This window comes from Ursus arctos, chromosome X (genome assembly GCF_023065955.2).
Source record: "Ursus arctos isolate Adak ecotype North America chromosome X, UrsArc2.0, whole genome shotgun sequence".
Classification (NCBI taxonomy): Eukaryota; Metazoa; Chordata; class Mammalia; order Carnivora; family Ursidae; genus Ursus; species Ursus arctos.
In genome coordinates, this window is record NC_079873.1 from 114,013,350 (window position 1) to 114,085,438 (window position 72,089).

Consider the following 72,089-nt stretch of genomic DNA (forward strand, 5'->3'; position numbering starts at 1 on the left):
AAGACTACATTACATTTCCTGGATTGTGTTGATGGAGGGGAAAGGTCAATAAGAGAAGGGCCTTTCAGGGTTGTCAGTTCTGGATAGAAAGCATAATAAAAGGAGGCTCAGAGAGGAGAGATGTATTTACATCAGAATATGGTCATGGCTAAAACTTCAGAATTCCAAACACAGGTATTAAAATGAAGGCAAATAAGATCTCAATTATACAGTTATTTGAAAATATTCAGGTGATTTCTTAAAGTCAGTACTCATATTTGCTGTATTAAGTACAAAGGCTCCTGAACCAGAAGTCAGAAGAGCGGGAGAGCAGTACTGGGCATATTTCCCTTACTGGCTCACAGTGGGACAGTGGGCAAGCCAATGGCCTTTCTAATTGTGCATCTGTAAAATGGGTTTTAATCCCAATGGTGTTGCTGTTTGACTAGGTGCCCAGCCTTAAACCTTCAGAGACATCCTCAATGCCTGTCATGCATACCTTATCTCATTGGCCACCAAGTCCTGTAAACACTGGTTCCTAAATAACTTGAATTAATCTGTTTCTCTCTATCCCTTCTGCCAGCATCTTAGTTGAGGCCACCACCATCTCTCATCTGGACCACTGTGATAGCCTTCTAACTGGTCTCATTTACATTCATGCTATTTTCAAATCCATTTTCCTGATGGCATCTAGACTGATCACTTTTTAAATTTATTTAAAATTTGCATAACATAAAATTAAACATTTTCAGCATGCAATTCAAAGGCATTTAGTATATTCCCAGTGTTATGCAACCATCACTTCTTTTTATTCCAAAACATTTCATCACTCCAAAAGGTAATCCCATACCCACTAAGCAGTCACTACCCATTCTCCCTTCTCCCAGCCCCTGGAAACCACTAATTTGCTTTCTGTCTCTATAAATGTACCAATTCTAGATTATTTCATATAAATGGAATCATATAATATGTGACCTTTTCTGTTTGGTTTCTTTTGATTAGCATGTTTTTGAGGTTCATCCATGCTGTAACATGTATCAGTACATAATTTGTTTTCATGGCCAAATAATATTCCATTGTATGGATAGACCACATTTGTTTATCCACTCATCAGTTGATAGACATTTGTTATTTTTTTCCACCTTGAGGTTAAAGTGAATAGTGCTGATATGGACATTTGTATGCATGCATTTGTTTATATATGTTTTCAATTCTTTTGTAGGAATGGAGTTGCTGGTTCATATGGTGATTCTATGTTTAACATTTTGGACCCAGTGTTTTCCAAAACAACTGCACCATTTCACATTCCCACTACCAGCATATTGGCCATTTATTTATATTCATTGGAGAAATATCTATTTAAGTCCTCTGACTATTCCTTAATCAGGTTGTTTGTTGTTGAGTTATAAGAGTTCTTTATTATGGATACTAAACCCTTAATAGATATATGATTTGCAAATATTTTCTCCTATTCTTTAGGTTGTCTTTTTACTATCTTGATAGTGGCCTCTGAAGCATAAAAATTTTGAATTTTGACAAATTCCATTTTATCCATTTTTCCTTTTATTGCCTGTGTTTTGATGTCATATCTAAGAATCCATTGCCAAATCCAATGACATGAAGATATATTCCTATGTTTTCTTCTAAGAGTTTTATACTATTAGTTCTTACATTCAAGGCTTTGATCCACTTTTAGTTAATTTTTGTATATGGTCTGAACTAGGGGCCCAACTTCAAACTTTTGCACGTGGCTATTCAGTTTTGCAAGAACTATTTGCTGAAAAGACTATTACTTCCTAACTGAATGGTCTGAGCACCCTTGTCAAAAATCAATTGACAATAGGTACATGAATCTATTTCTGGACCCTCGATTCTATCCCACTGATCTATATGTCCATCCATTTGTCAGTATCACACTGCTTTGATTACTGTAAGTTTGTAGTAAGTTTGTGTCATCCAATGTAATTTTTGCTTTTCAAAACTGTTTTGATTTTTGGGGTCCCTTGCAATTCCACATGACTTGTAGGATCTGTTTTTCCATTTCTGCAAAAAAAAAAAAAAAGACCATTGAAGTTTTGATAGGGATTACATTGAATCTGTAGATTGCCTTAGATAGTATCACCATTATAACAATATTAAGTCTCCCAATCCATGTACATGAGGCATCTCCATTTATTTAGGTCTTTATAATTTCTTTCAAATATGTTTGGTAGTTTTCAGAGTATAAGTTTTACACTTTTTAAATTAAATTCTTTCCTAAACATGTTATTCTTTTTCATGCTATTGTAAATGAAATTGTCTTCATACTTTCATTTTAAGATGACTAACCACTAGGGTACGAAAATTCAACATATTTTCAGGTGTTGATTTTGTATACTACAACTTTGTTGAATTAATGTATTAGCACTAATTTTTTGTAGATTCTTTAGGATTTTTTTATATATAATTTCATATCACCTGAAAATTGAGTTTCCTTTCTTCCTTTCCAATATAGATACTTTTTTTTCCTTGCCTAACTGCCCTAGCTAAAACTTCCAGTACAATGTTAAAACAGAAGTGGTGATAGTGGGCATCCTTCTCTTGTTCCTGACCTTAGGGGAAAAGCTTTTAGTCTTTCATCATTGAATATTATATTAGCTATGCATTTTTCATATAGGGTTTTTATATTGAGGAACTTCCCTCTATTTCTAGTTTGTGAGTGTTTTTATCATGAAAGGATATTGGGTTTTGTCAAATGTCTTTTCTGTGTTAATTGAGGTGTGCTTTTTTCCCTTTGTCTATTAATGTGGTATATTACGCCAAATGATTTTCATATGTTGAACCATCCTTGCGGTCCTAGGATCAACCCCACTTGGCTATAGTGTATAAAACTTTAAGATGCTGCTGGATTCAGTTTGCTGGTATTTTGTTGAGTGAATTTTGTTGAGGATTTTTATATCTATATTCATAAGGGATATTGGTATATAGCTTTATTTTCTTGTGATGTCTTTTTTTTTAAGTTTTTATTTGAACTCCAGTTAGTTAACATACAGTGTAATATTAGTTTCAGGTGTACAGTTATGATTCAACACTACCATACAACACCCAGTGCTCTTGACAACAAGTGCACTCCTTAACCCCCATCCCCTACTTAACCCATCTCCTCACCCGCTTCCCTTTCTGGTAACCATCAATTTGCTCTCTATAATTAAGAGTCTGTTTCTTGGTTTGCCTCTCTCTCTTTTTTTTAATCCCTTGCTCATTTGTTTTGTTTCTTAAATTCCACATAGGAGTGAAATCATATGGTACTCATCTTTGTCTAACTACTTATTTCATTTAGCGTAATACTCTCTAGCTCTATCCATTTTGTTGCAAATGGTAAGATTTTATTCTTTTTTATGGCTGAGTAATATTCCACTATATATATATATACATGTATATGTATATGTATATGTACATATACATGTATATATATATATATATACACACCACATCTTCTTTATCCACTCATCGGTCAGTGGACACTTGGGTTATGCCCATGATTTGACTATTGTAGATAATGTTGCTATAAACATCACGGTGCATGTATCCTTTTGAATTAGTATTTTGTATTCTTTGGGGAAATACCTAGTAGTGCAATTGCTGGAATGTACAGTGGTTCTATTTTTAAAGATTTTATTTATTTATTTATTTATTTATTGATTTATTTATTTAAGAGAAAGAGAGAATGTCTATTTTGTCTGATATCAGTATAGCCATACCGGCTCTTTTGGTTTTACTATTTGCATGGAATGTCTTTTCCCTTCCTTTTATTTTCAACCTATTTGTGTCTTTGGATCTAAAGTTTCTCTTCTGTGGATGGATAGTTGGACTATGTTTGTTTATCCATTCTGCCAATGTCTGCCTTCTAATTGGAGAGTTTAAACTATTTTATCTGAAGTGATTAGTGGGGCACCTGGCTGGCTCAGTTGGTGGAGCATGTGACTCTTGATCATGGGGTTGTGAGTTTGAGCCCCATGATGATCACAGAGATTACTTTAAAAAAAAGTTTAAAAAATGAATATAGTAATTATTGATAAGAAAGGACTTAACTTTTGCCATTTTGTTAATTGTTTTCTATAAGTCTTATACTTTTTTTTTCACTCCTTAGTTTCTCCATTACTGCCTTCTGTTGTGACCAATTTTTTTTCTAGTGTACCACTTTGATTCTGTTATTTTCTGCACATTTTTTTGTTTTTTTTTCTTAGTACCTACCCTGAGGATTACTATTAATATCTTAACTTCACAACAATTGATTTTAAATTAGGACCAACCTCCTTTCAACAGTATGCAAAATTTTGCTCCCTTTACGGGAACTCATTCCACCCTTTATGTTATTGCCACAAACTTCATCTACAGACATTGTGTGTCCATTAACAAAGATTTATAATTATCATTTTAAACATTTGCTTTTTAAATAATATAGAAAATAGAGAGAATTTAAAACTAAAAATGCAATACTACTCTCTTCCATTTATCTTCGTGGCTATCTTTACTGCTCTTCCTTATTTCTTTGTTTGGCTTCTCGTTATTGTTCATTTCAGACTAGAGGACACCCTTTAGCATTTCTTATAAGGTAGGTCTACCAGTGACAAACTCAGCTTTTGTTTATCTTGTGATATCTTAATTTTTTTTTTCATTTGTGAAGGATACTTTTGTGGGATATAGAATTTTTGGTTTATAATTCTTTCTTTTAGCACTTTACATATGTCATACCAGTGCCTTCTGCCCATCATGGTTTCTGAAGATAAATTGGCTGTTGATCCAATTGAGTATCCTTTATATATGATGAGTTAGTTTCTCTCTCGCTGACTTTAACACTTACTCTTTTGCTTTTATTTTGACAATCTGACTATAATGTGTCTTGGTGTGGATCTCCTTGAGTTTATACCAGCAATTCTTCCTCTTTTCTTTTTCTCTTCCTCTGAGACTCTCATTAACAATATATTCGTTTGTTTGAAGGTCTCCATCAGGTTTCTCAGCCTCTGTACATTTTCCATTATTTTTTCTTTATGTGTCTCAGATTTGATAATATCAATTGACCTATCTTCACGTTGATAATTATTTTTTTATGCCTGATTAAATCTGCTGTGGAACTCCTCTACTGAGTTTTTCATTTTAGTTTTATACTTTTCAGTTCCAGAATTTCTATTTCCTTTATTTTTATAATTTCTATCTCTTTATTGATATTATCTATTTGGTGAGACATTGTTCTTCTGGTTTCCTTTAGTTCTTTTCCCATGGCTTCCTTTAGATCTTTGAGCATATTTAAGACAGTTGATTTAAAGTCTTCATATAGGAAGTCCAATATCGAACTTCCTCAGGGGCAGTTTCTGATAATTTTTTTTTCCTGTACATGCAACCACTAATCTGTTCATTTTTAAAAATTAGTATTTCAAGATTATATAAATGAAATCACTCAGCACATTTTTCTCTAAAAAGAAAGTGGATCTTAGTTGAAAAAAATAAAAATATACCATTGAGAGAATGATGGCCAAAGTAAATGGCTGTAAAGATCACCTGGAGTACAGAAGTTGGGGAGTCCCTCAGATGCCTAAATAGATGATATATGTACCATGGATGATGGCAAGGGAGAGGGGAAAATCATGGGGGATGGGCAGTGGTCTTTGAGGTGGGTGGGGAAATAACATCGATAGCAGTCACCATGTGTTGAACAATATTTTGTGCCAGGCATTGGTCCAAGGGTTTTATGTATACTATTTCTTTCCTTCCTCCTAACAACCCTGTCTGGTACATTCTATTATTGTCCTTCTTTTAAAAAGGAAGAAACTGAATTTCAGAAAGATTAAGTAACCTGCCCAGTTTTATACAACTAGTAAGGTTCAGAGCCAGAAATCAAACCCATTTTGTGTGACTATAGTGTAGGTTGTCCACATGAAGCAATTGTTTCACTGTAGAGGCTTGGATCAAGAAGGGGGAAGGGTTTCTGTAAGGGTTGTGGACTTCTAGAAGTAGTGCTAGGAGATAGAGGGACAATAACCTAGAAAAAGCAAAGAGGAGTACCTGGCTGGCTCAGTCAGTAGAGCATGCCATTCTTGATCTGAGGGTTGTAAGTTTGAGCCCCACATTGGATGTAGAGATTACTTAGAAATAAAATCTTGAAAAAAAAAGAAGAAAAAAAGAAAAAGCAAAGGAAGACAAGAAGGGGTCTCAACCCTTTAGGAGTGAAGTCTCTGTTACTTAGAATCTCTGAGACAACTACCGCAGCAGAGCAACCAACCACTCTGCTGTTCTGATGATCAGAACACTAGCTCTGGTTCAGATCAAACTGAATACAGATCTGCACTCTGCTACTTTCTCTCGCTGTATGACCTTGGGAAGGTTAATTAAACTGCTCTGGGCCTCAGTTTCTCATCTGTAAAATGGAAGTGATGGAGATGATGATGATAAAATAATAACAATGATAATAATAATGTAATACATGCCTTATCAAAGTACCTGTGGGAACTAAATGAACTAATGGATGTAAAACCCCACCAGAGGGCTCGGCAATATTAAGTGCTTGATATTTGTGTGTGTGTTTGTGTGTTTGTATACACATGTGTACATGTGGAGAAAGAGAGAGCATGAATGTACATGTGCCCCCTTGTGTTTCTTTACTGCAGTATGGGGCTCTCCAGAAGCATGGATTCATGTACAGAACATATTGTGATACTAGACTCACCTTTGTATACCTCTTCAGGGCTGAGAAGCATAAGTCAATCAAAGCAGGAGATAGAAGAAAGAACATCTGAGAAGGTGAACAGGGTTGAATCCTAGGGAAGAAATGAGTAGAACAAATACCCCATGGTGGGGCCTGGGAAATCTGAGTTACAGGCCAAGGGAAATGTCAGGAGATAAATTTCAACTGGATCGCAAGAGTCAGGCTTGAAGAACGAGTCAGAAAGGACATTATCTCCATAAAGAGCAAGAGCAACAGATAATATATAGCAAACCATGAATCAAAACTTTAAAAGCCAAGATCAGAAATAGATGATGTTATGGAAGAATATGAAAACCAGGGGAAGAAAGCTAGGTGAATAAGTTCAGGCCCGAAGATCTTACATAATGCTCAAGTTCAGCTGTAAATTAGGAACTGTGCTTCCTAAGCAGGGAGAGGGCGAGTAATTAAGCCAAAGGAACCTCTTTATAAGTGTAGCTTGATAATGCTTCATGACCATGCCTTGCTGACCTGTCCTTCATTTGTGTTTATTTTCCTGAAACCACAGAAATTTCTTATGCTGTAAAACCAGGGTTGGCAAACTATGGACTATGGGCCAATTCAGGTCTACTTCCTATTTATTGCAGCATTATTTAAAATAGCCAAGACATGGAAGCAACCTAAGTGTCTATCAATAGATGAATGGATAAGGAACGTGTGGTATATATGCACAGTGGAATATTACACAGCCATAAAATGGATATAAATATAGTTTTATTGAAACACAGCCATACTCATTGATTTATGTATTGTCTATGGCTGTTCCTGTGCAATGACAGTGGAGTTGAGTCAGACACTGTATGGCCAACAAAGCTAAAAATACTATTTGGTCCTTTTTTACAGAAAAAGTATCCTAGCCCCTGGTCTAAAAGCACTGGCAGAATGTGATACTTTCCATGGCTTATGACTAAGAAAAGGTACTTAAAGAATTAGTTACATCTCTAAGGCCATCACCTAAAGAAGAGACCCTTCCTCTTACTTAGATGAGGATAGTCAATAAAATCAGGAGATATATGTGTGTGTGTGTGTGTGTGTGTGTGTGTGTGTGTATATATAAAATCTCGAACAATGGTTAACTTAAAATCAAAGCAAAAAGATAGATACTACCTTTCTTATTCTATTACAGAACTTTTGATAGCAAATTTCACTAATTTTGATTTGTCTAATGTTAAGATTACTGGGCTTGTGAACTACTGACCTCATTCAACACAAGCAAATAGTTGTGATGTTTACCAGGGAGCAAAATTTCATTGAAGTCTATTTCCCAACTGCTGCAGAGCTGATTCTTTGAAAATACCAGGCTTTATTGGATTGCAGGGCACAGACCTGAAAAATCAATATTAAGTTGTACTTTGATACCATTCAATAGTATCCGAAATTTGGTAAAAACCAGTATGCACCTGGTTTTCAGAAATTACCAAGACCTAAACAGACATGGTCATTGACTATGATCAACAAATTCATATTCCTTGCATACACCCTGGTCTTGAGTAATAAGGGATAATAGAAACCAATGTGGAATTACAACCAACCTCAGGAGCCCCATAAACCTTGCTTGGAATTACTTGTTCAGTGATCGTTTTCTCCACTAGAAGGCTCATTTGCCATTGGATCCTAAGCACCTAGCCTGGTCCCTGGCATATAGCACATGCCCAATAAATATTTGTTAATGGAACGAATTATTAAATAAATATAGAATTCAGTATTTCCCATAAAGATCTTATATATTCTCATTAAGTTAGACTGGTAGATTGATAGTGAAGCCAGTATGAAGAAGGGAATGCATTTTATTTTTTTAAGATTTAGTTTTATTTTATTTTAGAGAGAGAGGGTGAACATGTACAAGTGGAGAGAGGAGCAGAGGGAGAGAATCTTCAAGCAGACTCCCCGCTGAGGGCAGTGCCCCAGGTGGGGCTCCATCTCATGACCCATGAGATCATGACCTAAGCCTAAACCAAGAGGCCATCGCTCAACCAAATGGGCCACCCAGGTGCCCTAGGGAATGCATTTTCAGTATTGTTTAATTACTGTTGCGTAGAATTCACAGCACAGAAGTATACTCAGAGCGACCACACCATTCCATGGACAAGAATGACTTCCAATTTTTATACAGATTGTTTATGTCTAAATGTCACTTTTGATAATAAAAAAATATTATTAAAAAAAAGAAGAGAAGACTGGGGATCAGCAGGGAAAAGCTAGAGAAGACAAATTCTGGTGATGATGGAGCCTCTGTGAGAATTTTAGGGGCCACTGATGGAGATTTGGGTCACTAAATGTGTCCACTATGTCACAGCATGGCCCACTAGAATGGTGTTACTGCTTCACAGCTACGATCAATGCAGACTGACTACTTTTGCTACAGCTGGAGATGTGCAATATGCTCCAGCGACCTCTAGAATATAGGATGTTGAGCTGAGCAAGTCCCGAGACCTGGAGTGGAAGAGAGAGTCACTTGCTACAAGACACTTATCACAATGGCCATGGAGGGCTCAAAAACAAGGTAGTATCTGGACTGCGGAGGAACTTGGCTTCATGAGGGAGCAAGCAGTTCTAGTTAAAGGGACATTTCAGTGCGTAGTGAGATGACTGTAGAGGTGTGACTGAGTTGTAATTGTTGGTAAAGTGCTGCTTTGAGTGTATTACTCCCTTTGATCGTGCTCCCCAAACTCTCAGTATTTGAAAGTGTGAAAAAACAAGCATTTAAAATCGATAGAAGGGGCGCCTGGGTGGCTCAGTCAGTTAAGCATCTGCCTTCGGCTCAGGTCATGATCCCAGGGTTCTGGGATCGAGTCCTGCGTGGTGGTGGGGGGTCCTTACTCAGAAGGGAGCCTGCTTCTCCCTCTGCCTGCCTCTCCCCCTGCTAGTGTGCTCTCTCTCTGGCAAACAAATAAATAAAATCTTAAAATAAATAAATAAATAAATACATAAATAAATAAATGTCACTTTTGAAATACATGAGCAATTTATTCTCTTAAGGTTAAACTCATCCTACACCCATCCTTCCATACCGTCTCTCCAAAAGAAACTAACTAGTAAACTGTTTGCTTAGTCAAACTGTTGTTCACAGCAGGGACAAAGGGAACCATCCACCCAATCCCACCCAAATGATCACATGCCCATATTTACGAGGTCAGATGCCTGAGGTTTGCCTAACTTGAAAGGGGGCAACTGGGTTCCAGCAAGCGACCTAGGTGGCAAATGGTGAAAAGAAGAGATGCCAGTGGGTAGTACTCTCCAAGGAGGCTCTGGCAGGATGGATTTGACAGGGCAAGACTGCAGGGCACAAAACCAGGATGACAGTTCCTACAATGAGATAAATGAAGACACCCACGCAGGAGGGAACCACAATGGCTCCTGCCCAGGGTGGCTGCGGCCTGCCCACCGGACAGGGGGAGTGCCTGACTAATTGTATTGCTGCCTGTCTCTATATAGCACCGTTTGTTTATTGAAAGTCCCCTTCTTTGTCCTGAACAAATTGACCCATTTGCTTCACTTTGTGCATTTAATTTTCATCTGTACGTTTGCAAAATACCCCATCGGTGTTCATTATGGTAAATTAATATTAGTGTTTCTGTAAGACAACCATCAGCCCTCATTTTCACTAACTCTTACCCACCTCTCCCCCCATCCTTGACTAATAGATATCATTTCAACAGTTTGACTAACTGCCGTGTTATAAAAAAAAAAAGGCAGTAATTTATACTGATGTAATGGCCGTGATAAAAATCATTTGTGTGCTGATTTTATAAATTAGGGTGGAAATGTGAGTGCCTCTGAAAAATGAAGTGCTACCACATGGATTCCACTGTTGCTAATGCTTCATACCTTTCTGCTTCATTACACCAATTTCACGGGGAGATGAGTTAGAGGAAGAAGCTGTGCTGCTTATGAGACGCAACAATGGTTTATTGAAAGAAATGGGGCTAAGATTAAATTAAGTGCTACTCGAGAAATATGGAAATACAAAAATACTCGGGCTTCTAGACAAGTAATTCAAAAATACGATAAGTTAGCTCTTTCATACTCCCAAAACTGGCTCATCATAATTGCACAGAACTGAATTCCCAGCTTACTAATTAATATTGAAGAGCTTCTTGAAACTACCCTTATATGAGTGGGAGGACCCAAGAATGAATTTATCCCATTTCCATTTTGAAATCATGTGAACTCAGAGTTTTCTTTCGGATCTATTCTGAGAGAGTTGGATCTGCAAAATACTTCCTCAGTGGTTTGCTCCTTCTGGAGAAGTAAACACCAATCTCAGATACAAGAGAAGGAAGCAAGATGAAGGCACGTGGCAGAAAGTAGTCAGTCCATTCACTGGCGATTGCCAATTACCAAACTTCACTGCTTGATCTGTTCCCTTGTCTCCTGATTTCAGGTGAGCACATCACCAACTCAATACAGATTTATGCTGGTCAACATCCTGCTGCCCCTTTTTGGAGAATGCTCTACAGTGGAGGTGGAGACACTGAAAAAGATAGCATTGGTTGACATGCCCTTAGAAACAGGTACCAAGAAATTGGGATGGAGCCATTTCCACTGTTCATGTAAACTGCCTACTATTTCCCCCATTCTGGTGAGCTTGAAGTTTTCACTTTCTAGCAACTAAACCCTATTTGTTCCCTGAGTTGTGAAGGATATAAACACAAAGGGATTCATTCATTAAATAAGAGGCTTATGAATACTTAGTGGGTTTTTTTTAATGCAGAATTTCAAAGTGCAGCTGAGGAACTGCCATTTTCCTCCCCCCTCACAATGAGATCTCTGTGTGTAAGTGACCCAAGTCCTGGGGTTGAGTCCAGCTCTCAGATTAGCACAGAAAACACGTACAGATACAACTTTCAACCCACCCCCTCCTACCGATGATAAAAGAAGCTCCAAAAAGTGTGCCTCCAGGATGGGAGGAAAAGATTTCAAGATTATAATCCTGAAGACCATGTACCAAGAGTCAGAGCCATATCCGCACTCAAATGGGGAAGTCATTGATGTGGGGACTGCTGCTATCATCCTAAACTTTGGTTCAACAGACTTGGTTCAAACAGTTAACACAGCATGTCTACAGTTATAGTAGACACTGTTCATCACACTTTGGCAGGAGGACTTACAGAAAATTCCTAAGGCTCATCCTTGCTACTAGCTGATAAGCATGTTCATAATCATCAGGAAGGGAGGGCTTACAGCCCAAATGCCCCTCAGCCTGATTGTAGTTTGCAAAGCCAGTGTCATGGTTTTGAGCATTACAAAAGGCATGTGTTGAACTCATGATTAAAAAATGAACTTGAGGAAAATTAAGCTTTAGAGAAGTGTCCGTTATTTGGGTTAGATACTTCCGGAACAGGGCACGGTTAAGAACTTGGTCTTCAAATAACTGATGATTTTAAATCTCACCTTCCCGGTCAATAAAGTGAAATCTCTGAAGTTCATACTAGCCAGAAATTTCTATTGTCTATATTGTCTTTTTCATAGAAACTGTCTAGAGGAGGCCCCCAACAAGCCTGATGTTAATAGTTACAAAGGAGTTATTCCCTGTCTATGGCTCATAAAAATTACATCAAAGTCTAATGTGTTTTATGTAAATGGCACAAAACAGGTTTGAATGCTCAGAATCACAAAGTTTTAAGGACCAAAAGCATGCATGTGTCTTTGGCTGGGGGAAAAAGGAGAGTTCTAGAACATAAAGATGGCTGCATTCATGTTCTTCCCTTGTCTGCTTCCCCCACACCCAACAATCTAAGATTCTCCTGTCCAGCAACCCTGGGAGCTAAAGTACCCTGTTGGCTTGCACAGCAGCAGTCTGTCTCGTCTGCACTGTGGCTAGAGCTCCGGAGAGGATGAGCAGTGCTGGGAAGACTCAGGAGAGCTACTCCCCTGGGCAGACTATAGGAATAGAATAGGCTCATATCTTTCACATACTGAAATTGGGGGAAACTGCAAGCCCCTTAAGAGATTTGTCTAAAAGTCATACTGAGCCCTGGACAGCAGATGACTGGGAAACAGGTCCCACCATTCCTAGACTTCATCCAGGCTAGGGCGTGGCCCAAAAGGTGGCAGGATGAAATGGGTAAGAACCACTGATTGGTAGAAACTGAACCGGCTTGGAGATCCACCCATATCATGTAAACATTATGGTTGTTACCAGCTCTTTCTGTCAATCTTCTAAGCATTACTCTTTCAAGTCAATTTTAATTTATCTCTGAGCTTATACTTCAAACTAAACTTTCTGCTTAGTGTTTACCTCTTCTGCTCCTTTCTTCCCTTTCAGTGCTATTCTCTTTGTCATTGCAGGGGACTTGGGTGTGTGTGTGAGAGAGAGAGAGAACAAGAGAGTGAGAGAGAGAGAGAAAGTGAAAGCATGGTAGCAAAAAAGTAGTTAAAGCATTTTATAAGCTTGCTATACCTTATATATTACTTCATTTGGTATGGCACATATATCTGTGTTTCCTCTTATTTCTACCGAGGATATTAAATCAATAATCAGCACCATGTACACTCATATGATTATCATCTTGAAAAAATGGAAATTGCCAAGAAGTTAAGAAGCCTGCTTTCAGATGCACATTTAGCATCTCAGTCCTAATGACTGGTTCTCAAACTTGAGCAAGCATTAGGATCACCTAGATGGCTTGTTAAAAAGCAGATTCCTGGGCCCCACCCCCAGAGACTCTGGACGCCTAGGCCTGGGATGAGTTCTCAGATTTTGCATTTCTGACAAGTTCCCAAGTTATGTTGATACTGCTTGTCTGGGAACACAAAATCAATAAGCCCCAGTGCTTTGCCCAGTTGTATTCAAATGCTTTGAACATTAGAATCACCTGGGGCTCTTTTGAAATACCCAAAGTGCATCCTGCACCTTACATCAATTAAGTAAAAATATCTGGGGGTAGGACCATGCATCAGTATTTTTCCAGCTTCCCAGCTGATTCAAATGTGTAGCCAAGTTTGAGAACCAGTGGTTTTTTACATTTTTGTTTTTGTTTTGTTTTAGCAAGAGGAGAGAATATAATTACCTGGCAGAGTGTTGATTTTTTCACGTGCTTTCACATCCAAGTGATATCAGTGGATGACTTGCCACAGTTCTAAATATTTGTGCTCAATGTTGGGTAGAAGGTGTGGATGACAAGGAAAATTTAAAGTATAGTAAATCCAAGAGGGACCAGAAATTTTACACTTCAAAGTCAGGCCTTGGAGCTTCCAGAAATCTCCAATCAGAACATCCAAGAGTGGGCCTGGAAGTAGCTATTCTGATAACTGCTTAAGAGTTTATGCTTTCTTTTAAGCCAACAAAGGCTCGTAGGCCCATCCGCTTGACTCTACCTCCCCAGCTGATTTTTTGGAACTATAAAAACGTTTTTTGGTCTTGCCTAGGTGCTCTCATTGCCAGTACTGGCACTAGAACAGTGGTTCCCCAAATCATCTGCACATAAGTATCACCTGAGGAGCTTTAACAATACCAATGCCCATTTCCGACCCACCCACCCTGCAAAGATTGTGATTTAGTTAGTCTTGGAGGTCATAGGCTCTGGAATTTTTAAAAAGATCTCCTGGTGATGATAATGTGCAGACAATTTGGGAACGACTGGGTTAGAGCAATGAATCCTGTTACTGCTCCATTCTTGCAGGGTTTCTGCTTACCTCGTCCACCCAATTTGGACTCCAAATTCTTCACCTGCTCTAGGCACCTCTAAACACTATCTGCAATACCATTGAAGACATCCTATCACTTGGGGGTTGAGGTAATGACAGAAGAGTTAGGTGATAATGATGGAACTTTTACTGTGGAATGAGAAAGGCGCCTCAATCAGTACCGGATACAACAATCTAGCCCCTTGCTATTTAATGTATGGTCCGTGACCAACATAATTACCATCACCCGGGAACATTTTAGAATTCCAAGTGCTTGAGGCCCATCCCATACCCGCTGACTTCTCAGGTGATTTGTGTGCATATTAAAGTTTGAGAATTACTTAAAAAAATGTTTTTAAAAGGGGTGCGTGGGTGGCTCAGTCAGTTAAGTGTCCAACTCAGGTCCTGATCTTAGCTCAGGTCTTGATCTCACGGTTGTGAGTCCAAGCCCCATGTTGGGGCCTACTTAAAAGGAAAAGAAAAGTTTGAGAATTACTAGTCTTCTTACCTCAGATCCTGTCTCTGGACCTATTCAGCAAATAAAAATAAACGGTGCTCATTTAATGTGTACTATATGTATGTCCCATGAACTATTGTCATCCTGTGTTTTATCTGGCAAACTTCTAGCCCCTCACACTCAATGATTGATACTACAAAGATACCTATCTTGGTTTTCCTCTGGGACCATGACAGTGTTCTCTTGCACTTCATGTGCTTCAAGTCATTCCAAATAGACACCTGACAGACTGGGTTCTGAGACCCAACCCCAACACAGGCCCTTGAGGTCTAGCTGTCCTGCCAGGCTAACTCAAGCCTCATAAATGCCAACTGGTCAGCCCTTACATCATCTCTAATACCTCCTATCTTTGGAGCTATGCAATTCCTTATTCAAATGTGGTTTAAAAAGTTGCATCTCTCCCAGTTTTGCCTGAATCTTCTTTCATTACCTGGATTCTGAGTCATTCATTGAGCTTCTTCTGTGCTCCTTACAATGTGTTGCTTGGTCCAGACCAATTTTGCAGTGTAAAGGTCACTTTATTGGAGGGGGGTGGCTTTTACACCAATGGCAGAGACTTCACAGCCCCTATGTCTTCAGTTGTTCCATGATAAAATTCCAAGCACAGAATCCTCTTAGTTCTACAAAGCCTGCTATCCCAGTTCCTAACTGGCTAATGTACAGACCTGTTCAAAATGGAAACTTAAAGAGGATTGTTTCATCTGTAAAATGCCTGAAGCTTCCTATCCACGTACACACACTGTCTTGTGTGCATGCTTCTTGCTAAGCTCAGTACAGGTGGGAAGTAGCATATAGGCCGTTCAAGTCTGGGGATAAGAAAATAAATCGTCTTCAAGTTGGCTACATCCGACAAAGCCACTTCAGTACGCAGAAGTCAGTGACTGTGTGCTATTTCCTATATCACATGGTCAGACATTCCTGTTTTATTTATTCATTCACTCAGCTAGTCAGTTCCAAATACTCTTTGGGAGGAGATGATAAGTCTCTCTCCCCCAAATGCACCTTCCCATATTGTTTACACATAGTCTCAGAAAAGCCTACCCATGAGGCCTGTGGCCTCAAGGCTAAAAACATTTGTTCTACATGATGGACAAGGGCCTTGGCTCCTAGAGAAACATTAGTATCATCTCCATTATCATAATAATAATCCCATATATTTATATAGTGCTTGATGGAAAAAACACTTTCAGATCCCTTATCTCAGTGCTACAACTCTTTGGGGTAGGTATTTTGCTCCCTGTTGTACAGATACAACAATCCATCTTAAGACACTTAGCCATTAAACTCTATATTATTATAATCAAACTAATTATTTGACATTCTGTGGCCCCCAAAAATCCATATAATCTGAAGTAAGATTTTAAAAATTAAATATCAAATTGATGTAGGTATCTAAACATCATTGAAAAGCAGCAACAAGAGGGGCACTGGATAACTGGTTGCCTGCTTCCTCTTCTAGGACATAGTCCCATTCTACCTTTTATTCCTCATGTCCTTACCAGTTTTTTCATCTATAACTCTCTAGTGGAAAGAGCTTTCAAGATGGAAGGACCAAAATTCAAATCCCATCTTTGCCAAGTGAAATCAGTCAAGTCACTTAAACTCTCTGGTCTCAGGTTTCCCATATTTAAAATGGGGGTAATAATAGTAGCAACCTCAAAGGGTTATTGAGAGGATTAGACAAAATTGCGTATGTAAAGCACTCAGTGAGGGAGTGAGCAATAGGTGCTCAAGAAGTAATAACCTCCCATCCCCCAACAAAAAGAACTGTGCATCCCTTCATGCAGCACTGTGTTCCCCAAATGCCTCAAATATGGGAAAATACTATTTCTCACAGTGTTCAAACACTAAGAGCAACTTAAAAGAACTGAAATCAGGGGCACCTGGGTGGCTCAGTTGGTTAAGCATCTGACTCTTGATTTCAACTCAGGTCATGATCTCAGGGTTGTGAGATTGGCCCCACATCAGGCTCCATGCTGGGCATGGAGCCTACTTGGGATTCTCTCTCTTCTTCTCCTTCTACCCCTACCCTGCACCATTTGCGTGCTTTCATTCTCTCTCTCTCTCAAAAAAAAAAAAAAAAAGCACTGAAATCGTTCACAGTACGTACTCTGACCACAGTGGGATCAAACTAGAAATCAATAACAGAAAGATAACAGATTTTCCAAGCATTTAGAAATTAAGCAACATACTTCTAATTCATGGATCATAAAGGAAGTTTCAAATAAAAACTTTAAGACATAGAGAACTGAATGAAAATGAAAATACCAAAAAAAGAAAGAAAGAAAACGAAAACAATCTATTAAAATACAAGGGACTCAGCTATACCAGTGTGGAAAGGCAAATGTATAGCACTAAATGCTAATATGAGAAAGGAAGATACATCTCAGATCAATCATCTAAATTCCTGTCTCCTAAAAAAAGAAGAGCAAAATAAACCCAAAGCAAGTAGAAGGAAGGAAGAAAATGATAAAGATATAAACAAACCAATAAAACTGAAAATAGAAAAACAGGAGAGAAAAAATCAATGAAACAGAGCACTGGTTCTTTGAAAAAAAATAAACTGAGAAAGATGAAAAGAGAGAAGACAACATCAGGCACAAAGGAGAGATATCACTACAGAGCATATATCCATTAAAGGAAAAATAAGGGAACACTATAAACAACTGTAGGCTCATTAATTTGACAACTTAGATGAAATAGAAATAAATCCTTGAAAACCACAAATTACCAAACCTCAACAGAGTTGAAATAGGCATCCTGAATGGTTGTATGACCATTAAAGAAATTGTATTTGTAATTAAAAACTCCCCCCAACAGATAATATCCAAGCTCAGATGGTTTCACTGGAGAATTCTACCAAACATTTAAAGAATTAATTCCAATCTTCAAAAATTCTTTCAGAAAATAAAATAGGAAGCACTCCAACTCATTTTCTGTGGCAAGCATTACCTTGATTCCAGAACCAGACACAGTACAAAAAAAGAAAGAAAAAAGAAAACTGAAGACCAATACCTATTAAGAACTTTGATTCAAAAATCCTCAGAAAGTATTAGCAACACAAATATAGCAATGTATAAAAATATTAGCAACTCAAATACAGCAATGTATGAAAAGAATTATAAACAAAGACCAAACAGGATTTATTAACCAAGACTGGTTCACTATCCAAAAATCAAATATGAAAAAAATAAAATGATGTAATCTCCATATCAACAGTCTAAAGAAGAAAAATCAAATGATCATATTAATAGATTCAGAAACAAGCAGTTGACAAAGTCCAACAACCATTCATAATTTAAAAAACAAAACAAATCGTCTTAGCAAATTAAGAATTAAGAAGAACCACCTCAACTTGACGAAGAGCCTCTACAAACCTACAGCTCACATCATTCGTAATGGTGAAAGGCTGAAGGCTTTTCCCCTAAAATCCAAAACAAAGCAATGATGTCAGCTTTCATACTCTTACTCAACATCGTGCTAGAAGTTCTAGCCCTGCAACAGGCAAGAAGAAACAAAAGGCATATAGACTGAAAAGGAAGAAAAGGAAGAAATAAAACTCTATTTGCAGATGACATGACTGTATAAATATAAAATCCCAAGAAATTCACATGAAAACTCTTGCAACTTATAAATTAATTCATTAAGGTTGCAAGATACGAGATAGATACATAAATATCAGTTGCATTCCTTATGCTAACAATGAACATCTGAAAACCAAAATGGAAAAACACTATAATTTACAATCACTTTAAGAAAAATGAACTAGGTACATGTCTAACAAAACATATACAGACTTGTATGCTTGAATTATAAAACATTGATGAAAGAAATCAAAGAACACCTAAATAAATGGAGGAATATATTGTGTTCATGGATTGGAAGACTCACCAGAGTAAAGATGTCAATTCTTCCCTAACCGATCTACAGATTTCACGTAATTCCTATCAAAATGTCAGCAAGGATTTTGGTAGATATAGACAAGCTTATTCTAAAATTTATATGGAAAGTCATAGGCCCTAGAGTAGCTAAAACAATCCTAAATAAAGAGAAGAAGAAAGAGGGAGGAATCACTCCACCTGATAATAAGGGTTACTCTATACCTATAGTTATCAAGACAGTGTAGTACTGGCCAAAGAATAGACACATAGATCAATGGAACAGAATAGAGAACTCAGTAATAGATTCATACCAATGTGTCCAACTGATGTTTCACAAAGATGCAAAGCAATTCAATGGAGGTAATATAGTGTTTTCAACAAGTGATGCTGGAGCACATGGACATCCATAGGCAAAAGTATGAACTTCAGTCTAGGTCTCACATCTTATACAAAAATGGGTCATAGACTTAAATGTCAAATATGTGACTTTCAGGAAAAAGAACACATAGGGGAAAATCTCTGGGACGAGGGGTCTTTATACTTGACACCAAAAGCACAAACCATAAAGGAAACAAGTTGAAAAATTAGACCTTATCAAAATTAAAATATTTTGCTCTGAAAATGCGATGAACTAGTTTAAAACATCATTCTTGTATAATAAATAAACAAAATGTTAACATAATCAGATGTTCCCAGACATAGGAAATAGAGCCTGGTTTAGTTTACGTGGAGTGGTGAGTCCACTGGTCAACTTTCCTTGGAGGTTAAGTGTGCAGGATATGTACTATTGTAGTGCCCGAGTCACTTCCAGGGCATGCATTTCCTGTGGCCCTGACTTTTCTAAAGGGTAAGTCAGCTGGAAACAACATATAATGAACATGCACATAGAATGCTGGGCTTTGGAAAAGAAACACATTTGGGTAAAAGCAAGTAAAGAACTTTATAGTGGCCTCACTTTTTTGCAATTCAGACCTTAGAGTTGGTTGCAATTCCAAAAGCATGAATAAAAATGTCCCCGAGTTTTTAAAAACCCACTGATAGAAAGAAATGGCTTTGATTTCAACTGCACTTAAACCTCCCGCTGCAGTCAAGGAGAAGACCAACACTCAGTGGCAAAATTTGAAACCCAAGGGTGGCCTCTTTATGATAGACAAAGTTGACTGCAGTGAACATTCTTGGCACCAGCTCAAAAAGTTTTGAGTTTCTAGATCCTGAAAGGGAAATTCTCTTAGGAGCCTTTCAGATCACTGATGGGGTGGTATTGAGGGGGTATGGTGTAGAAGGGGACAGTAAGGGGAGAAGAGCTGCTGCCTGGCCTCTGGAGTTGGTCTTAACTAACATTTATTAAACCTACTATAGCAGGTGGGTTCACTAGTTTTGTTTGTTTGTTTGTTTGTTTGATGTAATCCTCACCACAGTCTTGGAAAGAGTAAATGCAGGAGGATAATTCAAAACTCAGGGAAGGGAACTCACATCTATTGAGTGCCTGTTTTATATACAGGGCACTCTGCTATGCACTTTATACAGTGGAACAATGCTATAAAGTAGATACTATTATCATTTCCATTTTACAGATGAGGTAACAGAGGCTTGAGAGGAACTTGTCAGCTCGCTCTCAGGCCCTCCCTCTCTCTCCCTCTCCTCTCTCTCCGTGTGTGTGTGTGTGTGTGTGTGTGTGTGTGTGTGTGTGTGTGTGTGTGTTTGCATCCTGCAACAAAATATTCCCAATACAAATACTCCCCAAGATTCATCATATAGCAGTTAAAAGGATAGATGAGCTGCTAGCCATCAAGCATCCACCAAGGGCAGACAGCTGGAACTGGTGGTGGTCCCAGGAAGCCCAGTGACAGGGCTTGCTGTAGCTCTGAAGCAGGGAAAGCAGCATGAGATTGGCACGGTGTCAAGGGGTGAGGGAAGGGAGGACAGAACCAGAGCCCTAACTAGCATTTTTGGCGCCCGGGGCAAGCAGCGTGAAACTTGCCTTCTCTTCAATGGAAGCTGCTCTTGGAAGGGGGAGGGGGAGCCCTGTGCACAAAAGGTCCCCTGGCTGGTGCGCTCCCAGCCCTTGACCTCGGGCCTCTCACTCCATCCATCTCTGCGACTGCCAAGGGGGCTGGCCTGGGGCCAGGGTGAGGCTTCCAACAGAGACCAGAGAGGTGGTGGGAGAAAAATGCGGTGCCCTCTATATTTCTGTGCCCCAGTGACCCCACCCTAGCCAGAGCTCTGGAAAGAACAGAACAGAATGTTGAGCTGAGAAGGGAGGTGAGGGAAGTCAGAGAGGGACTGACTGGAAGAATAGGGAGAGGTCAGGGGGCCATCAGTCACAGCAATGTGGTTGAACAAGTCCACCAAAAGATGGAAAGTTTTGGTAACTGGAAGGCATTTCAGAGTTCAAGATCTGAGAGGTGAAGCAGGCAATTCCAAGTGATAGCAGTAGTTGATAAAGTAGACAGGAGGCCCAAATCACAGTGTCAAGAGATCAATGAAGAGAGAGGGTTATTATTTGATTCTGCAAGCTTTTATTGAGCACCTACTATGTGTGAGGCTCTGCATCAGGCACTTGGGGTACAGTGGTGAACAAGACACAGTTCTTACCCTTCTTCAAATGTGGGGAGCTAGTGGGGAGATGGGTGAAAGACAAGCAGACAAATACAATATAATGTAGAGATCCTCTAGGACCTCTCCAGATGCCCCAGAAGACATGGCTCTTATGCTTGAGCAACTTTCAGTTTATGGAGATCTACTCTACTTCTAAGAAGAACAATGAACTTAATTTCAGGAAACAAGCACAAGCAAGAACGTTTGTAACACGGAAGAAGAAATGATTTGTCTGATTTCTGAGGGAGAGGGTAGGAAAAGAAAAATCAAGAAGGGTTTCATAAAGGCATGGCATATGACAATGAGCAGGGTTTTAAAAAATGGAGGCAGGATGAGGCAAGAATTTTAGGCTGGAGGAACAATGTGAGTACACATGGAAGCAGAAAAGCACATATCTATTTGAAGAATGGGGAGTAACTGGGCATGTTCAGAGGTGAAGCTACTAATGGTGTTAGCAATGGTGAGAAGGTGAGTTGGGGAAGTGGTTTAGAAGGAATTTCCTGATGCAGGGTCTGGGTAATGGCAGTGAGAGAAGAGAGGCAGAAAGATCTATTTAGAAGCTATTACAGAGGGGCTTTTGGGTGGCTCAGTTGGTTAAGCGACTGACTCTTGATTTTGGCTCAGGTCACAATTTCACGGTCCAGGGATTGAGCCCCGCATAGGGGTCCATACAACTCAGCACAGAGTCTCCTTGAGGTTCTATCCCTCTCCCTCCTCCCCCCTCCCTGCTCACACTATTTCTCTCTCTAAATAAGTAAAATCTTAAAAAAAAAAAGAAGGTATTACAGAGGTTCAAGTGCAAGCCGAGGTTCAAATGTAAGACAAGGGGAATGGAAAGGGATGGGGAATGGTGGATACAAGAGGCACTGGAGATGGGGCTCACAGGACTTATCAACCAAATAAATGTGGGAGGAATGAAAGAAGACATATCTATGCCAGACCCTTCTTTCCAACTCAGAATTTCTTCTTATTGACTTCTGAGTTAAAATGGAAGCTACCTTCCTCATTTAAATACATAAGAAACCACAGTGATAAAGAGATGCAATGACATTGAAAACCATGAACATACCCCAACTATCTGCCACAGTCCTGGCAGAAATGTCCTTAAATAAAGCATGGGTAGGTTCTGAAACATCTCAGCTGTAAGTAATAATAATTTTTAAAATAATAAAATATAAAGAAAATGTGGTATACACACACACAATGGAATATTACTTAGCCATAAAAAATAAGGAAACCTTGCCATTTGTGACAACATGGATGGACCTGGAGGGCATTATGCTAAGTGAAACAAATCAGACAGAGAAGACAAATACTATATGATTTCACATATACCCCACTAAACTCAGATACAGAGAACAGACTGGTGGTGTGAATGGGTGAAGGGGATTCAAAAATACAAACTTCCAGTTATAAAAGAAACAAGTCAGAGGGAGCCTGAGGTGGCTCAGTCAGTTAAGTGTCCAACTCTTGATTTTGGCTCAGGTTATGATGTCAACGTAGTGAGATGGAGCCCTGCACTAGGCTTCACGCGAGGCATGAGCCTGCTTAAGATTCTCTCTCTCCTTCTCTCTCTATCTTTCCTCCCCCTCTCCCCAGCCCCCCACAAAGAAACTGGGGCACAGAAAGATTAAGTAACTTTCTAAAAGTCACAGAGCTGGAGAACAGTGATGCCAGAATTCGAACCCAAGTAGTCTGACTCCCAAGGCTGAACACTTTACCAGTACCCTGTGCTGGCCCATGTACTAGAGTGCCAAGATGTTGATTTTTCCCATAGTAAGTTAAAAGTTTAATGCTATTCCCATAACCATTCCAGCAGGATTTTTATAAGGAAAACTTGAGAGATTCTAAGTTCATTTAGAAAGCAATAGGCTAGAGAAACTAGTAATTATCTTCTAATATTACAACACAATTTAAAGCTACAGTAACGAAAACAATGCAGTACCAGAGCTAGAGTTGAAAGACAGATCAAAGGAATGCATTATGGCCCAGAAAAAGACTATCACATCTTTAAATGTTTTTTAGTCTAAGAGTAAGTTGTATCCCAAATCAGAAAGAAAATGAAATATAATGTACTAATGGTGTTCGGTGAATTGGTTAATTATGTTAAAATAAAATTGGGTCACTTCTTCATATTTCACATAAAAATAAATTTCAGGTGGTTTAGAGAGTTAGTGGAGAAAATGAAACCATAAATGCATAGATAAAAATAAAAGTGAATATTTTAAATATCTTGGGGCTAGAGAGTACTTTCTTTTTTAAAAAAAGATTTTATTTATTTATTTATTTTTGACAGAGAGAGAGTGCACGAGCAAGAGAGAGGGAGAAGCAGACTCCCTGCTGAGCAAGGAGCCCCGACACGGGGCTGGATCCCAGGACACCCGGATCATGACCGGAGCCGAAGGCAGACGCCCAACCAACTGAGCCACCCAGGCACCCCAAGAGGACCTTCTTAATATAAAAGAAATAGGAAAAAGAAAAAGAAAAACATAATATAGTTACCCATATTCAAATTGAAAACTTCTGTAGCTCAAACATGCAATGAGCAAAATTAAAAGACCAACCAAAACCTGAGATTTTTGCTATGAAATAACATAACAAAGTGTTGGTAGGTACTCTGATTATGTAAAGAGATTGTAGAAGGAAGTAGGGAAAACCTAAGCCCAATAGAAAAAAAATACAAAAGACCAAAAGCAGATGGTATGCAAATGAAATATAAAAATCTAATCAAGATATTTAAAGTGTTAAACTATGTAATAGTGGAAGTACAGATTAAAATAACATATGTTTTTGGCCTAGTAATCAGAAAGACATTTTTGTTTGTGTGTACTTTCTCATAACATCCACATTTGGTGAGGGTGGGATGAAACAGTGACCCTTAATACTCCTGCTGGGAGTATACATTGATACACCTTTTCTGGAAACCAATTTATTGAATTTCTTTTTAATTCACAATTTTACTTGGTCATCTATCTTCTGGGAATCCTTCCTAAGAATACTGTTGTTATTTATAATATTGACAAACCAGACACAACAGGACTGCTCACTAAGACAAAAATAGTTAAACAAAATGTACCACAGTCTTTCAATTTGCAGCCATTATAGTGCTGTTTTCAAAGAATATATATGGGAATGAGGAATGCTCAAATACATTCAGCAAGAATTAAGGCAAGGGCATTCAAAATCATACACTATGATCCCAAATTTGTAAGATAAAAGTAAACCTTTGTATAGAAAAAAATATATGGAAATATAACCAAATGTCATCCCTGGGTGATGATGGGACTACAGGCTATTTCCATCTTCTTTTCAACTTTCTGCATTTTCCAATTTCTCTAAAACAGACATGTATTGTGTTTATAATTAAAAGAATCATCAACATTGTTAAACGTTTTTCTCTGCATCCACCCAGCCATCCTCCCACTCACTCATCCTTTTCCTCTTCTTCAAGTCTTAAAGAAACCTGTATTCCTTCCCCTGTCCTAGGCTTGCTTCCCTTGTTGCCAAGGGACATCGTTCTATCAGTTAATTATATCCTTTTAAAGCTGTCTCTCCCTTCACTTGGGCTCCTTTCTCTTGACCCTTACACACGATCACATTCCCACTACCCCAAATTGCTCTCATTTAATCTTACTCTCTTTCTGCTACCACCTTTTACCACGAACATCTTGTAAGTGTAGCCCATATTTACTTCCTCTGCCTCTTTACCAACGACTCCTTAAACCTTCACGATCTGGCTTTCAAGCTGTTACTGGCATGCTTTCCTGCAATCACTTGTAATTGCCTGCTCCGAGTACTCCCCCCCCCCCCCCCCCCCCCGTCCTTAACATCTCCACCCTGTAGGCAGCATTTGCCAGGGGCCGATCAAGCTCTTGCACAAAACCATGGTTTTAGTGGCACATATCACCCCTTTCTACTTCCAGCTTCCCTGTCCCACGTCTCCCAACACCTTTATCCTTCCTCCGCCCATTCCTACATGACGTGATATTTACAGTCTCTGCCTCTCCTCTCCTCTCTTCTCTTTCTAGACTCTCGGCAATTCAGGCTTCTATTTTCACCTTTTGCAGACCTTACCTCTCTCCTATGTTCAAGTCTCACATTTCCAAGTCCCTGCTCAACCTTTACCGCCCCCATGCCTGGCATGCATATCCAACTCCACTTGTGGACAGTCAAAAATCTCTCACCTCCCCAAACCTACTCTTCTTCCAGACTTGTCTGTTTCTATAAATGGTACCACCTAAGTTCCCCTTCAAAATACTCACATGGCTTTGAGGAACAGACTGTCTTCTACACCCACTGCCAAAGCCTCAGCTCAGGCTCCTGTCATTTTTTCCTGGAGAGATGAAGAAGGCTGTATCCTGCATTTTTGTATTGGATTAATTTTTGGTTTTGGTGCAATGAACCTCCTTCCCAGTTGTACGAACCGTGAATGGGAAGTTTCCCACTACCCATTGCAAGCACTGTATTAGAAATGCAGCATAGATATCTTACAACCCTTCCAGGATATATTTTCTTACTTCGTTTTATTTAAAGGACAGCCCACACAGTTTCCAGAAGCCTACCGCTGAGATGGAATTTGAGGAAACAGAATGCTGGGGGTCAGAGCAATTTTGGCACAGAGGCAGAGAGGAACAACCCTCAAATCAATCCCATAATCTATGACACGACCCAGAGATGGGTTAGATGTGTGACATGGGGGGGAACTTCCTATTTTAGCTAGCAATTCTTGCTAACTAGTAATGAAGCTTAGAAAAGCATTATTTAAAGTGGATGGATGCACCCCCCACATTTTCATGGTCTTGGGCAAAACCATGGTCTCCGCAATCTAATGAAGGTTCCACTTCACAGCAACTGGAATTTTCTTCCTTAGCAAGGGAGCTTGCCTTGCACACATGCTGACAGCTGCAGTCACCAGCAATAGACCTAACAATGATTACCTTCTTTGGGGCTACACAGAAAAGAGGTTGCAGAACAGATTCCTAGACTTTTCTTAAAGAAGAAAAATACACACATACATGGGGCTTTCCTTTAGTGCAATCCGTATTTTCCCCCTTTGGGCATGGCTCACTCCTCCACCCACATCATTTACTCCCCCATCTCCCTCCCCACTCTAGCCTTCTAACCTATGGTAACAATTTAGTATGTGTCCTCTCATATTTTTCTGGCCAAATAATTATATACAAATTACACACACACCTTAAAATACATATTTCATAAAAATCAGATATCTGACACACTTTTCTGCATCTTATTTTCATACATACTGGTAGAGTTCTATTTCATTCTTGCTGATGTCTGCATAATATTCCACTGCATTGACCAACATAGGTTTGAACTGCACAGGTCCACTTACATACAGCTTTTTTTTGGATAAATACAGTATAGTACTGGAAAGTTTTCTCTTTCTCTTCCTTGTGATTTTTTAAAATAACATTTTCTTTTCTCTGACTTACTTTATTGTAAGAATACAGCATTATGATACACATAGCATACAAAATATGTGCTAATGGACTGTGTATGTCATCGGTAAGGCTTCCAGTCAACAGTAGGCTATTAGTAGTTAAATTTTAGGGGGATTTAAAAGATATGTGTGGATTTTTGATGGCTTGGGGGGTTGGTGCCCCAACCCCCATGTCGTTCAAGGGTCAACTGTATTATTAATTTATTCAAGCATCCTCCCTATTTACAGAATTCTTTTTGTTTTCATTTTGAGGGGTATGGGGGTGTGTAGGTCCACAAACAATGCTGCAGTAAACATGCTTGTATATAGAACTTTGTGAGTTGTGTTTTTATTTCCATGGGACATATTCTCAGGAGCAGGATTACCTAGGTAAAGCATATCCCAGGATCTTTCAACATCCATTCAGGAAGAAGTAGTATCAATTTATAAATTTTTTACCTGTCTGATGGATGCAACCTGATACCACATTGTTACTTTAGTCTGAGGCTCCTTGGCCACTAGTGAATTTGAGCATCTTGTGTCATAAGTTTGCTTAGCCTTTTGGATTACCATTCTGCGCATGTGTCTCTTCACATCTTTTGCTGATTTTTGAAAAAAGATTTTATTTATTTATTTGAGAGGGAGTGAGAGAGCACAAGCAGGGGCAGGGGCAGGAGAGGGAGAAGCAGGCTCTCCACTGAGTAGGGAGCCCGACATGGGACTGGATCTCAGGACTCTGGGATCACGACCTGAGCAGAAGGCAGACACTTAACCGACTGAGCCACCCAGGTGCCCCCCTTTGCTGATTTTTATTTTAGGGTGTTTGTTCCCTTCTATTTAATTTGTAAGACCTCTCTGTATACTGTAGATACACCTTCTGTCTGTCTTTTGCATTACAAATAACTTTATAAATCTATTACTCATCTGTAGATGTTGTTGACAGTTTCTTTCGCCATAGAGAAGTTTTAAATTCATAGAATATCTAGTAGGCCCATCTTTTCTTTTATAGCCTCTGAGTATCCAGTCTTGTCCCCTGTTTTGTCCATGTAGTCTCCAGGAATTTCCTGCAAGATTTTTATTACTTTGTTTATATTTCAGTCTTCATCTGCAATTTATTTTAATATATGATGAAAGATAGTGTCCATGAAATGTTATTTTCCTCTAGAAAGATGTTAGATGTATTATCGTTTATTAAATCACCTTTTTCCTCAATAAATTAAAATGTCATTTTGTAGGGCCAGATATCCAGACACATTATAAAGCCACTGAAATCTAATTAAATCAATATACTATTAGCATTGGACCAGACAAATTAGATAAATGGTACAGAAAAGAGAATCATATACTTGCTGCATTGAAAGACTCAATTTTCAGAGGAGTTATCTCCCTCCTTTGAGTCCCCAAAGAAGAACATGGGGAACCTCAAAGGGATAATTATAAGGATAAAGGAAACAAGGTATGTAAAGTGCTTAGCACAGTAACTGGCACATCATACGCCTATAATAAATAAGCCTGCTATTATGTCTAATCTCTTGACACTGATTCTGTCTTGTATGCACTATGTCTGCCTTTTGCAACTCCACTTTGAGATCCTGGAGGGCAGTCACTGTGTCTTGGCTCCCTCAGCACCTAGATTGCCCCTAAAGAATTAACCAGAATTTATCCTTGTAGACAAGAGTCATGTGCTTTGGCAATACTCACTTCACCTACTTTGCAGAATCTAGGCTGACGGAGTCCTCTGTCTTCCGGGATGGACTCCTACCACTGGTTGCAAGGAGTTGCTCCTGTGGGTCCCTCCTCTGCTAGGACACGCTCATAGTCTGTTATAGCTCTTATTCATGTCTACACTGGGCACTTCCATGGATACATTTGCCTCTGCTTTGTCTTGCTAATACTTAGCAGTCCTTGGCACAGTATAGGATACACAGTAAATTATTCTGGGTAACTTTTCTTTATTTTTATAAAAATCCATCAACTACTGAGATAGGAATGTATATTTTTATAAGTTATTTTAGAATTACTGTAAGAGTTTAGGACTTTTAATAATTTATCACAAAAATTTGAAAAGTATTTATTTTATGCCACCTGTTGAGGAAAAAAGTCAAAAGAGGACCCCTGTGTAAATTAGTTGAAAAAGCTTCTTCTTACATGGAAAAGTAAAATTTTGATTAAGATGAACCCTACTAACTAAGCCTTCAGTGAATCAATTTCTATTCTAAGCTTTGGAGGTAAGGGGGAAGTAGAAAACAACAATATCAAAAACTCAAGATTACATCAAGAATTCCTTTAAAGAAGAGGGATTCTAAGATATAATATAGGACTCCCAGTTAAATTTGAGATACACAATGCAATTTTTCAGTATAAGTATGTCTGAAATGTTGCACAGAACAATACTTACACTAAACAATTCTTATTTCTCTAAAATTCAAATTTAACTAAGTGCTCTGTATTTTTATTTGCCAAATCGGGCAACCCTGTTAAAAATCTATGTTTCATGGGACACTTGGGGAATCACAGCTGTTTCATCGAGGCGCCCCAAGTTAACGCTCTGAGGACTTCCTGTATACACAGTTGGTTGGTGTTCAATAAATGTTTGTTGAACAGATTACATAATGGTGATTACTAATAGTTACTTTTTGGTCACTGAGTTGTTTAATGGCATGAAAAAGAACTGATGTAAACTTAGAAAGAATTCTGACAATAAGGCAGCCACAAAAGGGAGTTTCCGATTAACTCTTTATTAACCAAATAGTAAAAGCTCACCCATTTGGGAGAGCATCTCATGGTGCTGCTAAAAGGCACTTAAAATTTATACTGGCTTATATATGTGAGGTTTCTAACTTTTTGGCTTGGTGCTTGAATATCACAACTTGTGTGTGTGTGTGTGTGTGTGTGTGTGTGTGTGTATGTGGGGGGAGGGTTAGAGGCAGGGGGCAGGAGAGGCAAGACAAGAAATGTAAGGCCAATGAATGGAAAACAAAACACTTGAAAACTTTTCTTCCTGCTACATTTCATGGAGAGTTAATGGCTTTTTTAAAGTACTTTCAAAATCAGAATTAGCCAGTGCAGAGTAGCAGGCACAAATATGGCCTCTAGTGTTCTATTAATGACGGGATCAAACGAAGAAGCTCTTCTACATGCTCTTTATGAAAGAACAGGAGAACCAATGTGATGTTTAGTTTCTTGGAGGAAACTGAAAAAAAAAAATAATCCCATATTACCACAATACAGCATGAGTTCAATGCAAATGGAAAAGACTGGTGGCTTATTAATAGGCTCTCCCTGTAGCAAGCTGGCCTTCCCGGCTTCAGTTTGAAATTGATTATTTTAATACAGAATTCCTGAATGAAAGAGGTTCTTGGCCTTTTCCTGGGCTGTTGAATAATGTATGTGGGAGAAAGCAAATAGCAGCAGAGGGTCTCAGCTGCGGGAACAATGGCGCACACCCAGAGCTGAGGGGGCACGTTAGTTTATCATCGCCTTGTCAATCCTCCTAGCCTGGGAATCGCAGGGCAGCCTGGAAAGCAGCAGCTGCCTGACGTGTGGTGAACTGACCGGGGCACTTTAAAGAGACGACTCCATTTACCCATCTGAAAACAAGATATTGATTTTCCTCCAGCTCTGGAGAGAAAAGAGCCGTCCCGAAAATATATGGGGACCACCATTTATCCAGGCTCCTCCCCCAACAATCACACCACCCCAACTGTTTTCTTGGCTTCCTCTCCACAAAGTTCCATTTTTTCCTTCTTCACCTGGGGTGAGAAGAAAGCAACCCCCCTTCCTCCCTTCTGTGAATACATTGCTCAAAGTATTTTTAAGCTGAAACTGGAAAAGTACGTAATGACTGGCATCTGGGGCTATAGTTTATGAATTAGAAATCAATTTTTTCCATCCACATGGAAATAACATATTACAGTAAACTTCAAGCTGGCACTTTACAGCTCTCATCTCAAGCTGTGTGCATCTTAAGTCATTAAAGCAAAATGTAACATCCTAGAACAATAACAACCTTCAACTTCTCAGATATCCTTACGGTGAAATTTTTCCTTCATACATAAAAGCCTAAAAGACCTTAAGACCCAGATCAGATGGGGAAAAAAAGGAAGCTAGTTTTTTCATAGTAAACATCCATAAGTACTCCTTAGACCTGCAGGAGTTTAAAAGCAACACACTAAGAGCATGGGGAGAAATGCAACTCTGAATTGAGGCAGCCAGAAGACCAAGCTCCTGGGAGGTGACTTCAACTACTCCACATGCTTCAAAAGACTAGAAGTGTGTTACTTGAGGTCGATCCCAATTTCTTTAATGGCTCATATATTCACGGGTTCAAAACTTCAGGCTGACAAGACTACGGTTGATGTAGCACATCTTTCCCTAGATAGGGAAAAGGAATGGGTAAGCAAGAGATGACCCTCCAGTATTCACCAAGACTGGGTCAGAGATTAGGGGGGACTCCCAATCCTGGATTTTCAATATGGCTTTTTTTTTCTGGAAAATTCCCTGTCCCTACCATCACCGTGGGAAGTCTCACAGAAACTAGGGAACACCAAGAAAAAGGATTAGGGGGATAGAGTAAAAGGGGAGAGGAAAAACAACTCTTAAAAAGCGAACAGGAAAATTCAGTCTTAATTGCTGCAAAGGTAGGTCAGAGATGGCAAGTGCTGGCCTTAACCCAGTGTGTTCACCCTACCAGGATCCAGAAATGCAAGCTGAACCTTGTGAGCGGCCCCAGTTGTTGAGCTCTCTGTTATGCTAAACAAGCACCGGAGGTGGACTGGCCCAACCATCTGCTAGAGACATGCATAAATCGAGGGAAGGTAGAGCAGTACAGCATGTGTATAATGTGGAGTACATGGGGAAAAGCAAAAGCGCGTCATTTAAAAGCAGCAGAAAGCAACCAGAGAACAGAATGCGGTGGGCAGAGATTAGTGTTCCAATTATTATTAATGTTAATAACCACATGCGGGGAACTTCAGGTCCTCTTGTTATTCATCAAACACAACGCCTACAACAGTGTGGGGATGGGGAGGGCTAGCGTGGCCACTGGAATTTTTATCATTTATTTGATTTCATGACACTTTCCCCACCTGAACAAGCCCTGGATGGCATAGAGTCACTCTCCTCTCAAGTGTAGGCTTTTCCCGGTATAACATTAACCTTTTTTTAAAATTTAGAAACACAAAAGTAGAGAAGAAAAAAAATCGACATAGACACAATCCCTGTTAACATTCTGATCTATGTTTTTCTGCTGTTCTTTTGTAGATTTTCTTTCCTGCCTTTACTATTCATACATGTCATTGTCCTTTCCACTTAATATATAGGCAGCTTCAAATTACTGGATAGTCTTTGAAATTTGTTCATTTGAATAGCACATATATGTTTGAGAAGTTTTAGGAGACTTTAAAATTAATTTTACGTTTTAGGATGACCTAATATGCCTTGACTACATCCTTATTTTGAAGGCAGGAAAGGGAGGTGGGGAGAAATAGCAGAATGGGGAGGCGGAATCACTAGCCCAAAGGAAGAGAGCACGTGCCAGAGTAGAGCCATTCTAAGGGGCAGTCTACATCTGGGGCTCCCAACTGGCAGCTCATTTTAATCCCCAGATGTGCTTTGTCTGGATCATAGAGATTTTTTTTAATGTTGCTTTTGAATGACTCTAGATATGGGACATACTTTCTAGTTTGCCACAAGCCCCACCACTCTTTATTGCATTGTACTCTGTTTCCTTGCATTTCCATCTCTGCCTGGCCTCTGTAGGCATTCACACTTAGAATCCCTGCTGTGATTTTAAGATATCCTGGAATACCTCACTTCCTCACAGAATCCTCTAAACCTGTGGTTCTTAACTATGGGTGATTTTTCTTCCCAGGGAACACTGGACAATGTCTAGAGATATATATATTTTTTAAAGATTTCATTTATTTATTTGACAGAGAGACAGATAGCCAGCGAGAGAGGGAACACAAGCAGGGGGAGTGGGAGAGGAAGAAGCAGGCTCATAGTGAAGGAGCCTGATGTGGGGCTCGATCCCAGAGCATCGGGATCACACCCTGAGCTGAAGGCAGATGCTTAACGACTGTGCCACCCAGGCACCCCTAGAAATATTTTTAATTGTCATAACTGTAAAGGCGGTTCTTGCACTACTGGCATCTAGTGAGTTGAGGCCAGAGATGCTGTTAGACATCCTGCAATGCACAGAAAAGTCCCCCACAACAATTACCCAGCCCAACATGTTAGGAATGCTGACATTGAGAAACTCTGCTCTAAACCAGGGCTGGGCCTTATGCCATTGGTCCCTTGAAAAATGCAAATCCTACTGAGAGAAGTAATGTTCTGTGCTGTTGGCCCTTTACTTCTGAATATGAAGGAAGAATCTGTGAATAGGATTAACCAGAGTGCAAGAGAGGAAGAGGAGGAAAAACAGGACATGAAGAACCCCAATCACAAGTTCTACTGGTAGTCTTTGGCCATTAAACAGTCAAGATTGTTTCAGGCACAGAACTCACATCACATTTCTCTTAGTAGCTCCACCATTAATAATCATGTAACATAAACTAAAGTTGATTGCTTCCTCTATGAGAGGCACTGTACTCACTGCTTTACATGCATGATCTCATTGCATCTCACAACAATCCTGTGAGACAAAGGAGGAAACCAAGGCTCAGAGACATTAAATAACCAGCTCAAAGTGACACATCTAGTGAGTAGTAAAACTGGAACTTGGAAACTTGAGTTATTGACTCGAGAAATCAAGCTCTTAGCCAAGAGTAGGGCTCAACGTTTACTGAAAATGTACCCTGAGTTAGAACACTACATTAAGTGTTTTACCTAAATTACGTCACTTAATTGTCACAAAAGCTCATGGAGTATATATTATCCCCATCAAACAGGTGAGGAACCTGAGGATTAGAGAAGTCTCACGATTAGACCTTTATCATTATCGGCTGGAGTTCCTAAGTCTACAGTTAATCAAAGCATGAAATTTCAGTCCCCCATGCTCAAACACTGGAGGCGGTGACATGGAATCGATAAAGCACTGCACTTAGACCAGAGAACCTACTTTGAAGTCCTGGCTGTGCCACAGTCTTAATGGGTGGCCAACCTCAGTTGAGTCCCTGGAACCAGGGGCCCTACACAATTCTCAAGGGAAGAAAGAAGCCAGACCATGACCCCTGGTTTCCTATGGTTAGCTTCAATATATTTAGAGGAAGTCCCTCTGCCTGAGGACAGAGCAATGAGGAAATCTGGTAAGTCTAGTATAAACACTTTTAATCAAAGGGGATGAACCGGAAATATTGAGCTACTCTATCTCAAAAGGCAGCCATGAGCACTTAATGGCTTCCAAAACAGAAATATGCACATTAATCCTCTCTCTATTCTTCCTCAATTATCACATCTTGTTACCTTAATCCGAGCATCTTTCAAAGTAAACTCCTTCTACTACCAAGAAGGCTGCTATACTAGGGAACACTTCACAACTTGGTCTATAAGGCCAATACTACTCAGAAGAGCCATTAAAGAAAATTGTATCTGTGTCGTACATTTGTCACATTTGATAAACCAATATTGATACTTTACAATTAATGGAAGTCATTAGTTTACATTAGGGTTCACTTTTGTGTTGCACAGTTCTATGCATTTTTGACAAAAGCATAATGTCAGGTATCCACCATCACAGCATCACACAGAATAATTTCACCACCCTAAAAATCCCCTATGCTCTACCTATTCACTTCTCCCTCCTCCTGAACCCAGACAATCACTGATCTTCTTATTGTCTCTATAGTTAGCATATTGCTAAGTGAAAGGAGCCAGCCTGAAAAGGATGTAGGATTCCAACTACATGACATTTGTCAATTATAGCTCAATAAATCTGGAGTAAATTATTTTAAAAAGACTTAATCAGATTCTCAAGGATGGGGCCAAAGAATCCACATTTTTAATACCCTCATTGGGTGATTCTTAGGCATATACACATTTGAACTAGCACTATATGGGCTCTAACTCTGGCAGCTGACAGCTAGATTTGAAATCTGGCTCTGAAACTTTCTAGCTGAGTAACTGTGAGCAAGTTACTTAAACCCCCAACCCAAGCATTAATGCTCTCAGGTGTAAAATGGGAATATCACACTCCTACCCCACAGAATGCTTTTGATGGTTAAATGAGCGATTACATGTAAAGCCCTTATCACCAAGCCTAGCACTCAGTAAATGGTGGCTATTATCTATAAAGCATAAGCACTGTGTCTAGTTTTCCTTTATTTCGCTCATAAAGTTCCCAATAAATGTTGGCTATTATTTTTTTTTAAGATTTTATTTATTTATTCGACAGAGACAGAGACAGCCAGCGAGAGAGGGAACACAAGCAGGGGGGAGTGGGAGAGGAAGAAGCAGGCTCATAGTGAAGGAGCCTGATGTGGGGCTCGATCCCATAACGCCGGGATCACGCTCTGAGCCGAAGGCAGGCGTTTAACCGCTGTGCCACCCAGGCGCCCCATGGCTGTTATTATCATAGGTTAATAAGGACCACTGAGAGGCAGTGTGGTATAGTAAAATGAACACAGAAGCTGGAGTTAGATCTGGATTCAAATTTCAGCTCTTTCTTTCCAGGTTATGATCATGAACATGTAATAATCTGCAAGCCCCAGTTTCCTCATCTGTAAGGTGGGAACGAAAACAGTACGTACAGCCCAGAATGGTGAGAAATAAATGAGATAATACATTTAAAGGACATGGCATCCAGTAAACACTTACTGTATACAATGCCAAAATCTGTCTATCCACCCACTCCTCCTGATCCTTCACCGTAATAATCAAAATGATTGCCTGCATAGGAATGATACAAATATAGCCTGTGAAAAATTCTTTTTTTTAAAAATAACTTTTTATTATATTATGTTAGTCACCATACAGTACATCCCTAGTTTTTGATGTAAAGTTCGATGATTCATTAGTTGCGTATAACACTCAGTGCACCATGTAATACGTGCCCTCCTTACTACCCATCACCAGCCTAGCCTGTGAAAAATTCTGTTAGAAGTCTATTTTAGTCATTTCTACCCAATTCAGGTCAATATTTTGCCATTTAGAATTTCCTGAGTGGAAACTTGGATCCTTTTACTATATGGTCCCTTCTAACCATGATTTCTGTGTTTGCAAATCTCACCATAAACCTGCTTATTTAAAAAGATGAGAGACTGTGGTTGATAGATTATCGTTGTGTCTCTCTTTTTCTAATTAATAAAATATGTTTCTACACCAGAACTTCAGGACGATCCAGGGTTCCATGAAATAATGAGAGCAGATATGTCTACATCATTAATAAACCAGAAGCTCTAAATAGATCACATCAATGTTTAAGAAGTCATTCTTCTACCTTCTATTTTGCACATTCAGTCAACAGTAAAATGCATTTTGTACATCTCTGATGCTTCAAAAATCACCAGTTACCAAAGAACATAGCCTCCCCTGACCAGGCAGACTTAAGTATGATCATCCTTTCACCAGTTCCTCTTAGTTTGGGCAGCAGGACGTTTATGTGAGAGAAACCAGGAGGACTGCGAGGCTCAGACATACTTTGGTCCAGAATGTCAAGGTACTGAATGTGTTGGTAGAAGAACAATTATCTCTAGACATTTAGTTTGTCAAGACTAGGGTTCAGTAATGAATGCTTTAGAGAGTGATACTGGTCAGTTAGCAACTACCTAAGGGAGGAGAGATGTGTATTCAAGTCCCCAGAACACAAAGCAATGTCTTATTAAATGCTATTTGGGTAGTAGAGACCTTACATATTATGGAAGCTGTGAGGGTTAAGAGGAAGAATCACAGGAGCTGAGAAGCATGTCAGACTCCCCAGGAGCAGATGTATTTTGAAAAAACACTTAAGATACTTATAGGTCTTATAATACAAATTAAAATCAAATGAAGATCCACAAGATATTCTTGGCTGGGGCCAAGATATGGATAATAGAGTAAGAAAGTATGACTAGGGCCATGAGTTGAAACAGGTCAAGAAGCCCTAGCAGAGAAGCTAAGCATACAGGCCTGGAATGTGAGTCATTCCATGCAGTCAATAGATATTTGTTGAGCATGTATTATATGCCAGTCACTGTTCTTGGCCTTAAACAGACAGCAGTGAACAAGATAGTTGACACCTACCTTAGGCAAGATAGTTAACCTCTCTAAATCTCAGTATCCTCATTCCTAAATCTGGAAAAATACTCATCATTCCTCTTTCATAGGATTGCTGTGAGGATTAAAGGAGGGCAAAGCATATAAGGTGTTTTGCATCATCTGCTGCAGAGTAGACACCTAATAAATGAAATAATTAGCCTGCTGGGGGGATAAGTGGGTCATCAGCTTGGCTCTGAAAAGTGTATAGGGTTTTGATAGGCAGAGACAAAAAGAAGATGTTCAAGTAGAGAGAACAGCATTAATTAATTAAGTCACTCATGCAAAGAAACTTTTTGAGTGTCTATGATATTGGCATTCATAGGCATATTTCACTTACATGAATTCAGCAATACACAGTAGGAGAGAGCTGTTTAAATAGTATGGGCAAATCCTCCCACCATTACACTCAATTAATATATACCCTGGATCAAGTGTGAGATAAGAGGCATGAATCTGTTCTTCAGACTCCTAGTGCGAACAGCTTGCTTTGCTGAGTGTCATCCTTTTGTTTAAATATATATGTTTTTCATATAGTATGGCCAACTGGAAGTGCAAGCCAACTACTTAAACTGATGATCAAAAAGAACAACCCAGTGATCTGTATCCACACTGAAAAAAAGTCTGGCCACACCAGACTTTTTGAGAGGAGGATTCCATTCTCCATTGTGTCACCTCCCTAAGGCATCATCAAAAGTAATTCTGACCATGTAATTTTCATTTTACATACTGACTCTAGGACCCATCCCATGTGTAAGGAGTGACTTCACTATTGTTTGCTAGGCATCATGCTAGATGCTGGAGATACAGTAGTAAATGAGACAGACACAGCCTCTAGCAAGATACTTACAAAAGAAAGGGTTGCTGAGCTTGAGGTAGGGATGGACAATGAGCAGGCACTTTTGCCTAGCCTAGAGGATCTAATTAGAGAAAAGTCAGGAGATATACCTGAAAGGTGGGTTGGTGTTAGGTGGCTGAAGATGTCAAATGTAAAACGAAATGGTTTTGGAGCTCTTGATGCTATTCCTTCTTCAGCTGGATTGAGACATGTTCAAAGCAGTAATTAAGTAGCAGAAGATGGAGCTTATGGCAGTTCTCAAAATAAAGGAAAAATTTCTTCCTCCCAAGAAACCACTAGCAATGGATGATTTAATCTGAATAAATAAATTAAAGCTATAGCTGAAAGCCTGCCTCCCACCGTATATAAAAATTAACTCTAGGGGTGCCTGGGTGGCTCAGCCGTTAAGCGTCTGCCTTTGGCTCAGGTCATGATCCCAGGGGCCTGAGATCAAGCCCCGCATCAGGCTCCCTGCTCAGTGGGAAGCCTGCTTCTACCTCTCACACTCCCCTTGCTTGTGTTCCCTCTCTCGCTGTCTCTCTCTGTCAAATAAATAAACAAAATCTTTTTAAAAAAATAACTCTAAATGGATCAGTGACCTAAATATAAGAGCTAAACCCATAAAACTCTAAGAAGAAAACAGGTATACATCTTCACGACCTTGTATCTGGCTGTAGATTTTGACACATGACACTGAAAGCATGAGCAACAAAAGAAAAAAAATAGATAAATTGGACTTTATCAAAATTTAAAATTTTTGTGCCTTGGAGGACACTATCAAGAAAGTTAAAAGACAAACCACAGAATGGGAAGTATATTTGCAAATCACATATCTGATAAGGATCTAGTAACCAGACTATATAAAGAACTCATACCACTCAACAACAAAAAGACAACCCAATTTAAAAATGGGCAAAGGACTTGAATAAACATTTCTACAGAGAAAATATACAAATGGCCAATAAGCACATGAGATGTTTAACATACATCAGAGAAATGTCATTAGAGAAATACAAATCAAATCACAGTGAGATACCACTTCACATCCACCAAGATGTCAATAATAAAATGAGAGACACTAACAAATGTTGGCAAAGATATGGAGAAATTGGAACCCTCACACAATGCTGATGAAAATGTAAAATGTTGTAGAAAACAGTTTGGTGATTCCTCAAAAAGTGAACATAGAGTTACCATGTGACCCAGCAATTCCACACCTATGCATATAACAACAAAAACAACAAAAAAAGTTATTTAAAAAAACTTGCACACTAATATTCATAGATGCATTATACACAATAGTTAAAATGTGTAAACAAACTAAATTTCCATCAACTGATGAATGGAAAAACAACATGTGGTATATTAATATACTGGATTATTATACAGCCATAAAAAGGAATGAAGTTCTAATACATGCCACAGCATGGACACACCTTGAAAACATTATGTTAATTGATAGAGGCCAGACACAAAAGTCATATATTATATGATTACATTTGTATGAAATATCTACAATAGTCAAATCTATAGCAGATTAGTGGTTTTTAGGTGCTGGGGGAAGTTGGAAGTGATTGCTTAATAGGTATTGGGTTTCTGTTTGGGGTGATGAAAGTATTTTGGAAGTAGATGGAGGTTTTGGTTGCACAACATTGTGAATGTACTAAATTCCACTGAATTGCACATTTTAAAATGGATAGATAATTCTGTTTTTGAATTTTATGTCAATTAAAAATGTATACAGGAAAAGAATGGATGAAAAGATGGAAAAGTTCAGAAGAGATTCAGAAGCTATAAACATAACCAAATGGAAATCCTAGAACTGAAAAATACAATGTCTGAATAAAAAATTCATCGGATTTTTAAAAAAATTACAGTAGATTGGAACACAACAGAAATAAGAATCAATGAACTCGAAGATAGGTAATAAATTCATCCTAAATGATGCAAAAAGAGAAAAAATACTGAAGAAAGTTGAGAGGCTCAATTACCTTTGGACAAAACTCAGGACTCCAAGATACATGACATTGTAATTCCAGAGAGGGAGTCAGAAAAAAAAAATTGAAATTTGACCAAACAGCAGCCCACAGGTCTAGGAAAATTAGTGAACCCCCAAAAGAAAATTTCACTCAAACCTAGCACCATAAAAAACCGCTGCAAACAAAGATAAAGTCTTAAAAGCAGTTAGAGAAAAGAGACACATTAAGAACAGAGAAACAGTAAGAATTACAGATGTCTTCATATCAGCCATTGTGTCATATCAGACACAATGGAGTCCTGAAAATCAAAGAATAACATTATTAAAGTGCTAAAATGTTTAAAATGCTGTCAATATAGAAATCTATGTCCAGGAAAAATACTTCACAAAACTCAAGACAAAATAAAAACATTTTAAGAAAAACAAAAGCTGAGAAAATTTGTTGATAAAAATGCTAAGGAAGTTTTTCAGTCTGAAAGATAATGATAATGAGATGGAAATTCAGATATACGTAAGCAATGAAGAGCACTGGAAATGTTAAATACGTAATAAATACAAAACACAATTTTTCTTTCTTTTGTTAAGTTTCTTAAAGGCAATTGAACGTTGAAAGCAAAAAAATAACAAAAATGTATTTTGAGTTTTATACCTTAAGTAAAAGTAGAATATATGACAATGATAGCACTAAGGACCAGAGGGACGTAAGTGTTGGGGCGCCTGGGTGGCTCTGTCAGTTAAGCATCTGCCTTAGGCTCAGGTCATGATCTCAGCGTCCTGGGATGGAGCCCTGCATTGGGAATCCCTGCTCAGCAGGGAGTCTACTTCTCCCTCTGCCTCTGACCCATCTCCCTGCTTGTGCTCTCTCTCTCTGTCTCAAATAAATAAATAAAATCTTTAAAAAATAAAAAGATAAAAAATAAATATAAAATGTATATGAATATGTGAAGGACTTTAAACAAGAGCAAAGTTGGATAAGCTGCTCTAGCTCATTTTAGTACTTAATATAAAATTGCAGTAATCAAGACAGTGTGGTATTGGCATAAGGATAGGCAAATAGATCAATGGAACAGAAAAGAGCAGGAGTTGGCAAACTTTTCCTGTAAAGGGACAGATAGTAAATATTTTGTGTCTTGCAGGCTGTATAGTCTGTCACAACTACTCAACTCTGGGGTAGGTGAAAGCAACCATTGACAGTATTTAAATGAATGAGTGTATGTGTTCTAATAAAATTTTATTTATGGATTCTGAGACTTGAATTTCATATAATTTTCACATCATGAAATATTCTCCTTTTGATTTTTTTCTCATTTAAAAATGTTTAAAAAAAAACTTTCTTACTTCATGAGCCATACGAAAACAGGCACAAAACGGAATTTGTTGGAAGAAAGTGGAATGATTCATATCTCCCCAGAAGATTAAATAAGGCCATATTACCTTGGAGAGATTTTAGGTAAGATACCCAAAATGGTAGATTGTAGTAAAGAATGGGAGAGAACAGAATGAACCACTGAATGAGGTGGCTAGGGGGAACGTGTTGGAGGAAACACTCCCTGCCATATAACCCACTAGAACTGAACATGGGGAAATGAAGAGGGGGTAGCAGGTCACTTTGGGATGGATATTTAGGGGGTATTGAAGAAATACCCTTTTTTCCAATCACAGCATCTTGTCCTCCCTGCCCCCACAGAGGTGTCGGGAGCAGTGTTTTGTGATGCCCAAGCCACCTCAACACTACCATTGGCTCGATGACCAAACAAAGCTGAAGGGTATGACTCCTCATTGGTCAGGAGCCCTGGGGTAGACCACTGGGAGGCGTAAATATGGCTGGTAAGATCTGCACACCAGAGGAGCCTAGCATAAGTATAGAACAACCAAACATAAGCATGGAACAATCAGCCCCAAAAACCAAAAGGAAGAAGGAAAAGAAGAGTCCTTGTCAACCCAAGACCAGAGGCAGTGGCAAGGTTAGATGATCCTATCTATGTTCTTCTTCTCCACAGGTCTCCCCAAGCCCCCTGCCCTACCCTTGCCTGACACAAACCCCTTCCTCAACCCACATCCCTACTCATGAAGCCTCATTCCTATCCATTTCCCATCCTCTTTCCCACCCAAAACAAATGCCATGCTGACTCACCCTATTGCCTTTCCAGGTCCAGAAGAAAACCACAAAGGCAAAAAGATCCCTTCAAAGGAATTTGAGAAAAAAAACTCCTCAATCGTCCCCCTCTTGCTCAGGAATTCGTAACGCAGCAGTAAGGCCAATGATATTCATCTGTTACCACAAGCTGAACGAGGCACACGATGAAAATGAGCAGAGCGGGAACATGGGGCACTGGAAAATGCAACCATCTCAAGTAACATCCTGTGCAGCCAGCAAATGCCGAGCCTGGGCCAGAAACTTAGAACTAGCTGCAGCATCTTCTGAAGCAGCTGTGGAGAATTGGTCAGACATATAGGGACCAAATCTACAGCAACAGGGTACACAGATGTGGATAAAAGGAAAATCAACAAGTTGTGAAAGTCATGTGTATGTGTGTTTGTGATGAAGAGAGAGAATGAAGGGAAGAGACAGGCATGTAAGCAGGGAGGGAGGTGAGGTCCAGGAGGGTCGGGTGCCAGACTGGCAGGTCCACAGTTAGCCAGACGTTGGGGATATGGACTGGGTGAGGACTGAGAACTAAAGACAAATTTTCTCAACACTTTGTCCCATAGGCAAGAAAAAAAAGAGCTTTGGTGGTTCTATGTGTTTGGTGTACAGAGGGGGCACAAAGTCAGAGTTGAGATTACCAGAACCCAGATGGGAAAAGGGTTTAAAGTGTGGTGGGTGATAATGATGCTCCACCCAAAAAGGGAGACAACAAAAGCACTTCCAGGTCACTTAATCACCTCCAGGTCACCAAATCACCTCTGGGTCACCTATGCCATTGTGGTGTATGTTGTACCCCACCCAATGCTGTAAGCCACTAAAGCCCTCAGAGGGACAAGAAAGCTCACCCTAGAGAAAGTCTCCAACAGTACCCTCACACACTAAAATAATGGTGTTTGGAGGCCACACACCCAAGAGCAATTAGGCCGCTTTCTTGTTAAGAAGGTTGGGGTGGAAGAGTAGCCTAAGAAGGGCAGGGCAGTGGGAATGGTCTGTCCAACTGCAGGCAATAAAGGGAAACAGTGTTCACAGAGAATTTTAATATAAGAACGACAAAACCCGGTAAAAGGCAGTCTTGTTTTTATTAGCACCATAACCAACCATTTCTAAATTTTTCCCCCTAAAAACATTCTTTTGGTCTAAGTTCTAAAAGATTGCTGTGGTTAACATTAAGTTCTAATATATATGTAAGCTCCAAATTAGCCAATTTTTAGAATTCATGTTTAATAATTATTTTATTCTATAAGGAAGTTAATTTGATAAATTCTCATTAAATAGTTGGCCCTGTACACAGGCTATTCTTTCCTAAAGTAAGTTCTTAACCATTTAGAATCATTTGAGCTTGCTTTAAGCACACTTCCAGACTGCAATCCCTGTGGTCATATATAACACACATATCCCATTTAAAAAGTGGATTCTAAATTAAAAATTATAGCACAGTGATTATAAAGACAAAGACCAACTTGAGTTACTTCAGCTATGATTTCATGTAATCACTTGTTTTTATTGATGTCTGAATCAGTGAAACAAAGTACGCAATTCAAGGAGTAAAATTTTGGGATATAATGAAACTTTACTTCCTTTGAAAATAAGTATTTTACTGAATTTAGACAGTCTTTTTAAAAAGATTTTATTTATTTGAGAGAGACAGTGAGAATGAGAGTGAGAGTGAGAGCATGTGCGTGCACAAGTGGTGGGGAGGGGCAGAGGGAGAAGCAGACTCCCCACCGAGCAGGGAGCCTGACCAAGCGGGGCCTTGTCCCAGGACCCAGAGATCATGACCTGAGCCGAAGGCAGACGCTTAACTGATTGAGCCACCCAAGAGCGCCATAAACAATATCTTTAAACATGAAATGTATTCCTTAATTGTTCATTATTTTAATACTACAATAAAAATCAAAATAAAATATTACATTGGTTGTATGATTTAGTAGTTGCCTAAATTGTAAATTTGCATGTTTTTAAAAAAATTAACATATAATGTATTATTTGTTTCAGGGGTACAGGTCTGTGAGTCATCAGTCTTACACAACACACAGTGTTCACCACAATACATACTCTTCCCAATGTCCATCACCTAGCCACCCCATCCCCCCATCCCCCTCCCCTCCAGCAACCCTCAGTTTGTGTTTTGATCTTCTCAAAATTTCCTTATGACTTTTACAGTGATAATTATATATAAAATGTTCTATAGGGGCATCTGGCTGGCTCAGTTGAAAGAGCATGAGATTCTTGATCGCAGGGTTGAGAGTTCACGCCCCAAGATAGGGGGTAGAGATTACAAAAAAAAAAAAATAATAAACTGCCTATGTTTAAAGTGTGCAATTGGTTAAGTTTCAATATACATATACATCTGGTAAACCATCACACCAAATCAAAATTGTGAATGAATCCAACTACAATCCCTTAAAGTTTCCTCATGCCCCTTGATGATCCCTCCTCCCCATCACGAACTCCATCCCCAAGCAACCATTAATCTGAATTCTGTCACTATACATTAGTTTACATTTTCTATAATTTTATATAAATGTAATCCCAGAGCATGTACTTTTGTGACTACTTTCTTTCACTGGGTATGATTATTCTGAGTTATCTATATTGTATATATCAGTAGTTCATTGCTTCTTATTGCTGCGTAGTATTCCACAAAAATTTTTTTAGCCATACACTGCTTGCCCATTCACCTGTTGTTAAACAGGTGGTTGCTTCCAGTGCTTAGCTATTACAAAGAAAGGTGCTAGAAACATACAAGTCTATGTATGAACATATGATTTCTCTTCTCTTGGGTAAATACCTAGGAATAGCTAGAACACATGTAGGTGTTTAATTTTTTAAGAAACTGCCAAACTCTAATGAACCATTGAACACTACATCAAAAACTAATGATGTACTATATGTTGGCTAATTGAACATATTAATAAAAAAAAGAAAAGAAACTGCAAAACTTTTTTCCAAAGTGATTGTGCCACCAGTCGTGTATGAAAGTCCCACTATATTCTCACCACTTGATATGATCAACTTTTTTTTTCCTAAATGTAAATCAATTTTTTTTTACCTTTGGTTGTCTTATCCTTTCTCTATCACACTCCTGTTACTTTTTTTTAAATTGAAGTAGAGTAGACATACAATGTTATATTAGTTTCAGATCTATAATGTAGTGATTCAACAGCCCTATACATTATGCAGTGCTCACCATAAGTGTAGTCACCATCTGTTGCCATACAAAGTTATTACAATATTATTGATGATATTCTCTATCCTGTACTTTTCATCCTCATGACTTAATTATTTTATAACTGGAAGTTTGTACTTCTTAATCCCTTTTATCTATTTTTCTCATTCCCCCACCCCCTCCCCTCTGGCAACAACCAGTTTGTTCTATGTATTTATGAGTCTATTTCTGTTTGTTCATTTGTTTTGTTTTTTAGAGTAATGGGAATATTGGAATATTACTCAGCCATTAAAAAAAATCTTGTCTATGTATATATATGTATATGGTATATATGTATACCACATCTTCTTTATCCATTCATCAATTGATAGACATTCAGGTTGCTTCCATATCTTTTTTTACCCAAAGAAAGTGAAGACACTAATTTGAAAAGATACACATACTCTTATGTCTATTGCAGCATTTTTTACAATAGCCAAGATATGGATGCAATCTTTTAAATTTTTACCCATTCTAATATAAGAGTCATGGTGTCCCATTGTGGTTTTAACCTATAGTTGTCATTTCTATGACAACTAATGTGCTTATTTGCCAGACATATATTTTCATTTGTAAAGTTTTGCCCTTTTCATTAAATTGGCTTGTTTCCTTATTATTAGGTTTTCAAAGTTCTTTACATATTCTGGCTATAAGTTTTTTGGTGGATATGTGACTTGCAAATATCTTCTCCCAGGCTGTACCTTGTCTTTTCATTCTCTTAACAGTGTCTTTCTCATACCCAACATTTTTAACTTTGATGAAGCCTAATTTACCATTTTGTTCTATTATGAATAGTGTTAGAGGTTCTCTGAATTTTTATAATCTCTAGGTTTATATCTTTCACCAAATTTTGAAAGTCTTCAGTCATTATTTCTTCAAATATGTTTCCTGCCCCACACACTCCTGTCCTGAGATTCTGACAATATGAGTGTTAGACTTCTTGGAATTGTTCCACAGGTCCCTAAACCCCTATATATTTTTTAGATATTATTTTTCCTCTCTTGTTAAAATTGAATTATTCCTATTGATTTTTCTTCAAGAACACTTACTCTTTCCTCTCACCTTGATTCTACTTTTGGGTCCAGGCAGTGAGTTTTTATATTTTGATTATTGTATATCTCAGATCTAAAATTTCCATTTTTTTCTTCTTTATATTTCCTACTTCTTTGTTGAAATTTTTCTTTGCCTTTCTATTCATTTCAAAAACATTTGCCTTTTCTTCGTAGAGCATTTTATAGCGCTTTTAAAATCTTTATCAGATAATTTCAACAACTGCATCATCTTGGCATTTGGCATTCGTTGATTATCTTTTCCCATGGGAGCTGAAATTTTTTCTGGTTCTTAATATACTGAGTAATTTTGGATTTTCTCCTGGACATTTACCCAATTGATCATTCCATTTTTGAAGAGAGGCATGCTAAAATCTCCTACCGTAATTATGGATTTATTAAATTCTCCCTCTATAGCAGTTTTATTTTACATATTTCAAGGTTATATTGTTAGGAACATACAAGTCCATTATAACATCTTAATGTGTTTTTATGCAATGTTCCTCTTTATCTTTATTAACACATTTTCTCTCAAATTCTATCTTTTTTGATATTAATTTGCTTCACTTGGTTTTTTTTTTTTGGTTAAAATTTAGATGACATATATTTGCTGTCTGTCTTTAATTTCAATGCTCTGTTGGTTTGGCTTTAGGTATTTTGCAAACAGCATATAGCTTGACTTTGTTTCATAAATGATATGATAGTCTCTTCTACATAGCTAAATTTAATCTGTTCACATTCATAGTATTGCTGACATTTTTAGAAATATCATTCTTTCTGTTTAGCATCACTTTTTCTGCATCATTTTTCTCCTTTTCTGCATTCAGTTGGATTTATAAAGTTTTCTATATATTTTTTCCTCTGTAAATTTTGGAGCTATAGATACTATTTCTATCTTTTTAAACTGGTTATCCTTAATATTTTAAGGACATACAAAGTTATACCTTTTTCTGACACAGTGTAAAATTATTTAGAATTTTCAATCCCCTACTGAATATGACAGATTTTAGCATAACTACAAACTGAACTTTTTTCGTCTAAAGCATTAATTTTATTTAAACATTAAAAAACCAGTTTTTATATCCAATTAAATATATCAATATATTACCTATTTCTGTTTTAAACACTTTTTTGTATCTTAACCTCCCTTACTTCTTTGCAAGTACATCTTTTAAGAGTTGCTTTAGTGACGGTCTCTGGACTCTAAACTTAGTGAGTCTTTGCATGCCTAAAAATACTTTATTCTACCCTCACTCTTGAGAATTATATTTCTTTAACACTTTAAAGACAATACTCCTTTTACTGTGAGTCTAATTGTCATTCTTTCATAAATAATCAATCTTCGGGGTCCCTGGGTGGTGCTGTCAGTTAAGCATCCAACTATAGGTTTCAGCTCAGGTCATGATCTCAAGGTTGTGAGATCAAGCCCCGTGTTGGGCTCCATGTTCAAGCGCCAAGTCTGCTTGAGACTCTCTCTGCCTCTGCCCCTCACCTCACCCCTAAAATAAATAAAAAATAAACCTAAAAAAAAATCAATCATTTCTTTCTGGTAGTTTTTAAGGTATTATCTTAATCCTTAATGTTCTGCAGTTCTACTTTGATGCACATAGCTGTGTGTTTATTTTCATTTATCCTGCTCAATACCCAAAGTACACTCCAGAACTAAGGACTCAGGTGTTTCTTCAATACTGGAAATTTTTTCTATTACATCAGCAAATACTCTTTCTCTGCAATCTTCTTCACCACCTCTGGAACTCCTCTCAATATAGTCCATTTCTCTACACTGTTTTATTTTTTAAAATATCCTTCTCTTTTTGTGCTACATTTAGCATTTCTCAGTACTGTCACTTTGCTATTTTCTCTTTGTGTCCAATCCCAAGTATATACTCTCTTGAGTTTGCATTTAAATGACTTTATTTTCCTTTCCAAGATTTCTAATTGGTTCTTTCATACCCATCTGGTCTCATCTTTCATTTGTTTATTTTCTGTTTGTTCCAAAATTTCCTGCTATTTCTATTCATTTTTTAAAGATTTTATTTTTAAGTAATCTCTACATCCAACATGGGGCTCAAACTCACAACCCTGAGATCAAGAGTCGCACGCTCCACCAACTGAGCCAGCCAGGCACCCCTTTAATTTCTTGCTATTTTTAAATTAAAGTTGTTTGTATACTTCTTTGAGCATCCCCAACATACTTAAAAAAAATCTTTGATGGACCTTTCCATAAAATCATTTCAACCTGAATGAATTCACATTCTGATTGTTTATTTCCATGGTGGTCTTTCTCAGTGACAATCTTTTTCATGTATTTTAAAAACTTGGTGTGGAGGCTCATTTGAATAGGATATAATTTTGTTCCTCTCCCACACTGTCTATGCTCCATGTTTCCTTTTATTGGCATTCTGTGTTGATCCTACCTAATTCCCAGGACTGTAATCCAGAGCCAGGTCTTATTGCAGATTTTCAGGACTTATGTCACATATAATGATACTGAAGATATGGCAAGGCAGTGGCAACTTGATTCAGTTCCGCGTAACAGAAGTTTTTCTTTGGTCTACCACCCCCCAGGTCAATAGCTTCCTATAATGTTCTAGGCACCAACACTGAGAGAAGTGTAGTAAACTTTCCCGAGCTCTAGATGCATATATCCAACTACCTACCTGACCTCTCCTCTGGGTGTTTGATAGGCATCTCAAACTTTATGTGCCTAAAGTTGAACTCTCACTCCAAATCCTCCTCCAGTGTTCTTCATCACAGTAAACAGCACCACCATTTACCCAGTTGCTCAGGCAAAACAAAACAAAACAAAACAAAACAAACCCTTGGAGTCACCCTTAAACCTCTTTCCTTCACCACTCTATATCAAATCCATCAGCAAGAACTGTCAACTCTCTTCTTCATGATATATCCAGAATCCAGGCACTTCTTACCACTTCCATCACTACCTCTATAGTCAAAGATACCATTCTCTTTTGTCTGGATCATTTCAATAACTACTTACTGGTCTCCAAGTTTCTGCTCCTGACCCAGTCAACATTCTACCAGATATTCAGAGAGTTCACTTCATGGTGTGAATCAGATTATATCATTCCTCTGCTTAAAATCTTCCAATGACATTTACATTCAGAATAAAATCCAAATTGATTCTGGTGGCCAACAATTGCTCCTGGTGGCCCTACCTGATCTGGTTCCCGCTTATTTCTCCAGATCTACTTCTATTACCCTCCACCATCCTTACAATGTATTGTGGAGATTAAATGTTGTCATGTATGTAAAGTGCCTACGATAGAGACTGACACATGTACACTGTTCAATATATGCATAACTATTATCATAGTTGCGTAATGAAGTTGTTGAATGGGGCCTGGGCTAGAATGATGGGACATGAGCAGAGAACAATACAAGTAAAGTCATGGAACGCAGAATAGGGTGAGGTAATGTTAGAAGGGGCTAAGAAGAGAAGCTCATGTGAAGGAATTGAGATACTGTGCTTTTCTGCAATTACTTCCCACTCCTTCCTGCCCAACACACACACACACACACACACCCCATTTGGGTCATGTGGGACAAGTAACCTTCCTTTCAGCCATTTCGTATTAGAATCAACTGCTGGCCTGCAAAAGCTTACAGATTTTATTGCTTTATTTAAAAAGCTAGTTTTTTCCCTACATTCTTAGAAGGGCCAAACTATGATGGCCAGTCACAAAACACAACCCACGCTTACACCAATCTGTTTCCTTCAACTGGAGTTATTTAAAGTAGGAGTTAAAAAATGTAGTTTTTGAAGGCAAAATCCTGATGGTGGATACGCCTTCCCTGTTATAGGTCCTGCTTTGGCAGAGCACCAGTCATTTATCAACAGCATACTGGTATTCTCAAAATCTTGCTGATTTTGGTATATAATTTACAGATCTATAAATCATTCAAAAGAGATTTATCTTTTGGGGCGCCTGGGTGGCACAGCGGTTAAGCATCTGCCTTCGGCTCAGGGCATGATCCCGGCGTTATGGGATCGAGCCCCACATCAGGCTCCCCCGCTAGGAGCCTGCTTCTTTCTCTCCCACTCCCCCTGCTTGTGTTCCCTCTCTCGCTGGCTGTCTCTATCTCTGTCAAATAAATAAATAAAATCTTTAAAAAAAAGAGATTTGTCTTTTGATTCTACTAAAAATAAGTCTTTTGATTCTACTAAAAATAAGAATTGATTCAACTAAAAATAAGAATAAACCAATTCTTGCTCATTGGTACTATTGATTCCTACATAGTGATATACTGTTCATCAGTTCTCACAAAAGAAAGTTTACATTGAGAACTGTTAGAGCAAAATTTGTTGGTATCATTTGTTTGATGAAGTCTTTTGTATTATAAATTGGTCATATCAGTTATGCACAAGATAAAACTCTCCAAAAAACAGGTTTTCAAAATACCCTTCTCAATATTACTCCTGGAGTCACATCAGAGTTAAAATAGCTCCGATATGTTTTGGTTTGAAAAATATAATTATGCCAAGCTAACTTGAGGGAATATCCATGCTGGCATGTTTAGAGATAATTTCCTGATGTTGTGAGAAAGTGGGTAGGTACCAAAATCCCTGACCCAGCTCAACCCCAGGCTTGTCATTAAAGCAGATAATTGCACGCCCCCTCTTCACCTCAGTGAAGAGGACTCAGAACAGAATCCTCCCAACCAAAAATGAGTGGCTGGAGCCATCTCCTATTTTGTCTAGTCAGCAGTCAGCATGACATGTAAGAGAATATTGTTGCATTAATTGGTATTAATCTTTACAGAACTGATTGAAAATTAAAGAAAAATGCTAAGCTCTATTTCCAAAATGTAAAAAAGGCAAAGGCTAAGTGGGACCGCTTACACAGCTACACTCTGGGAGTTTGTGGAAAGAAGGTATGATCTTTTTCCTTAATAACCTACAGGCAAAGCCCTCTCTAAGGCCTGACATAGGCGAGGGTGATGTTTAGGGCTGACTGCTGAGGTTAGGTAAGAATTGGGTTTCTTGTTTGTCTATCTGTCTGTTTGTTTGTTAGCTAGGTGTGTACCAGGGCATGAGGAGGAGGAAAACACCAGGAGGAGGTGTAACAACACCATCCAAAGGGTTCTCTTTCCTTTGAGACTAATTTTACCTTTGCATTACCTCTGCTAATATTGAAGTCTGAATTCTCTAATTAAATTCCAGTTAAGCAGTGCCAAAACAACTCTCCAGCTCAGTTTTTTAAAAAAGATCACATTTATTTATTTGAGAGAGAGCAGAAGCTGGGGAGAGAGGCAGAGAGAGAGGGAGAAGCAGACTCCTGGCTGAGCAGGGATCCAGATGTGGGACTTAATCCCAGGACCCTGAGTCAATGGCAGATGCTTAACTGACTGAGCCACCCAGGCACCCCTCTCCCACTCAATTTTTTAAAAATAAGTTAAAAATAAATAGTGAAGAGAAGGGCCATGTGCACCCCAATGTTCATAGCAGCATTGTCCACAATAGCTAAATCGTGGAAGGAACCGAGATGCCCTTCAACAGATGACTGGATTAAGAAGATGTGGTCCATATATACAATGGAATATTACTCAGCCATTGAAAAGAACGATTTCTCAACATTTGCTGCATCATGGACGGGACTGGAGGAGATAATGCTAAGCGAAATAAGTCAAGCAGAGAAAGACAATTATCATATGGTTTCACTCATATATGGAACATGAGAGATAGGAGGATTGGTAGGGGAAGAAAGGGATAAAGAAAGGGGGGGTAATCAGAAGGGGGAATGAAGCATGAGAGACTATGGACTCTGAGAAACAAACTGAGGGCTTCAGAGGGGGAAGGGGGTGGGGGAATGGGATAGGCTGGTGATGGGTAGTAAGGAGGGCACGTATTGCATGGTGCACTGGGTGTTATATGCAACTAATGAATCATGGAACTTTACATCAAAAACCAGGGATGTACTGTATGGTGACTAACATAATATAATAAAAAATATTATTATAAAAAAAGAAATAAATATACTTATATATACTAAAAAAATAAAATAAAATAAATTTAATTAACCATTTAATTCAAATAAATACAATTCTTTGTTTGAAGGAATCAATTCGTGAACAAATTCTAGTTGTACTCGGGCAGCGAATATTCACCTACTTTTGTAAGAGATGGTGAACACACAAAGCCTGAGACAAGTGTAAATGAGTAAATCATAATTGATAAGACCCAGTTCCCTCCTGCAAGGAGCTAGAGACTCCTGCAACGAGTCTATTGAGAAGGGAGAGAGACAGAATGTCATTCAAATAGTGCACAATAGTGCAGTGATAAAGAAATGCTCATGTGTCATGGAAGCACATATGGAGATCATTGGAATCCAGACTTGAGATGTCAGGGAAAGCTTCCTGAAGAAGGCAAAACTGAGTAACAGCATAAACAAGAGCCCAGAGGTGACAACCAGCAGGTAAGTTTAGGTAAGATTAGGGCAGTCTGATGTTCCTAGACTGTAGAATTGAAGCAGAGAGTGGCAAGTTTCATTTGGAAGTATTTAATATGTGTATATACACAGGTTAGTATATATACATATATTTCCTTGCTCTGTCATTTAGAGAGCCTAGAAGCAATAACACGCTAGTAACAAAGAGTGCATGTAGCATGCAGATCTGGGTTTCTAATACTATTCTCCAATAAACGGAACCAGGGCTCTCTGGAGAAATGGCTCTTTCCAGAACTGGGGCAAGAAACATTCAAGATGATACTGAAGTATCTTATAAGCACCAGAAAGTAAGAAGGTACTCCAAAGAAATGAAGGGATGGAGGGAGAGAAGGATGAAGGGAGAGAAGGATCAAGATGGCAGAATAGGTCATTCCTGACTTTGGTCTCCCTCCAAAAAGACCCATTAGTAATTATCCATAAACAACATTACCTTGTTGAAAATTCCAGAACCTGGAGGTGAGGCTGAAGCATCCCTTTGGATCACAGGGAGCAAGAAAAACTATATTAGAAGGGTAAGGGGAAAGGAATTGTTTTGACTGCATCCTCTGAGGACAGTACAGTGTGGCACTAAGAGGGTCCCCTTGGGCCTATGGTTTCTCCACTAGGAAAAAGAGAGCCCAAGGCAGACATCCAGCTTCCCCAGCAAGGCAGGAAGCGCCCTGGGAGGCCCACTTGGATCTTGCCCCACAAGGATCACTGGGGGAACTGGTGAGACTGGACTATTGGGGATTAAATAAAGATGGAGAAGGGGATGGAACTTACAGAAATGAGCCCACAGATCTTGATGGACCATATTCTTATTAGCAGCAATACTCAAGCAGAGATCACAGCCAGTGGCTCTGCATATGTGCAGAGCCAAACCACTGTATCTAATTGGTCAGAGAGCTCAGCTGACAGTTCTGCCTGGTTGTGGTCCCAAGCTAATAGTCAGCAGCAGCCACAGAGCTCATCCTATAGCTGTGCTTAGGCAGACAGCTAAGTCAGAAGCTGTGTACAATTGCAGTGCATAACCTCCAGCCCTGCCCAACCAGAAGCTTGGCCAGAGACCCCAGGCAGCCACGATGCTGAAGGGACTTTTTCATTATGTAATGTCCTTCTTTGTCTCTTGTGACAGGTTTTGACTTAGTCTATTCTGCCTGATATAAGTATAGCCAACCTTACCTTTTTTGATTAACATTTGCATGGAATATCTTTTTTCCATGCCTTCACTTTCAGCCTATGTATGCCCTGAAATCTAAAGTGAGTCTCTTGTAGACAACATATAGTTGGATCTATTTTTTTTATCCATTCAGCCACTCTATGGCTTTTGATTGGGAAATTTAATCTGTTTACATTTAAACTATAGATAGGGAAGGCTCTACTATGTTCACTATGTTCATTGTTTTCCATCTGTCTTATAGTTCTTCTGTCCTTCTCTCTCTTGCCGTCTTCCTTTGTGTTTCATTAATGTTTTGTGCTAATTATCTTTGATTCCTTTTTCTTTTCTGTAACTTCTATAGGTATTTTTATTGTGACTGTCGTGGGGCTTACATAAATAACCTTATCATAATAACAGTCTATTTTAAGCCGATAACAACTTAACTTCAATTGTGTACAGAAACTCTATACTTTTATTCTTTACCTACACTTTGTTATTGATGTCACAACTTACACGTATTTATGTTTTACATTTACCGGCATTTATTATTTATATTGTCCATTTATATTATCCATTACCCACATTTATAGTTATAGTTGTTTTTAATATTTTTGTCTTTAACTTTTACACTTGAATTAAAAGTGATTAATTCACCACTGTTACAGTAATACAGTATTCTGCATTTGTCTATACAAGTGAGTTATACTTTCACATGCGATTGTGCTGCTGTTTAGCATCATCTTATTTCAACACGAACTCACTTTAGCATTTCTTCTAAGGCAAGTCTAGTGGTAATGAACTCTCTCAGCTTTCATTAGTCTGGGAAAGTCTTTACTTCTCTTTCATTTCTGAATGACAGTTTTGCTGGATACAGTATTTGGGTTGGTACATTTTTAAAATTTCAGTACTTTGAACATGTCATCCCACTCCTTTCTGACCCACAAGGTTTCTGAGAAACCCACTGACAGTCTCATGGGGGTTCCCTTGTTCATGACAAGTCACTTTTTTCTTGCTGCTTTGAAAATTCTCTCTTTGTCTTTGACTTTTGACAATTTGATTGTAATCTGTCTCAGTGTTGCTTCTTTAGATTTGTCTTATTTAGAAGTTTTTGGGCTTCCTGGATCTGGATGTTCATTTCTTTCCTCAGACTTGGAGAGTTTTCAGCCATTATTTCTTTAAATAAGCTTCCAGGTCCTTCGTCTCTCTCTTCTCCTTCTGAGAGTCCCATAATGCATATATTAGCCCAACTGATGGTGATCCATAAGTCCCTTAAATTTTCTTCATTCTTTTTTCTTTTTGTTCCCCTGTCTGGATAATTTCAAATTATCTGTCTTCGAGTTTGCTGATTTCTTTCTTCTGCTTAATCTACTCCACTGTAGAACCTTTATTGAATTTTTCAGTTAAGTTATTGTATTCTTCAGTTCCAAGATTTCTGTTTGGTTTTTAAACTTTTTATTTCTTTGTTTAAACTCTTACTTTGTACATATATTATTCTCCTTAGTTCATTGAGCATTTTTATAGTCATTATTTTAAATTCTCTGTCAGGTACTTTTATACATTTGTTTCATTAAAGTCAGTTTCTGTAGTTATATTTTGTTCCTTCGTGTGGATCATTTCCCCTGTTTCTTCATATTCCTTGACTCTTTGTATGGATATCTACACATTGGGAAAAATCCTACCTCTCCCAGTCTTCACAGATTGGCCTCCTACAGTAGAAAACCTTCACCAATCAGCCTGATTAGAGATTCTGTGAGACCCTCAAAACTTTGTGCTAGTCCAAACCACTGTCTTTGCTCTTAGTGTCTCCCAAACATCTAGAGTATGTCACGTCTGTCCCATCAGTGCTCTGAGACAGGTGAGACTAAAGCCAGTCCCATGGGTAGCACTCAGAGAAGTTGGAACATTGGATGTGCAGTCCAACTGTATCCCTCCCCATTGACAAGCTGGGAATTGGGGGTTTTCTTTCACTTACTTGTTCTGTGCTGGGTGGAAGAGCTGCGGCAAGTACTAGTGTGCTAGTTCAAACAACTGTTTTTATTGTCAGTGACCCTGGGCATTTAGAATACACTAGGTCCTGTCATCACTCTGAGACAGGTGAGACAGAAGCCAGTCCCCCAGGCAGCCACCAGAAAAGTTGTAATGATTGACATTCAGTGCAACTCTTTCCCTCCTCAGGGAGAAGGTGAAAGTTGGAGGGGTTGGCCATGCACTCTGCTGAGCAGGGGGAGGAGCTGTGGTGAGTGCCCACATGAGAATTCAAACTGCTGCCTTTGTTATCTGTAGCCTAGCATACGCCAGGTCCTATAGCACTCTGAGAAAGGTGAAACAGAAGCCAGTCCCTCAGGCAGTACCTGGAAAAACTGGGATGTTAGATACACTGTCCAATTCTTTCCTTCCCGAGGGAGAAGCTGGGGACTGGGGTTTTTAGCCTGTTCATTCTGATGAAGCTGAGGGGAGGAACTGTGTAAGTGCCCACACACTAGTCCAAACTGCTGCCATTGTTCTCTGTAGCCTCCTGGGATCTAGCATATGCTGTGTCCAGTCAGCACTCCAAGACAGGAGAGACAGGAGCCACTCTCTTGGGTAACATCCAGGAAAGCTAGAATGTTGGATGTGTAGACCAACTCTGTCTCCTCAGAAAGAAACAGGAGTTTTTTGCCTACTTGCTCTGTACTGAGCTGGGGTGAGGAGCTGTGGCAAGTGGTCACACATTGGTTCAAACCACCACCTTCTCTGTAGTCCCCAGGGGGTTAGCACATCAACCTCTGTCAGTCAGTGCTCTGAGACATCTGAGAGAGAAGCCAGTTTGTTGAGCAGTACCCAGAAAAGTTGGAACACCTGATGCACAGTCCAGCTCTTTCTCTCCCCAGGAAGACTAGGAGCTGGGAGTTTCCTCTCAATCATATGTTGCTGTGCTGGGGACTATGGTGAGTGGGTGTTTCACATTTTCCTACCAGTTTTAATGTGGCTGGTTTTGCAAGACCCTCTCAACTAGTTACTGGATTTCTCACAGAGGGTAGATCCACAGAGATAAGGAGAGTTAAGCGTTTCCTATTCTGCCATCTTGCTGACATTTTTTTGTAAGTCTATCTTTGTATCCTGTGACTTGCTGAACTTGGTTTTTAGTTCTAGGAGTTTTTGTGTAGATTCCTTGAAAATTTCTATGTAGATCATCACATCAACTACAGAGATATTTCTCTTTTCCAATTTGTATGCCTTATATTCTCTTTTCTGGCATTATTGAGCTGGATAGGTATTCCATTACTTTGCTGAATAAGAGTTCTGATTATTTCCAATCTTTGGGAATAAGCATTCTCTCTTTCATTATTTTAAGTGTGATGTTAGCTACAGTTTTGTAGTCGCTCCTTATCAAGTTAAGGAAGTTGTTCCCATTCTTTATTTGTTGAGAGTTTATCAGAAGTAAGTTGAATTCAGGGGTGCCTGGGTGGCTCAGTCGGTTAAACATCTACCTTTGGCTTAGGTAATGATCCCAGGGTCCCGGGATCAAGGCCCACATCCAGCTCCTGGCTCAGCAGGGAGTCTGCTTCTCCCTTTCCTTCTGCTCTTCCTCTCTCCCTGTGTTCTCTCTCTCAAATAAATAAAATCTTTTTTTTATTTATTTACTTATTTGACAGAGAGAAACAGCCAGCAAGAGAGGGAACACAAGCAGGGGGAGTAGGAGAGGAAGAAGCAGGCTCTTAGTGGAGGAGCCTGATGTGGGGCTCGATCCCAGAACGCCGGGATCACACCCTGAGCCGAAGGCAGACGCTTAACCACTGCGCTACCCAGGCGCCCCTCAAATAAATAAAATCTTAAAAAAAGAAGTTGAATTCTGTGAAATGCTTTTATTACATCAATTTATATGACTTTTCTTCCTTAACCTGTTGATGTGATGGATCACATTAATTGATTTTTGAAGGTTGAGCCAGCCTTGAATCCCTAAAATAAACCCTATGTGGCAAAGGTATATATTTCTATATTTTTATATATTGCTGAATCCTATTTTCCAATGTTTTGTTAAGGATTTTTACATCTATATTCAGGAGGGATATCAGTCTCTACTTTTCGTTTTTTGTCTGGTTTTGATATCAGATTAATACTAGTTTTGTATACTGATTTGAGAAGTGTTCCTTTCTCTTCTATTTCTGGAAGAGACTGTGAAGAATTACTACTGATTTTTTTTAAATGTATAGTAGAATTCTCAAGTGAAATCATCTGATTCTGGACATTTCTTTTTTTGTGAGTTTTAAATTATGAATTCAATCTCCTTAATAATTATAGTGATATTCAAATTACCTATTTCATATTGGGTAAGTTGTGATAGGTTTCTTTTTCTTTTCTGAGAACTTGGTCCATTTCATCTTGGATGTCAAATGTATGCGTTTGTAATTGTATTATCCTTTTGATGTCTGTAGGTTCTCTACTGACATCCCATCCCCTCTTTCATTCCAGATTTTGGTAAGTTTTTTCTCTTTTGCTCCAAGTCTGGGATATATATGTCAGCAAGAAAATCCAGAACTCACCACCATGTCATTCTTCACATGCCAAAGTCCTTAGTTGGTCTATCTTCTGCTTTCCACCTTTCCACGTCTTTTTACATTTATTTTATAACTAATGTCCAGGGATTTTAGCTGATATTAGCAGAAGGAATAGGGAAAAGTACATCTATTCCATCTCTCTCTTTCTAGAAATGGAAATCCATCTTGGTGGTTTTGAGTAAAGGAGCAATAATGTCTGCTTTGTGTTTTAGAAACATCACTCTTGTCACAGTAAAAAATCGATCAGAGAAGAGCAAGAATCAAGGTCAGAAGATAGGCAGAATACTCCTGTGGCACTCAATGAAGAGGGTCAGTAAGGATCCAAATTAGGGATTTGGCAGTGGGGCAAGTCTCTTCTCTTCTCCTATGAGTCATATCTTAGCAGTGGTCTCTGGAAACATAGTGTCTTCTACTACCCAACTCTGTGGTTTCCACAGAGTCTGGCCCAGGAATGTGGATTTTGTATAAGCTCCCCAGGTGATTCTGATGTATAGCTAGGGTTCAGACCTGCTTTAGTCAGTTCAGGCTGCTATAACAAAATACCACAAACTGGGTGGCTTTAATCAACAGACATGTATTTACCACAGTTCTAGAGGCTGGGAAATCCACAATCAAGATGCTGGCAGCTTTGGTACCTGGTAAGAACCCTCTTCCTGGTTTGTAGATGGCTGCCTTCTTGCTATGTGCTCACATGGCCTTTCCTCAGTGTGTGCCCACAGAAAGAGAGTATGCTAGCTCTTTCTCTTCTTATAAGGGCACTAATCCCATTGTGAGGGTCTCACCCTTATGACCTAATCTAAATCTATTTACCTTTCAAAGGACCCATCTCCTAATACCATCACATTGGGGGTAAGGGCTTAAACACATGAATTTGGGGAAATACAAATATTCAGCCCATAACAAGACTCACTGATCTCTCAGTCAGGGTCTTTCATATCTGACTGCCATTAAAATGACCTGGGAAGCTTTTTTTTTTTTTTTTAATTCTGAGACCTGTGTCAATTAAGTCAAATTTTCTAGAGGAAAGAACAAGCCCCATTTACTCATGTGTAAAATGGACATAATGATGTCCACATTAAGGTTGTGATGAAAATCAAATGAGATTATGTATATAAATCATCTGTCACTGGGTGCTTGGGGAATTAGAGTTTTTTCTAAAAGTTCCCAACATGGCTCTAATGTTCAGTCAGGACTGGGTACCACTGACCATTCTATATGGTGGGCATTTCAGGCAAAATGGGCAAAGAGAACTAGGGCCCAGTCAGCAGAAGGGAGTGAGGTTTAAGGCAATGTTTGGGGGCCTGCAGCCCTTGGTTCTGCTATGAAAAAGGTTGATTAGGGACATGGAAATTCCCATTCTGATCACCTCTTACACTTGTGTGAGCTCACAAACATTTCACACATTCCCTTATATAAGGGCACACAGCTGACAAATGGGAGAACTGGGCCTTTAGAGGTTCTGTCTTGAAAATCACGTATCTTCCCACTGCTCACCCCTGCACTGTCAAGTGCTTAGTGGTCATCACTGCTTTTCACCACAAGAATCTCCCTTGAAGACTTTGGTCAACAGGTCTGTCAGTCTAATTTCTGCAACATTCCTTAGCACTGAGAGACAAGAGCAAATCGCTGTTTATGCTTTAAAAGACTCAAACACAAGACCCACCTGTGATGAGCTATGTGAAAACAGTCATCTTTGCGAATAATAAAGCATGTAATTTTGTTCTGCACAGGGAAACCTTACCTCTAGAGATGGAGTGATAGAGAAAAGAACACTAAAAGCACATATTTAAGAGTCACTCAGATTGGATAGGATAGATGTGAAGTGCCTGGCATATAGTAGGTCTTTCATAAGTGGAAACTGTTGTCACTATGTCTGATGACGCTCAGATGCAACTGTCTTAGAAAACGGAATGGTTCCTGAAGCCTGAGCAGGCTGAGAGCAGAGAAGCAGGCTACAGAAGGCTGAGAAATTACTGGTTTCCAACCCCAGCTTCTACCACTTACTCAGTGTATGATCTTAAACAGAAAGCCACCTAACCTCCCAGTCTCAACTGGTTCATCTGCAAAATGGGTACAGTAATGGTACCTACCTCATTAGGGTTGTGGTGAAGATCAAATGAGATAATGTATGTAAATCACCTGCTATTTACTGGGTGCTCAATAAATGATAGTTATGATTACCCTTTCCAGGTGAAACAATTTCCAGCCAAAGCATTAATATTAGTGATTCCCTTTATTTGATGAACCAATCTGCATCTGATTAACTCTTTGTAAGTATCTCTTGGGGTAGAATTGTAATGTGTCCTTCACTCTCACGAGGAAGATTTGGCTGGAATTCTGTACTGAGGAAATTAATGGCCTCTGCAAATCCATTTGCATAAGCACTTGTGCTATCACAGTGACATTAAAGAATGCATCCTGATCTGGTCCTGTCAGCACAGACACAGAGCTGCAGGGACGAAAACACGCTTGAGGACTGGCGATTAGTTGCTCTGATACTTATTCCCCAGAAGCCTGCCTTATTTTGCTGAGATAGACTGGAAAGATTCTGGCAGCAAAGTGGCTGTGGAGGGAGAGCATCTCAGGAAAGATGTCGAGTTGCTGAATGACAGAAATTCTGCCTGGGGACAGAAGATAAAAATCCAGCCTCCCAATGCTTGCCGCACACATCTACTCTAGCCTTTCATCCTAGGACCACGACCTTTGTTGGTTGAGGGGACACTCTGTGCCCCTCAGGAGGGGCTTGACACTCTCAAGGGCTGCAAGATAGAGCCACCCATGTCCAGTTGCTGTGGTCCAAACATGGGGCACTTGGACCTTGGATATATGCCCCCATTTTTCTTCATTATCTCTATAAAGGGCAAAGATGCACCTCTACAAATATCAGGCTTAGCCTCAAACCTCTAGCAGTCCAAAGGTACCCACACTATCAAAGTCTAGTGGCACTGTAGTTAAAAGTCCTGTGCGAAACTTACACCTATCCTGTCATTTCCTGGCTGTGTGACTTCTGGTAAGTTTCTCAATTTCTCTGTGCCTTAATTTCTTCATTTGTAAAGTGAAAGGGATAAGAGTGCTTTCTCATAGCTCTAAGGTTTAAATGAGAGAGTGCTTATTCAATGCTGGATACAGCAGAAGCTCTTAGCAACTGGTAGCTATCATATTTATTGTCAACCCAAGTTGCATTAAGATAAAATGAATAAAGTCAAAGCATTTTCCTACTCAGGGCTCTGGCTTTGAGGTTGAGTCTACTCAAGTTATTGTCCATGTTCAAAAGTATTTCACAATGTAAGCCAACACATAGCCAATCACAAATTGAAGTGTTGTCCTAAATTTGTTTTTTACCAAAGTAGATGCTTGAAATGTTGCAGAAAGTGCACTCTCATATATTGCTAGTGAAAAACATTAATCCTTATAGCTTGTCTGAAGTGGAATCTGGTATTATCTACTAAAATTAACTTCAACCTAACAATGCCACTCTTGGGAATCTATTCCATAGAAATAAAAGCACTAAGGGGAGCCTGGTGGCTCAGTTAGTCAAGTGTCTGCATTCAGCTCAGGTCATGATCCCAGGGTTCTAGGATCGAGCTCCGTGTCATGCTCCCTGCTCAGTGGGGAGCCTGCTTCTCCCTCTTCCCCCTGCTCGTGCTCTCTCTTGCTATCTCTCTCTCTTAAATAAATAAATCAAATCTTAAAAAAAAAAAGAATAAAAGCACTGGATGTGGAAGGAATGTTTGTGAGAAGAGGTATGGTTGAGTTAATTGCACATCCAAACCATAGCCTTTTATACCATTTAACAAATTTAGGTGGTTTCCATGGCGGATTGTTATGGGAGAAAAGCAAGATGTGGCAGTTTATATACTAGCATGCCACTGTTGTAAAATCAAATGTCCAAAACATCCCTTATCTATGTGTAATATAAATGCTCTGTACAATTATGCAAGCATGGATGGAGGTATGGGAAGATACATACCAGGTTATTCACATCAGTTACCTTTGTAGGGACAGTATGGCATGTAAGAAGCAAAGGCTGCACATTGTTTAAAGAAACATGTCCAGAGTGAAAACTTGTATTCTATAGTCCCATTTAGATAAAATTGTGTAATTGCATGTGTGTGTGTGCACGTACGCACGTGTGCATGCATGGGCACATATGTGGCTGCAAACATGCAGAAGTGAGAAAGGATGGTCAGCAAGATGTTTCTTGGTGTATGTCTCAAAGGGGATGAAAAGTAGAAAAATATTCATTTGTTTACTTATTTATTTATTCATTTATTTTACACAAGTAGAACCTGACAATTCCCCTCAGGGGACATTTTCTCTTAAGAATGGATAATACCCGTCCCTTGGGGGAAGGCAAGTGGGTAGGCAGTGGCAGAAATGACTTGATGGGAGGGAAATACACTTCTCACCATTTCCCCTTTCGAATTTTGCACTGTACGCACATGTTGCCGATTCAAAATAAGAAATAAAATGTCAGTGTTGCATCTCAAGAACTAGAAACTGTCTCAGAGGCCAACGATTTACCATCAGTACCCTCGGTAGGCACACCACCAAGCTTCTCTCGGTCCCTCTAACACACTTCTTTCTTTCCCACTTCAGGGCCCAGAAAACTCTCATACATATCCTTTTGACCTTGGCTCAAACATCATCTCCTCGCCCCTGTGACTAACTTAGATCCCCTGTTCTATCTCGCAGTTGTATACGGTACTTGTATTTGCTGAACAACATTATTCTACAGGCATTGTTTGACACCCACGTGTGTGCAGTTTCACCTAGGAGGGCATTGCCTGTTGCCTTCTGGGAAACTGAGGCGAGTTCAGTTTTGATTGCTTCCGCTACAACCACAGAAAAGCTCAGAAGCTGCATTAGCAAGGCTGTCATCCATGTCCACATTCAGCAATTGTTTTTAAGTGAGACCAAGTTCCCTGCTTCCTCTAACGGTCCCCAGAGGTAGGCTCAGAGCTTTGCCCCACAGTAGCCTGAGAGATAGCAGGGCAATAGCAGGGGTTCAAAGACCTTCAGAAACTTTGCCTTCGCTCACATTTAGCAAATATTTAATGAGCGTCGACCGGGTCCCAGGTACTGTGCTGAGCCTTGGAGAAACAAGTGTGAGTAGAAGCTGAGGTGGTCCCTGATCTCATGGGGCTCACAGAGTAGTGGGGGAGACAGCCACAGATGAACAGTAGTTCACAAATGAATAAATAAAATAATGACAAGTCATGCAACTGCCAAGGAGGAATAGTACAAGGAGCTATCCGAGCAATATATTTAAAAATGTGACTAGTTCATATGTGTGCTATATATTTTTAATGTAGATAGAGGTAGCCATGATTGATTCATTTAAAGTGCTACTGAATTCATAGTTACTTTTTGCCCATGTACTCTTTCTCAACCACCAAATTCTAACAGTACACCTATTATCATCGTGGCAGTTGGGAGGGTGAATGAAAATGGCAAACATTAAAAAGGGGTTTTCACATATGTCCATACATTGAGAGAAACCTTGGTCTTTCTAAATGAATATTGCATTGCTGTGCCACAGACCCTGAATGGATTTGGAAATGATTATTGACCGATTTTTAAAAATTTATTTATCAAGTGTTCCCCAAGATTAGCTGTTTGATTTGCTCAATAAAAATGATCGTTATTTTTAAAATGATCATTTATTTCAAAAGAATTTTAAACCACTCATCTAATAAAAACCTCTGAAGTCATAATGCATTCTCCCTCACTCTCTCTCTCTCTCTCTCTCTCTCTTTCTCTCTCTCTCTCTCTCACACACACACACACACACACACACACACTGGTGAGCATCTGGTAAGTATTAACGAGCAGCAATATGCCTATGAAAAAGGGTTGCAAACTTAATACCCCTGCTTCCATCTCCCATCTCCCATCTCCCAAAGCAAGCTAGGAGCAAGATGAAGGGAAGACCCCCACCCCTCCACCCACAGCGCGGGCTAGTATCTGGGCCACTTTGCAGAAGTATCCTACATATGGGGTGGGGGACTGCCCCCACAGTTTAGCCTGGGGAATGGGGAGCCTAGGTATAGCAGCTGTGTGCTTGACCCCATGCTGACTCTGCAGGGGATCCAGAAGGAATGCAAAACTCAGTCTGTGTCCTCAGAGAACCTGCAACCTAGTTGGGAGTCAAGATTTGCTTACAGGAAAAATACAGCACTGGAATATCTCATTTATCCGAACATACTGTGGAACCAGAACTTCCATATAAATGAATTGCCCAATTAACTGATATTCTCTATTAGGTGTTCATCCTGTTTATTTTAATAGTTTTCATTGGAAACAGCTTCTAAATGTATTATGAATTTGTTTTATTCAATGGAACATTCTGGGCATAATTTAACCTTTTTCCTGATGACTCAGGGTCATCAATATGAATATCCTTTATTGTACCTCGTCTGCTTTTGCATTATTCTGCATTCTCTTTCTTTCCACATCTGGCTGTCAGCTGTCACTGCTCACCCACAGTTAGTGAGCCTGACTGTTCCAACCCTCTTAGCTCTTGACTAATCACTCATAATAACAGCAAAAACTGCATTGATCCCCTGCTATACACCAGGCCCTGTGCTAAGTGCTTTGCAGGGATTAATTCATTAAATCCTCAGAGCAACCCGTGAGGCAGGTACAATTATTATCCCCAAATTGCAGACGCAGTAAGCAAGGCCCAGAAAGGTCAAGTCATTTGCCTAAGGTTACACAGCATCATGTAGCAGAGCCAGAATTTGTACCCTGATCTGCTGATCTCAAGATTTCAAGGTCTTTACCAGCATATTAATGCTTTTCAAACCTTTTTGACAGTGAGACACGATCAGAAATATATTTTTATCGCCATGCAGGAGACAAAGCATACATAATAAAATCAAAACTTCCAAAAACACATTTGTTGCATGGAATACATTCTGATATTCTATTCTATTCTGTTATCATCATCATCATTATTATTATATGACTAATATTGGTTGTGACCCACTGAAATGATTTCCCAGCCCACGATGGGTCACAAATCATGATTTGAAAAACCCTGCAGCACATTCTATGGCTAATCTGCAAAGGGTACAGGGTCACCACTGGCTATATTGACACCTTTGTGTAAACTAGAAAAAGGTGCCCCTTCCTTGACATGCTTAATTCCATTTGTCAAAATATTGTCAAAATATGCTGATTTTGTTAGATTAAGACACTTTATTGCCATCTGCCAGAAAATGTTGGCCCTGGTAGACACTGTGAGTGTTAAATGAGTGAATTGTCTCAGAAGACCTACATACGCAGGATTTGTCACAGATCTTTTGCTTTTTCCTCTCTCCTCAATTCCCAGTTAGGATCGCCAGATAAAATACAGGATACCCCTTAAATTGGAATTTCAGATTACCAATAAGTACCGTTTCGTGTAAGGATACCTCCACATAATATTTGGGATATACCCATACTAAAAAAAAAAATCATCTGTTGCTTATGTGAATTCAAATGTACCTGGGAATCCTGTATTTTTATTTGCTAAACCTGGCAAACCTATTTCCGACGCACAGCTGGATAGATGTAGGTCTGCTGAGTCTGAGGAATCTGCAGCAGGTATCACATGACACAGGGGCTGGATGCCATTCTGTTGTATCAGCTCCAAAGCTGTCCTGAGTCAGGGCCACGTGGGTGATTCTGAGCGGAAGAAGGAATTAAACAGCTGGAGAACGTCAGTTATGTGAGTGTATGAAAGCACTGTGGGCTGTGTGATTGTGGAAGGCTCCCTGGAGGAGACAGGCTCAGAAGGATGAGGAGGATGGAGACAAATCCTAGGATCTGTTTCATGAGGAAAAGCTGATGCTAAGATGAATTAGACAGTATGTGTGGTGCTCAGCAGGAGATGAGTTCTGTTAGAGCAGGGCCTGGACCATTTCGAAGAGCACCTAGGCACATGACAGTCATCAGGAGGGCCTTTCTGATTGTGTTTCTGTAATATGTATGGAAAGAACTAGACCAATGGTACTAAACTTATTCTAAATGCCAGGCAATGTAATAAGCATTTGATACGCATCATTTCGATTGAGTCTTACCACGACACCGTAAGACAGGCACGTTATCATCCCATTTTATATCTAAAGAAACTGAGGCAGAAAGTGGATCTTATGAAACATGGCCAGGGTCACATAGTTTATAAGCGGCAGGGCTGGGTTTTGAACCCAGATGTGTCAGGCTCCAGATACACTCCTCACCACCACACTGTGCCGCTAAAAGTAATGTGGGAGTGGGGGGGGGGGGGAAGGAATGTTGTAGAACACAGCTGCTGAGGTGCCCTCGGTACTGTGTTGTGTCAGGTACAGAGAAACATGAGACGATGCAGGTAACAACCCTTAGGTTAATGAGGTGTCTTATAACACTATATCCTTGCTACTTTGTCATGGCAAAAAGCAAAACATGCTTTCTGAAGTGAAGTGACATGTCTGTGGCACCCCTAACGGTAATAAGTCCCATATTTCTTTGGCCCTCTTTTCTACGCCTTCCCAAAACTAGACCCTGCTAAGTCCTACCCTGACCAGAAAAGAAGAATCCATAAGTCCCATCCCTCATCCTTGGTATTGCACCCACAGGGTTTAAAGTCCCGCAATAAATACAACAATCATTTGGGGATCACAGGAGCCATTTTACTGGCAAGCATTCCTTCCCTGACAGAAACAACAAAAATCCAAAACGAAAGGCAAAACCACCACCAGCTGTGGTCTTCTTTTAGACTCTTCTTAGTGCTGGCTTGGCTACTCAGCTGTAATCGACTGAATCAGAAACTTGGTACTAGGTTAACAAATAACAGGGCTTTAATTTATTTGCCAAAACACTTGGCCTCCGAAACCTTATTATTATTTATTTACACACCATTGTTAAGATACAATGCCCATACTTTGTGAGGGGAGCATTAGCCACCAATGGGTCTGTTATCAACATTTGAGGACTGGTTGTTACTGTGATTATTTGTTGTTGGCGCCTTTTCTTCCATCCACCCCCCTTCACCGGACCAGCTGAGCGAGGCAGAGTGGGGGCAGAGAGCGAGCTGAGGGGCTCTGTGTGCTGTGTTAGTAAACCAGCTCTCTGGCAGAGAGAGAAAGAAACAGCCCCGATTTGTAGCGTTTGTTAATTTCTGTGGTGTCAATACACCCTCGATGGCCATTTCAAGCTACCAGTGTGACCCCACTGAATGCAAATTTGGGAGCAGATACTAACAATAGCTCTCCAGAGCCAGCATAAACCAAGCAGGAAAGTCTGCACGGCAGTCTGTACGGAGTATTAAAAAGGAGTTGGGGAGTGGTTAAACAAATGACACTTTATCCATACAATGGGTTATCAAGTGGTGGTTAAAAATGCTCCTGTGGATCTATAGTTACTTACTTATACGTTTCCTAATCTTTTGAAATAAGTAGATCTATACTTATTAACATGGAAGATACCTGTAACATGCTATTACTGAGAGTTTCTGAAGTGATCCAGCAATATTAGTATGATCCCACTGGAAATTTTTAAAAGGTGTCTGTACACTCAGAACCAGAAAAATCATTTAAGCATATACACCAAAATATTAATGTTAGTTATCTGTGGGTGGTGGAATTATGGACAGATTTTACTTTCTTCTTTTTAATATTCCCATGTCACATTTTTTTACAACACGCACATATTGCTTATATATATATATATATATATATATATACTTCCAATTTTAGAAAGAGGAACTCGAACACCTTGTTATTTCATGAGTCATCTCTCTTTCCTTCATCCCCTTCTCCAGGTAGAACTAGTTGGGCTGGGACGGGATAGGACATCAGCTAGAACCCAGGCACACAGGAGCACCCCTCCCCCACGGGTCTTCCTCTCCTTTCCTGAGTGCCACTCAGGCAACAGGGGTCACTTGTCCAATGTTACAGAACAAATGAGTGACAGTGCCCTAGCCAGAGAATTCTCAAAGCCGGCTGCTCAGGCACCGGGTCTCCCTACAGCAGCTGCCTCACTGGCAGCACCACACCAGGTTACTTGAGCTCAGCCCTTTACAAATGAGAAATGATAGGGGCAGATCGAACTGGGGGGCTTTAAGTTCTAGGTAGGTAGATTTGAGTTCTGCAATCTGAGTCATAGCACCCACACATCAATTTCTTGTCAGTATCTTCGGAGAAATACGGATCTCACACCTCTATTTAGTTTGCTAGGCTAACTAGTGACACTATTGCCTGTCAATTACACCATGATTTAAACAGACTTGTAAGCCAACCCCTGGTGTAATTGAAGGGCAAGAGTGTTTGCCAGTTAGCCGAAAGAATAAACCATCATAAATAATATTGTTTCTTTGGGAAAACATGCTCCAGGTTTCCAACTGACTTACATACTAACGTCTGGAACATGACATGATTCATTTGTAAATTGGGGGCTGCCAACTGGGGACCAGGTGGTCTGATCTAAACAGATCAGAGCCTTATGCTTCTCATATGGAAATCTCTTTACAGATGTGCTATTGTGATCAATGAATAATTTTAAAGCATTTGGGAAATGTTAATTATTGATCCTGGCTTGCCTGACCAAAGCAGGATCTACAAAATGCCACACAAATTCAGCTTGGTCTATGCATTACCAAATAACTGTGCTGATTATCTTTTTCTCTGGCTGGCTATTTTCAAAGAGTTGGGTCACAGCTCTGGTTTATTCACAGAAAGCTCACATAAAGTCGGGAATCAAATGTTATTACTCAGAACACATATATAAAGAATGAAAACGCATTTAAAGAGAAATCCATCTTCCTCTTTCCCAATCAACAGAAGTGACTAGGGTATGATTAGAGTTTCCCGGTTGTAACCCACTTTCTTTTTTTTTTATTTTAATGTTTTTTTATTATGTTAGTCACCATACAGTACATCCCTGGTTTCTGATGTAAAGTTTGATGATTCATTAGTTGCATGTAACACCCAGGGCACCATGCAATACATGCCCTCCTTACTACCCATCACCAGCCTATCCCATTCCCCACCCCCCTCCCCTCTGAAGCCCTCAGTTTGTTTCTCAAAGTCCATAGTCTCTCATGCTTCATTCCCCCTTCTGATTACCCCCCCTTTCTTTATCCCTTTCTTCCCCTACCGATCTTCCTAGTTCTTATGTTCCATACATGAGAGAAATCATATGATAGTTGTCTTTCTCTGCTTGCCTTATTACACTTAGCATTATGTAACCCACTTTCTGCAGTGGTTAGTACTATGCCTTCATCCCCAGCTTTGTAGTCTCTTCCTTCAAAGAACTCCAAAAGCCACTTTTAAAAAGATGTTTCCCCAGGAATAATAACAGACCAGTAACTGCTTTGTTTTGGTGGGGAAGAGTTGTTATTTTAATTTATGCTTCAAATTTGTACTTTTAGATATGAATTCTCTCTAACCCAAAAGATTATGTCATTTATTTCATGACTCTCACTGGGCATGCTTCTGCTCTTGGTTAATGATGGCTACATTCTATTAGAGACCCCATATTATCTGTTTCTAAACCAAAGAGGCGACCACGAGGACCCACACTAAGTCTGAAGACAGTACAAAGCTGTACAGTATGAGACCAGGACTTTTAGGCTAGAAATCAGAAGGCCCAGGTTCTAGTCGTGACTCGGTAACTACCCAGCATGTTTCCTATAGCAAGTCTTTTCCCTTCTCTGAGGCCCAATCTCCTCATCCAGAAAATTAGAGTTCTTCTAACTCTGTGGAATTTCACTCAGGTGAGGAGGAAGGATAGGAGCCAGCACATCTTGAATGTAATCTAATGGGAAGGCTATCTGGTTAAGCGAGGCTATCCATCAAGAGGCTCATCTTCCCACCTGAGGGCAGTCCATCAGATGTGGTCTTGCAGGAACAGTCATCAAAAGTTCCCAATTCCTTTTTATCCTAGATCAGGTGACAAAAGGGGCAGCTGAGAAAGTGCAGCCAGTTCTTTCTTGAAGAGAGGGAAGCCCAGAGGGTGCTAACACTGAGCTCAGAGGTAAAGTACAAAACAGAGAAGAGATTACTGCCCTCATCTTGCAAAACACAAGACTTCTGGTGATTTCTGAATTGGGGCAGGGATGGGTGGAAATCATTTATATCATCTTTCTTCTTGTTTCAGGTTGTGTTGGAACAGATTTAATCTCTGGATTATTTCCAAGTCCTTTGAGAGATGATTTTGTCGTAATTTTGTTTTAACTGTCTCCCTCCCAGCCCAGGTGATGTTCCTTAAGGGCAAGAGTCAAGCACAGCGATGCTTTAAGAGGGTTTGCTAATTAAAAGACTGAATAGCACATTTCCCACAAAATAAAAAACCTGATCTCGACAGAAAATAAATCAGCACAACAGTTATCAAGTCGCTTGAAATGCTTTCTGGAATGAGGGACAAAATAAAATTAATGAAATTGATGAGATGAAGTTCTTCTCCACAGTTTTTTTGATTCTTAAAGTATAATGTCCTTAAATTGGTATTATACTGTTTGTGAGTTCTGAAAACTAAAGGCAGAACTTTCCAACATTAATCCATACCATAGATATTTAAGTGAAAGCATGTCCCATATCTTAAGTTGAGATACTTCTGTATGGAGTTAGTCATTTACAGAAGGAATTCAGCAGAGTGATTAGAAACTTAGAATTCTAGAATTCGTTCAGCCAAGCAGCACTTGGGTTAATTATATAACCTCTCTGAGCTACAGATTCATCCTCTCGAAAAGGGGAATAATAAAAAGCCTACTCATGAAGCTGTTATAAGAAGTCAACCTGAGAAAAGGCATTAGAAGTACAGAGCCTGGCACATAGTGAGCCCTTATGTTATTGTTGCTGCTGCTGCTAAGAATACAAATAATAAATAACAACAAAACAAAAATATATCAAATATTTAGCCCCTTTAGTTATCTGCAACCTCCTTCTAGTGTTACCCATACATGAGAAGGCAGAGTGGTCTACTAGAAATTGGTTAATTACAATACAGAATCACTGAACTCTGAGAATGAATAAAAGCTTATGCTTCTTTATGCACAATCCTCACATTATTTGTAAAATAGACTAGCTAATAGATATTCCCCTGAAACATACCCCTTTCCAGTCGGTTGCCCATTATTAACAGGCTTGTTTCAACTGAGCTGTGTGTTAAGAATGACTGATATTTGATCTGATGGCTTCATATCATGGAGAAATAGGTGTTATTTACTAGGCCTGCCAGATTTAGCAAATAAAAATACAAGATACCCAGTTAAATCTGAATTACAGATAAACAAAAAAATTTTTAGTGTAAGTGGGTCCAAAATATTGCATGGGGCAGACTTATACAAAAGAATTATTCATTGTTTATCTGAAATTCATACTTAACTGAGCACTGTGTATGTTACCCGGCAATCCCGTTTTTATACAACAATTTGTATTTACAGCTTTCTAAATATATGAATTTGATGACTTTTTAAAAAAGGTTTTATTTATTTACTTACTTACTTACTTACTTATTTAGAGACAGAAAGCATGAGTTGGGGGAAGGGCAGAGGGAGAGGAAGAGAGAATCTCAAGCAGACTCCATGCTCGGTGTGGAGCCTGATTCGGGGCTCAATCTTACTACCATGAGATCACAACCTGAGTTGAAATCAAGAGTTGGATGCTTAACCAACTGAGCCACCCAGGCGCCCCCAATGACATTTTATAAAGAACATCCATTTAGGGGTGTCTGGGTGGCTCAGTTGGTTAAGCGGCCTACTCTTAATCTCAGCTCAGGTCTTGATCTCAGGGTCATGAGTTCA